This window comes from Rosa rugosa, chromosome 3 (genome assembly GCF_958449725.1).
Source record: "Rosa rugosa chromosome 3, drRosRugo1.1, whole genome shotgun sequence".
In the NCBI taxonomy this organism is placed as follows: domain Eukaryota; kingdom Viridiplantae; phylum Streptophyta; class Magnoliopsida; order Rosales; family Rosaceae; genus Rosa; species Rosa rugosa.
The window spans coordinates 15,187,235-15,241,546 of record NC_084822.1 but is presented as its reverse complement, the minus strand read 5'-3'; the positions used below and the strand labels follow the sequence as shown (position 1 = coordinate 15,241,546).

Below are 54,312 nucleotides of genomic sequence, written 5' to 3'. Positions count from 1 at the left end.
TAAAGATGTGGGTTTTTCCTAGCTAACTCAGGAAGTGTTTAGCTTTATTAATCCCTAATTCTAGCGACGAAATTATTGTGTTTGGTTTGACTCAGAGGATACTAGCTTGACCTCTGTGTGACTTAATTGATTGCTAGGTTTTGAATGATTGTTTGTGATAAATCATTTTGAAAGATGTGTGCAGCAGAGTCTCGATGGTTTTGAAAAGAGTATTAAGTGACCAAGGTTCGATCCTTGGTGTTGTTGTGGTTAAACAAAAAAGAAAAAGAAAACATGCACACAATCTTATTGATTTTATATTACAAAAAGGGAAACGAGGACTATGCTATACTAAGCCTAGTCAGCAGCTCCGGATGGGTTGAGGCTGAGCTCAAGAGAAACGTTTGAGCCACTGTGGTAACCGCCTGAGCCACCAGAATAGTAACCAAAAGCGCTACCTTCCTCGGAAGTAGCCTTCAGGTTACCAAAGACGTCCTCGCCGTGCACGGGGAACAGAGGAAGAGTTTGAACCTCCTGGTGATCTCCTCCTCGTTGTTGCAGGGATGTTTGTCCTCCTGTTGTGCCAAAAGAGTTGTACTAGTATTAGTGTTGAAGTGTGAGGAAGAATATGAAACAGAATTTAAATCAAGAAATCCTTCATTACCAGTAGAATAGGTGGAACCAAAGTTGAGATCAATGGATCTACCATCATCAGTAGAACTAGTGGACCCAAAATTGATGTCAATGGATCCACCAGCTGGCCCAAAATTGATGTCGATGGATCCACCAGCACCAGTAGAACCAGTGGACCCAAAATTGAGATCAATGGATCTACCAGTACCAAGAGAACTAGTTCTCATGGGCACTGGAGCAGCCTGATTACACCTATTCATCTGCTTCTCTCGAGCCCTGACGTTCTGGAACCAAAAGTAAATGTTCTTACCCTCAACATACCCATACTGGTTCAGCTGGAGACAGATCTCGTGAATCTGCTCTGTAGTTGGGCACTTAAATCCCTTGACGTAGTAAAGATCCTTGAGGATTCTTATTTGTTCTGGAGTAGAAATCCACCTGGTACGGCTTCGCCAGAAATCCATGTTGGCACTACTTCCAGCTGCTTGGGTGTTTCCTCCCTCCTCTGTTGGTTGCTGTTGTTGTGGTTCCATTTGTTGCGGGGTTTGGAGCTCCATTAGTTGCAGAGTTCGTGGCTCTTGGGTCATGGGGTGAGAGGATGTGGAAATCGAGGAATACATGGTTTAGTGTTTGAGGGAGATTTTGTTAGAAGGATTGGAGTTGTTGAACTGGTGATTGGAGATCTGAGATTCTCAGAGGAAAAATGAGATCGAATCTTCAAATGGAAGAAAAGATCTGAGAAAGAAGGATTGAAGATTTGGAGGAAAAGATTGAAGATCTGAAAGTTCAGAGGAAAGATGGGATTGAATCAACTAGATGGGAGAGAAGATCAGAAGAGAAGGATTGAAATTGATGAAGAAAGGATTTGAGAAGAGAAAGGCTGAAGAGTTGAGAGAGAAAGGCTTGAGCTCGGAAGAAAATTTCTTTTCTTTTGGAGTGAACAGTTTTTCCCCAGAATGCACCTATTTATAGAACAAGGTGAGCAGATCTCCACCGTTGGATGAACGATCTCAGAATTTGAATCCACGCGTTGGATTAAAGTCATCCGAAAACCCGGAAAAGTTGTTGGCGCGTGGAGAGCGTGTAAGGGGACAGGCCGAACCTCGAGATGCTGTGGCAGACAGCTTTAGCCGAAAGCAGATTTGACTGCCGTAAATCACGGAAGGGATAAGCCGTGACACAAGTGGGCCGTACTTGGGCCTGTCTCGGATCAAGGCATCACTGTAGCTGTGGGTGGAGGCCTGATGGGCCGAGTTTCTGAAACAGTTTTGGATACGTTGGGCTGGGTTTCTGCAACAGTCTTGGATGTTTTGGGCCGAATTGTTGAAACAGTTGAAACAGTTGGTTTAAATAAAAGGATTGGTATGGATAATAACGTGAGCAGCCGTGCTCGAGTGGTTGAGTGTACAGTTCGTGTACAAGAGGTCTGAGGTTCGAACCTCGCCTCTCGTTTATTTTTATTATGTTCGTTTATGACATAATAAGTATAAAATTTGTACACATTATATTAAGCACAGCTTGTGCTCCAGTGGTTGGGGGACAAAGGTTTCGTGCGGCAGGTTGAGGTTTCGAACCTTGCCTTCCCCGTTATTTCATTTATGTCACTTATGACATAATAAATATAACACGTGAGCATATATTAATGAAGACAGCTCTTGCTTCAGTGGTTGGGAGCAAAACCTTCGTGTTTGAGGTCGGGAGTTCGAACCCTACCTCTTACAAATATTTTTGGGTCTCGTATATGCTTGATATACGGACGTATATACGGTATGTACGGTATACATACGTATATACGGTCTGTACAGTATGCATACGTATATACAGTTGTACGGTATACATACGTATACACGATCTGTACGGTATGTATACGTATATACGGTATGTACAATTTCATACCGTAGCCGAGCTGGAAGTTGGTGGGCCGATTGGTAGGCCCAAATAGTAAGCCCAAATAGTAAGCCCAAATAGTAAGCCCGAATAGTAGGCCCAAATGTTAAACCCAAAGTGGTTTGGGCCGGTTCGAAATGTGGATGGTCCGATTTCTTCAGGCCCAATTGGCCAGCCCTAGTGCTTAACCCAAGGATTGAGCAAGCCCAAGTCATCATCATTGGATGACATAATTTATTGGCGTGCTTTTGGGGATGATTTGTTTTGAGTGATGCATCTTAAGTTTTACTATGGAGATTTACCGTGATGCTAATTGAGTAGCGAAACACTTTGTGAGAGTGTTTACTGTGCTTGTATGCCAGTACAGAGTGATGATCTATGTGAAGATCTATGTGATGATCTATGTGAAGATCTATGTGAGGATCTATGAGATGATCCATGTGATGATTTTGTGTAATTGATGTGGATTGATGTTGAACAGTTGTGTTGTGCGTTTACGTTTGTGATGAAAGGATTTAGTGGCCATAAGAATGTATTTTTATACAAAGGGTTGAGGCTCTGTAGATTACTACAGATTTGGAAAAGATGGAGATTCTATGGTTAGGTCAACCTTAATCGAGAGGAATTGACTTACGCTCAAATTTCGGGACGAAATTTCTTTAAGGAGGGTAGACTGTAATACCCCGGAAAATCCAAATTAAATTCCGTGGATTTTTAGAAATGATTTCACGATAGTAGGAGCGAGTACGAAGCTTGGAGAAGTTGTGGAATTAGTTCGAACGATTTTATTTTCGAAAACGAACGTTTTTAGGGGGTCAACAAAGTTGACTTTTTATACGTTCAAAATTTGGGAAAACTTCCTTTATGAAAGTTGTAGAGCTCGTCGATACGAGTTCGTGGACATGTGGAACGCATTATTCGGAGTTCGTATAAATAAGTTATGAATATTTGAAAATTGGGAATTTTCTATAAATATCAAAAAAAATGTTGATTTTTCATTAAGGACGAAAACATGTTGAAATTGCGGAACAGTCCCCGCGTTTTCTCTGTTTTCCCCTCAGACCCGGCGGGTCGAGCTCGACCCGACCCGGCTTTTTCACCCCCCTCCAGCCTCCTCCGTCCCCGGACCCGGGCCTCCCTGGGATCGCCGGCCCACGACGAGCCTCCCTCCGGTGTCGCCTCGCCCCGTCGCTGCTCCCAGACCCGGATCGAAGAAGCCAGCCAAGAGGAATCCGACCCGACCGGAATTCCATTTTTCCGGCGTTGCATGGGCCGATCGTTCCCATTTTCGTGATCTCCTCCTCCCCCTGATCATCCCCATATAGGCCTTGCTTGACGATTTGGAGTGTGGAGTGAAAGATCACGAGTTGAAGATTTCGACGTCCCTGATTCAATCTGGAATCTGATCAGACGCACGAGATTAATCCAACTTCAACGCTTGATCTAGGACGATCTAGGCCGAACCAGGCTTAGCTCCAGGTATGAAAGTCGACCACCCTTTCATTTTGAACCAGTTTGTAGTTGGTCACTTTGCCATCTGAGGTGGTTGACCGGCGTTGACCGCCCACTGACCACCGCTTGTGGCGGCGCATCAGACCATATTTCGAGTTTTCATTATCTAGGCGATGATCTATGCATCCATACGAGCGTTTTGATATATAACATGGTCATGTTAGAAAAAGTTGATAAATAGTGGATTTTCGTTTTGACGTTACTATTTAACGTTTTTACGTTTATCTTCGGTTTACGATCTGTGAAGATCTGACCATCGGTTTTGCTTCAATTTTGGATATGTTGATCGTATGACTGTCCCGGTGACTTTGTGAGGTCACGGGCGAAGATCCGACCGTTGGATCTTCGTATAATTGAGAAATAGTGATTCGGAAGGCGATTCGTGAGAATCTGACCGTCGGATTTTCATATAATTTTATGGAGATGTTTGTTAGAGTGATTCAAGAAGATCTGAGTCTTCGTGATAATTTTGGAGGATGATCCTAAAGGCGATCCGTGAGGATCCGACCGTTGGATCATCATTAAATTCAGATCCGACCGTTGGATCATCGTATAAATTCGATCTGACCGTTGGATCATCATTAAATTAGAATCCGACCGTTGGATTTCCGTATATGTGTGGGTTATGAATGATTGCTAAGTTAAGATCGTATCTGACTAGGTGATTGACGGTTTGAGTTGGTGGACGATTGTGGATCGTATTTTGAGCTGAATTTAAGACGCAGCGGGATTATCGAGGTGAGTAAACCTCACGTGGTTCATATTACGAACCCAATACAATTAATTGCTTTATTTTGTTGCAATCATATGAACTATTGTTGGTGTTACTAGACATTCCTGTGTGAATGTCTGTATATATATTATTACGTGAAATAATATGTATTGTTGGAGTTGTGTTGAGTTATTGTTGAGAAACAATATATTGTGAGAGATATTGAGTTTATTGTTGAGAAACAATATATTGTGAGAGGTGTTGAGTTTTATTGTTGAGGAACAATAAATTGTTGTGATCTGTGGAAATCACTAGGTCACGAGGTGACCATGGCATCTATTAGTGAATCACGCTCTCGTACCGGGCTGGTGGTTATTAATAGTATTAAATCGTAATCACGTCTGTGGCCGGACGAGTGGTTACGTTCAGTTAGAGCTCTAGTCTGTCTGCCAAATGTGGAGTGACCTTATGAGTGAAATTGAGAGTAACTCATAAGTGTCAATATATATATGGTAACCTTATGAGGGAAATTGAGAGTAACTCATAAGGGTCTATATATATATATGAGTCTGTCTACCAAATGTTGGGAAATCTTATGAGCGAATTTGAGAGTAACTCATAAGTGTCTATATATATATATGAGAGTGAGGGATCTTATGAGCTAAATTGAGAGTAACTCATAAGTGTCTATATATATATATATGAGTGAGTGATCTTATGAGCTAAATTGAGAGTAACTCATAAGTGTCTATATATATATATGAGAGTGAGAAAGTAACGTGGGTTTGTGGTGGTCTTGTAATTTAATAAATCAACAGTTCTTTCTTGTTTACTCATACTAGCTGTCAAAAGCTTACCGGGTTTTGTGTTGTTGCAACTCCCGGTACACTATTCAAATTGTGTAGCGGGTAATCCTACAGGACGGGAGAACCAGGACGGTGATCGTGCGGTTAGAGCAATTGTTAGAGTTTTACAGCAATTGTAAGTTGTGAGGTGTGTTATGCTCATTTAGAGCTTTACAATATTGCTTGTGAGAGTGAATTGTAATAATGAACTCGAGGTTTCGAGATTTGGAGTTTGTGTACCTTGTGGTGAGATTATATTGAGAAAAAAATTCAGAACGTTTATTTAATTAAGTGGTTTAATTCATGTTTCGGATTTGAATTTATTATTCAAAATTCGGGGCGTGACATATAGTCCTGGCACCAACCCATGCAGAAAAGGGAATTAAACATGACAAAGGTAAAGGAATCCCAAATCACACTAACTCAAACCTAGTTCTTGCAGGAAATGTCCTGCTAACATAGGAGCACTCCTACTAAGAAATGGAAGAGCAAACTAGGTCAAAGGGCTATTACAAAATAAGTTATGGACTCATATATGACCTTCTAATCCATACAAAGATAAGGCGAAATATTAGGTGGAGGAGAAGCATGTCATACTAAGAAATAAGCGAGTAAACCGTGTTTGTCATTCTATCAGCCACCTTATCTTCGTTCCGAAAAATATGGGAGCAATACTGAAAGATCATTGCTCAAATACGTGCTAAGCAAGTGAGCCATGTGGTTTGAAGCGGCCAAGGTGGAACAAATGATGAAGAGTTAATGCATGCAATTACGTACACTAGTAAAATCACTTTCAAGCCAAAGGCATTGCCAACCATATTGGAAAGCATATTTAATCATGATGATCACACCCATAAGCTTCGAGTAAAAGATAGATTTGTGTCCTAAACTTTGTTTGACATTAATAACAACCAATATAGCAACCATAGGTGTCTCGAAAAACACCATCACAAGTTGCAGGTCCTGGATTACCCTTCGCAAGACCATTAGTATTTAAATTAATCCAATGAAAAATTGGAGGGTGCTAGAAAACTAACTGAGGCGTTACTTGAGTTTTAAGAATAGGTTGCCTAACCAACAACTGAGAGTCTACCAAACCATTTGAATTTTCCGACATGTAAGGAGCAGCAAAGTAAGCCAAGCCTTGGAAGAGCAAAATATTTGCATGAGCGAAGGGCACTTGTCCTCAAATAGAAGCTTATTGCATGCTTTCCATATAGACATAAGAGCATACTGACTACTAGCAAGCCATGTACTTTTTACTTGGGGAGAGGAACACTTGTTAATGATGGAGGTAAATAACTCACTAATAGTGTCACTTGTCGGTAAGATAGTCCCACAAGGCCACAACAACTTGCCAACCATTGTCAAACATGTTGTGCAAACAAGCAAGTGACGAATAACTGAGTAGAATCCTCAATATAGCTAGAAGTACAAAGTTGGCAAACAGTAGATATTCTTGAGATACCCCATCTTTGAAGCTGTATATCAGTAGGTAATTATTTATCATTAAAAAGACGCCACACAAGTATAGATAATCGTGGTGGATGATTGTTGATTAATCTGATAATATTACAAATTTTCTATGTCTTGATAAGCAATTCTCTCCTTTAACTTTCATGTCTTAAAGGGCAATGAGTCCATAAAACCCACATAAGCCAATTAGCCAATGTTAAGGAAGCACTATTAATAAAGTTGCTCCATGAATCAATCCCAATATGTTTCCTTATTGATAAGCTTTTGTGTATTGTCTACAAGTTCCATGGATATTGAGGTCCAAATGCCATAGATTAAGTATTTTCCATAATCTCCTTAATTAGCCTCGTTTATTGAGGTTCATGATGTGCTCATATTATCCTATATTTTTATGCCTCTTAATCTTGATATTTTTGTTTAGTTCTCTATATTTATGATTCATTTACATCTTTTAGTGTTTTTGTAGGTTTGTTCCATAGAAAGAAGAAAAGAAGCTAAAATGAGCTAACTAGGATTGAAAGACGCCCATGTCCCAGAATCTGTCTGTGCAGAACACCCAACTTCACCGAATTACTGGGAAATTCTCAGATTGAATCAGACAATGAGCCTTATATTCATGGAAAGCTACGTATGTCTACTTTCTGTAGAATTTTACGGATCTCGATTTCGATTCTTTTGGATAAAGTTATGATTATTTGAGTGAAGATAGGTTGGACAGGAAACCTGCTCGGGAATTTACAAATATTCGTGGAGAACTCAAGTTCCGTGGCACAAGATCGTCAATCCTAATGTTTCAAGGAAGTTAATTCAGATGAAGATTCAATGATGAACTTATTCCTACTTCTACAAGAGATATTTCAAGGTTTTCCCATTCCAAATGAAGAAATGAATCTAAACCCAAGTTTTACAAGGAAACATGAAGCCAAAGATGAGCAGAAATCTTCCCTATATAAGGGAGCACGAATTTCACATGAGAGGGAGTCTCGGGAGCACAATGTAGATGCCTAAGGAGCGGAGACGAGTCAGGGCTGCACACGGATTGGGTTGGATCAGTTTTGACTCTAAACCGTTTCTATACTAAAGTGAGCGGTTTAAGCATTTTGGACAACTAGTCATTAAAAAAAAAAAACTTAACCCGATCTAATCCAATCCAGTTAAAGATGGTCTGGTTTGGTCGGTTAGGCGGTTTTAACCTATATTATATTAACATACTATTTATGAAAAAATATTCTAGTAAAATTCAATCTAAATAATAAAAATTATATTAAATAAGCGTAATCTAAATTTAAAATACAATAATCAAATCCAAAACCAATATTCAAAAACCAAAATCTAGAATAGATTCATAAGTCACTTTTTGATGGCTGAGCTATAAATACTAGCTTAATAAGTTAATATGGTAGTATTAAAGGTTGGAGAATGAGAGATTGAGATATGTGATATGAGAGGATCAAATTAATCGTAGCGATTATATATGAGACTTCTAGGCCTTTGGGCATTGGATTCGATATGGTAGTATATCATTTGAGAATAAAGTTATAATTGAATATTTAGAACTTACTGAGAATAACTGGACAAATGAATATATATATATATATATATATATATATATATTTTTTTTAAAACTTTTTCTTATTACATTTCAAACATACTGGTCGGTTCGGGTTCCACGGTTTAAGCAAAAGAGAAACCAAACCAACCCAATTCATAAATGGTTTGGTTCGGTATTGAACCGACTAAGTTAAAAAACCTAAACCCTAAACCATATTTACCGGTCGGTTTTGATCGGTTTGGCCGGTTTGTTCCGTGTTTTGCACACCCCTAGAGACGACCCATCCATCTTCCCTTTCTTTTCCTTTCCATTCTTTTCCTTTCCATTCTTTTTATGTTTTTCCTATGTTTTATTTAGATATATTTTGCTAAACCTTTTTCTAGGGTTAGGATGATGCCTTAGCATGATTGTTTATGTACTTTGATGTTTTATTGATGGATTTATAGTTTCTTTATGATGAATGCTTAATCACTATTTGAATTGATGTTTTAAGTTTAAGTTCTTTGATTGATCAGCTTAGGGTTTTGCATATAGTAATTGGAAGACAAATTTGAAGCAAAGATGCAATGTAATTTGATTAGCTTCTTGTGATTAAGTGTGGTAAATTACATTATTACTTGAGAAAGACTAATGGTTTGCTTGATTCCCTTGTTTTCTAAAGCGTAATGAGTCTTGCATGTTAAATTTATACCTGAGAAGGATAAACTGCATAGTTAGGATATAAGATCTTTACCCGAGAGGGAGAGCATCATACACTTAAGGAAAACTATGGTCTAGAGTACCTGAGAAGGACTTAGATACTAGAATTATCATCTAGAGAAACAAAAGAATCTGTTAATTGCATTGAAACATAAATAAGATTGTTAGTGGGATGGTTGATTCTGAAACCCTAGATTTTATCATTATTTGTTTCTTTCTTTAATTCTCAAATTATTTGTTTATTGGAAAACCCAAAAATCAATATCTTCTTTTGCTTGATTGTTTATGTGATTTTGTGTTTGGATTGATTGAGTTAGGATTTAAATTGATTATCAATCCTCAGTTGGAACGACCTCGTACTTGCACACTATACTAACGACGATTCGTGCGCTTGCGAGTTTTAATTAAAATTTCACAACAGTTCACGGAAGGGAAATCAATTCCCTTGTCTTTCCCGTGGGGAAGGGAAACTAAAGTTCATGTCAGGTTTCATTTCCTGTGTTTGGTAAAGCAGGGAAATTATCCAGGAAAGACCATTTGATTTCCCTTCCGATGTTTGGTTGGTGCAGGAAAGGAAAGTAAAAATATATCATTGTTTCAATAATACTCTTCTATATTAAAATAAAAACAACAACCTGGAATGAATTTTCAACACTTCCAAGGGTACTCAAGCAATCAAACCCCGAAGAAACAGTACTGAGTACTTGATAGTCAAGTTTCTGGAGCAGTTTACTAGTCACAGTCTTGTTTACATTATCATGTATGTTACACGTTCATATTTGTATATTTGATTTGATTTGTTTAAGGAAAAAAAAAAAACAGCATAATCTGGATATTGTCTGTCAAATTTATAACATGAAAAAGAAGCAAACAAATAAAATGACTTTGTTTGGTTGCCAGAAAAAGAGTTAAAGAAAAAGTATAACCAATACCAATGTTGAAGAGTCTAAAATGCATAATGCCCCATAGTTGACATGCTAACTACTTCCCTGATATTTTTGATGCACTGATCTTTTAAATGGATGAGAAATGGAGTATAGATTTTTTTTTTTGCAAATACAACAGGTTGTGGACTAAAAGTTACCCTTATGCTTTTTGATAAGTACTAAAACTAAACTATAAGAAGTGTGAGCCAAATAGGCAGGAAGTGTTCATTTGCAGAAGAAGAAGCTTTTGCTGTAGAAGAAATTATTGTAGTGGAATAACCTTTTGCAGCCTTAAGGGCATTGGCTATTCAAATGCACCACGAAAAGTAAAGATAAACAACTAACGCATACAACAACAAAGCTAACATAAATATCAGATCACTCTTATGTTTTGCATTAGAGCATAGAATTCTAGGCTTCTAACACCCATTGCCAATTGACTTGGTTTGTGGTTATATGATGCAACTTCAACTAAAGACGCAATGACAAGGTTAAAGGTATATTAAAACAGTCTTTGTCATGCCTACAAGTACCATTATTTTAATCCTCTTAATTTAGAAATAGGTAACTGAAACATAGCCTACCCACCCCAGCAAATCATCGACCAACAAAACCAGCACAAAAGTAGCAACTTCATGCATAATCGTGAATAACTTACAATCATGAGAAGACCCAATAAAGGCTTAGTAGACACGTTGCAGGAACAAGACCCCTAAAGTTGTATTATGTTTGTTCCCCATTTTTGTATGAGCAAGACCAAAATGAAGTAACAACAAAATTATGGATCAATTAAGAAAAGAATTCTAAAGATGCCAATGTCATAAGATAATGACTTCCATACAACGCTCTGAGAACATACCAGAAATGGCTTTAAGCTCAAAGCAATATTTCCGCGAAGAACAAACAGAACAAATCAATAGCATATAATTATTGGATCAAAACCTAACATGAGCAGTATAGCACAAGAACAACCTTTGAATACCCTAGAGGATCAAAATTGTAAGGGCTCGCAATCCAGCAGAACAGTTGAAATAACCCAAAATTCATAATTCCAACTTATAGCATCCATCATACATAACCAAAATCAAGCACAAACAAAACAAACCCACAATCAAACAGAGAAAAAAATCTATTCTATTCTATTTCCATCAATTGGGTATTCCAGAAAACCAATCCTCTGGCTTGGGTCCACTTTACCTTCTCCATTACTTAACAAACCCCACCACAACACACAAACAATAGAATCAAAAATACCCTTTTCTAATCCTCATCAACCAAACAATTATCAGTTCATATACAAATAGAAACACGCCAAAGTAAGCTAAGAGAACCCAATCGTATTATGAACAAGATTAGAGAATTGGGGCCTGACCCTTGATTACTTAGGAGAGAGAAAGTTGATTGCAGAGGAAGAGTGAGCCGAATGAAAGCTGAAGAAGACGAAGAAACAAATCATATACCCAATCACAAAAAAACATAGGTAATGGATTTATATATCATACATACCTGAATGAAAGTTGTTGTGCGAGACTGATGAGAACAAATGACTTCTTTGTGAGTGAAGATAATTCAGTTTGTCTCCTCTAATAAAGAACTTTTGGAATGCGTGAGTGTGTAAGTGATTAAAGAGGCGCGAAATAGAGGGCGCGAATGCGTGAGCGTGAAAGAGGCTCAGAATTCGAAGACATTCCAATGAGTAAATTTGGCAATAGCGTATTTGGGCAGGGGTATTGTTGTCAAAAAATTTTGTAATTAATGCTGGGAAATGGGATGGGAAAATCAATCCCATGGAGTTTGAGTGGAATGAGTTTACCCCCAACTTTTCCCTATGTCAGGAAAGCATTTCCGGACTTTGTGGTTACCAAACAAAGGAAAGGAATAACTTTCCTTTCCCAAGGCCTTAAATCACGAAACAAACGAGGTCTAAAAGTAAAAAGAGAATGCAAAGAAAAATATACGAATTTTCTATTCATTTTAATGAACTCGATCATTTGAAGTACTCTAGTTCAAACCCAAACACAAAATACTAAGATGTAGTACTTACCTAAACATTCTTCGTGCATATATAGCAGTAACAGAACTTGAAAGCAGGCAGCACATAAAGACATGATTGAATAGAGTAGATTACGGAGGACTGAGAATTTTCAAATCTCATCATTGATATCCTTGCAGACAAGGGCAGAGCCACGTAGGGGCACGGTGGGTCTCGTGCCCCCACTGTGATTTTTATGTATTTTTTTAAATTTCAGTACTTAAAAAACAATATAAATTTGAAAGAGTTTCTTAATAGTAGTAGTAGCCAATTTGGTGCAGTGGTCAGGCGTAACACTTTTATATAGCTGGTCCTATGTTCGAACCCTGTTGCCAACATTGATTGATTTGAGTTTTTTTTTTTTTTGGTCTGAAACATTTGTGTTTAGAAAAACTGATACTTTTTATTTGTTTTTAACACTATTTTTTTAAAACTAAATTTCATTAAATCAATCAATGAGTACACTTGTTTATAGTGACATCCCTTATAAATTAGGGAGCAGTACCAAACCATGTTTAGCTAACACTACTGCATGCTTTGCTTGCTAACTTATGAGCCACTACATTGGCCTCACACGGAGAAAAAGTTACTTTGAACTCCGCATGAGCACGCAATCTTTCTTTCACATTATCAAGAAAAAACTACACATAGAAAGATCTCCTTCTTGGTACATTGCAGCTGCCAACACAGAGCAATCAGTTTCAAAGAAAACCTTGTTATAGTTCATACCTTCAGCTATCTGAATTGCCTCAAACAAAGCTTGTAATTCTGCATGGAAAAGTGTGGTAATAGACTGCAAAGGCCGAACAACTGCTGCCCAGATTTGGCCTCGAGCATTCAGAAACACAACACCAGCTCCACTTTGCCCAGTTTGTGCTACAAACACACCATCAATATTGCACTTTAGCCAGTGCTTCGTTGGCTTCGCCCAACCTTGATTCCTTGCTCTTTGTTGAGTTTGCTGTGAGGCATTGGCTTTAACAAAATCTTCTAACCATCTGAAAGTCATCAATACTACATCACGGGGATGTTGTTTGCTGCCCTTCCATACTTAGGAATTTCGGTTCCACCATATACCCCATATGAGCATAATCACTTTGGAAAATTCCTCTTTACTAAGGATAGTCACCAGCTGGAGTAGCCATTCCTTCATATCAGCATGCCCACCTTGAGGTTGAGGTATGGCAACTGTTGCCCACACTTCTTGTGCATATATGCATCTAGTAAACAAATGCACGTTGTCTTCTACCCCATTTGTACAAATGGGACATGCCAAATCACCCATAAAACCTTTCATGCTCAAACAAGTACGATTAGGTAAGATATTTACACATATCTGTAATGCTACTTTGTTCGACACTTTGGCATTCCAGATGGCAGACCAAAATTTATCATATGGATCCGGCGCTCGTGGAAGAGCAAGAACCAACCCCAATGTCATATCTCGTGCAACATAATAGACACTTTTGATTGTGAATAAACTCTTATTGTTAAAGTGCCACACTAATCTATCTCTTGGAGCTCTTCTACTAATTGGAATACGTAAAATCAACTCCCTATCCACCGGTGAGAACCATTGCTCGAGTTTACCAATATCCCAACTTCTAGTGGCCGGATTGATCAGTTCACAGACTCATGTCAGGGCTTCTCGAGGCTGTGGTGACCTAGTACCTTGGGGGTAACAATCTGGTAGCCAACAACCCCGCCATATGTCAATGTGCTCTCCATTACCAACTTGCCACCATAACCCTTGTGCAAGCAGTGCTCGACCTTCACATATACTCCGCCAAGGAAAAGAAGGTTGTTCACCTAATTTTGCATGTAGGAAATCACTACTAGGGAAATAGATAGCCTTGTAAAGCCTTGCAATCAAAGAATTAGGGTTTCTGACTAATCTCCAGCCTTGCTTTGCTAGCATACCCATGTTGAACCAATATAAATTTTTAGTCCATACCACCTTCTTTCTTTGGAACACACAGTGTGATGCCCCAGAAATTCTTATTTATTTTTCGAGGATTTTCCAGAATTTAATTTTTGTGGTTATTAGACGGTTTCGTGGCTCGTGGATGGAGCGGAAGTGTTTCGGGCGAATAATTACTTGAAGAATATGGTTTTAGGGGGGGTTGCAAAGATTGACTTTTTATACGTTGAGATTCTTCGAAAACTTCCTTCACAAAAGTTGTAGAGCGCGTCGATACGAGTTCGTGGATATGTGGAACGCGGAAATCGGAGTTCGTATGAGAAAGTTATGAGCGTTTGAAAATTTGGAAAGTTATTATAAGTAGGAGTTTTCATTTTCGGAAACTTACTATTGCCATTTTTTCCATTTTCCTTTTCCGGAAACCAGAAACGCTCCGTTCTCTCTCCTCACCCGCGTCTGACCCGACCCGAACTCGGAGATCCGACCCGACTTTTCCGGCGATGTCCGGCGGCGAAACTTTCCAGATCAGATCGCCTCCTTGCTCTGGTCGTCCCTCTAGCATCCTCTAGCGGCTATTCTCGGTGGTGGCGGCGCTAGAAGGAGGCGAAGTTTGGTGTTTTCGGACCCGGTCGGAAAACGTAGCTCCGGCGACGGCACGGCTTCAAGTTTCCTTCTTTGGCTTCGTGGGAGCCTTCTGGATCGATCTATAGTGTTTGTTTGGATCGATTTATGTGGAAATCGGTTCAACTCGGATTGAGCAAAAATTCAAAGCTTGTGAGGTAGTTTTCGACCCTTTATGCTTGTTTTCTGACTTTGAGCTAGTTATGAAAATTCACAAGCATGCTTAGATGAACGTCTTTGATGTTGGAAGTTTTGTGAAATATTGAGTTTTGGCCAGCGGCGGTGCGCCACCGCCTGTGACGGCGTTCTGGTGGCGTACCGGCCATGTAGGGAACTGTTTTTGGTATTATATATGTTCTACTCGTTGATACGAGCGTTTCGATATATAATATGCAAATTTTGGAGTTCGTATGGATTTGTTATGATTTTTACCGTTTCATACCGGTGGATTTATTCAATCCGTGAGGATTCGAGCTTCCGATCGACTTGTGGTTTGGACATATCGATCGTGGAAGTATTCCAGAGACTTTGGGAGGTCTCGAATGTGGTTTCGCCTCGATTGGCGCCACTTTGGGGATTTTAGTTCAAAACAAGGGTTTCGGACTCAGATCGTTTGTGAATTGTTACTAAGTTGGAACTGTATGTGATTAGGTACTTGACGAAGTATTTTTGGACGGTTCTTTTGTGGATTGGCTGCTTTGTTCTATATTGAAGACGCAGCGGGAGTTTCGAGGTGAGTAATCTCACAAGGTTCATTAATGAACGGAATACCCTTATCGTTTTGAGAGTTATTTAGTAACTGCAAACTATAGTTGGTATTAGTAGGCATTTCTGAGCGGATGACTACGTATATATATATTTACGTGATATATATGTGTTTTGGTGGATTTGTGGATTTATGGAAACAATATGCATGAATGATGCGCTTTATTGTTTTGGGTTGTGGCTTTTCGGAAAACAAATGGTGGGAAATGGTATTTCTATTGTTTTGAAAAGTGTTTGTGGATTTGAGAGTCACAGGTTGTGATTTCTCCTTTTGGTTTGATTTAACGTTTTGATTTGACGACCGGTGGTCTGAGGATGTGAGAGTCACAGGTTGTGATTTCTCCTTTGGATTTGATTTAATTTGGGGTCCAGTGCGACTCGTTTAATGTTTTGATCTGAGGGTCAGGTTGGCCTAAGGATCCGGGGTTGCAGGTTGCATCCTCATGGCAATGTTATATCGTAAGGTTGAACCTTGGCCGGGTGACAGGTTACGATTCAGTTAGAGCTCTAGTCTGTCTGCCATGGTACTTCATGGATCTAAGTATGTTACTTATGACTCCTGGGTACGTATTTTGTCCAGGTTAGACTAAGAATCATATTATATTTGTTAGGTTAACGATAGATATGGTTGATATGTGTTTTGTCCAGGTTGGACCGATTTGATGTGTTTTGTCCAGGTTGGACTAAGAATCATATTCTATTTGTTAGGTTAACGATAGATATGGTTGATATGTGTTTTGTCCAGGTTGGACCGATTTGATGTGTTTTGTCCAGGTTTGACCGATTTGATGTATTTTGTCCAGGTTGGATCGATTTATCATATTTGAATTGTTAGGTTAACGATTTATATGATTTTGTCACGGTGTGACTTTCGTTGTTTTCTTTTGGGAAAAGAGATGTTTTGGGAAGTATGGTATGATTTCCTGATTCTCGAGTTGAAAGGTTTTCCTCGTTTTGGTGTGAGTAAAGTGTGGTATTTGTTTTGAGTTACTCATACGGGCTTGCAAAGGCTTACCGGGTTTGTTGTGTGGCAACCCGGTGCACTATTCAAACGGTGTAGGGGTTAATCCTGCAGGTCAGGGTAATCGTGGCTGAAGCTGAGGTAGCTCGTTGGCAGCAGAACAGGTAGGAAGCAAATTTGGTTGGCTTTGCCATTTTTATGACTTCCGCTATGTAGTAAACTCTGATGAGCATTTACGTTTTATTTTGTTGTTGATAATTTAATTCGTAAGCTTATGTAATATATGACTCTGTGGGCTGGTCAATATTGACATAGTGGGTTCAAGGCATCAATATGTATGTATTTAAAGGGAAAAAAGTTTCCAGGTGCTTGGTATTGATGGTTGAACGATCACGCATATGTAATTATGGGATTATATATTGATTTTTATTGTGTTAAAAATCAGGGGCGTGACACACAGTCTATCCCAAGACCTCCAGTGTATCCTTTGTTTCTCCTCTGAGTCCCCCCACCAGAAACATGCACACAATTGTTGTAAGTCCTCTCACAAACCAATAGGCAGTTTGTAACAATTCGTCACCTTATTTGGTACTGTTTGGGCCACTGCTTTGATCAGAATCTCTTTTCGGCTCCACTCAACAGTTTGGCTCACCAACTTACCTTGTGTTACGTCCTGTATCTCAATTTATCAGTTTACTAGTCATTTAGACGGTAGATGACAATTACTTTCAAGTTACCTGTATTCTGTGAGTGGATTAATTTTGATTTTTAGTGATGCATGCGATTATTTTCCGGAATTAATGATTTATTTTAATTATCATTTTATTATGACTTGAGCATATGATTCGAGTTTGGAACTTGTTTTTGGTTTATCTCGTGAATTTGCTTTCAATGATGATTTTCAGAGATTGATTATGATTGATCTCGGTTATGATTTCGGAAACGAATTTGTCTTACTATTTTTATTTGATATTGAGTTTCCAATGACTTATCTCCCATAAATGATTGTCATTTTGATTTATGATTTGTTATTGGATTGAGAATACCTTGGCTTGTGGGACACGTCGATGAGTTATTTATTTTATCTTGAGAATTACAGAGTACGGTTGGGGATCGTACTCATGATTTTGATAAGAGCATAAAATGGGACAAATATAATGTGCAAACATTTACACTTTTCTTAGTTATTTCCTTTAAAAAGTCAGTTTTAACTTTGTTTTCTTTTTAGGTAGTTCGTGAAGTGATTCAAGAGAAATAGGAGCTGAAAAAGAGCAATGGAGCCATGGATCATGAAGTACTGATGCAAAGGACTAAGTTTGATCAACCTTTTGGCCGGAAATTACAAGGGAAGTCCATGGAAATCGTTGTGCAAAACAGTTGCTGCAAAGCAGAAAACTGCAGTTTCAGAATCAGCTTTCTGGGAACGATTTTGAGGAGCAATTCTTGCATTCTTACAGCTTCAACTTTGCCAAAAGGGCCAGCGATCCTTGAAGACATGATGTTATAATTTAACAAGAGCCAAAGAACTGGTCAGAAGCGTCAACGAGGCAGTAGGAAACCAAGCTCAAAGTAGGCTTCCCGATAAGACAGAAACTGTCAGCTTTTCACTAAGCTTTTTAGGAGATCTTTTCCGGCGACTTACTTGCAGTTTTTGCAGAAGGTTATTGATTATTCTAGAATATGTGATGTCATAGAACACATAGGAGTCGAGAACCATCAAGAATTGTGTCAAGAGGAAGTCGTTCCTTGTCCAAGAAGTAAGCTTCATAGACAGAAATTGAATCCCAGTCAAAACAGGACAGTTTGGTAGAAATCTTCTATGGACGGATTTTGGGTGGATTTTTGGAAGGTTATTGATGCTGCAAATATTAAGGAGAGTCCCACAATAATTCCTCAAGATTTTGGGAAGATTACCAAGGCTTGAAAATCATTTAATTGTGCACCAATTAGAAGAAATCCTCAAGCAACTAGGGGAGGCTTTCAAAGCAGAGTTGGAGAAGGAAACTTGGGTTGTGCTCCTCATATATATAGAGAATCTGAACACGTTGAAAACAAACCATCTACTCCGCCATCTTCTGCCCTAAAATCCCTAGTTCACAAAGTCCTAAATTCCTCAACTTCAAGAAGCAAAAGCCGTGCACACCATCATCCACCTTCACCAAGCTTCGCCGTGTTCTTCATCTTGAAGGAGTTCTTGCATCCAAGGCTGCCTAAAAGTGAATTCGAGGCTCTCATCTTCTTCCCTTTACGGTTTTTACTTTCTTGTAAATCAAACTCATATGTTTTTAGTTGTGAATTTTAAGACGATGTGTGGCTAATATACTTTTGTTAGGGGCGAGGTTTGAAGCCCCTAAGACATGTTTTTGACAATATTTTGATTCCTAGTTTCGTGATTGCTTTGTTGTGAAATTGTTTATTTGGTTTTGGTTTACAGATAACTCTTGCATGTTTATGTTTTATGAATGCGCACATAAAATATTATGATCATGTGAGTGAGGCTAGAAATAGGTATTTTAATCTCCTAAACGGTTAATAATGCTTGTTTCAATGGTAGTAAAACCTATAGGACAATAGGTGAAACCAAATAAAAAGGATTGCATGCTAGGTAGGCGTTCCACACTAGTATTGGATTCTTGTTTTGATCAAACTTCTACATATGATCAATGCTTAGGATAAATTGTTGATAGGATAGCGTTCTCTACCTTGATTGTTTATTCTAAAGGCTTAGTAATGGTGTGTTCATCTTGCTCAAGTATTCTAGGGAAGTAATAAGAACTTATGCATGCGTTCATGGTTTGTTCTTGATTGAAACCTTTTTCACGACTTAGTAATTGAAACTAGGATGATAATTTCGTTTCAAGCATGTTTTGGTGGTGGATTTCCGAGTTCCTAACATCTTCATCATTATCTTTCAAAACCCTAAATTCAATATCGTTTTCTTTTCTTTGTTTCTGTTTATTTTTGTTAAAAAAAACCAAAAACCCCAGTTCAGTTCGTTTCAGAATTGCAACGCCCTTTTCATTCCTCCTCTCTATCCCTCCATCTTTCTTTCTCTTTTCTTTTTGTTGTGTGACGTTTTCTTTTGTGTGATTAATATAGTTACCCTCAATCTCTGGCATCGAACGATCCTTGCTTATCCTTTACTACTGACGACTACATCATTGCATGCAGGGTTAAATTGAGCGTCTATTTTGGGCGTATCAATTTTTGGCGCCGCGTCGCCGGGGATTGAAAAATACTTATTTTTCACCATTTTAATTTTTAGTTTGTCAAATTTGTTTTCTTTTAGTCTTTAAAAATTTCGTACTCTATATATATTTCATTGTATTTCGTTTTTCTTCTTTGATTATTAACGTTGCTTTTGTTTTCTCCTTAGGTACTTCAATTCGTGTATGCATACAAGGAGAAATCCAAAAGGAGAGCTTGTTCCTTTTGACCTTGAGTTACAAAAAACAATTTTAATCAACAAGAAGTTTAAGGAAGCAAGCTCGTCTTCACCAAAAGAAGAAGAAGTGTACGACATCTCATCACTCTTCCAAGAGCAACCTTCAACGCCACCACAACCAATGGCTCTCACCATTAGGAAACTTTCGTCCTCTACTGTTCCAGGTGGCATCCCCACTTGCATCACCTACCCTGATCCAGCTGAAGGACTAATAGCTGATTTTGAATTGAAGTCTGGATTGCTCCATCGTCTTCCTACTTTCCATGGACTCTCTATGGAAGATCCCAACCAACATCTAATGGAGTTTCAGTTCATTTGCTCAAGCATGAAGCCACATTTAGCAGATACGTACATTTTGAAGCTGAAGGCATTCCCTTTCTCATTGACTGACAAGGAAAAGCAATGGCTTTATGAGTTGCCAAGTGGACACATTACGTCTTGGGATGACATGATGAAAGCATTTTTGGATAAGTACTTCCCCACATCTCGCATCATCATGCTTAGGAAGAAGATTAGTGGAATTCAACAAGGAGTTGATGAGTCATATGCGGATTATCATGAGAGGTTTAAGTCTTTTCTTGCTCAATGTTCTCAACATGGAATGAAGGATGAGACTTTGCTTACTTGTTTTTATGAGGGACTCACCAATTTGGAGAGAGATATGCTTGATGCTGCTTCTGGAGGTTCCTTCATGGACAAACAACCAGCTGCTGGGATGGCTCTAATTCAAAGTAGAGCTTCAAACCATCAACAATATGGAGGAACAAGATCCACCACATGTGAAAGACATGGAGTTAATGAGGTAAGTACTATTGCTCATTTGGAAGATAAAATTAATAAGCTTACTTCCCTTGTGTCTCAGGTTGTTACAACTAAAGGACAAGCTATGGAGTGTGGAGTGTGCTCAATGCAAGGGCATGTAGCTGATCAATGCCCTTAAGTACTCATGAACAATGAAGGAGTTAAAGCCATAGGCTTCCAACAAGGGCAGAATCGTCCTCGAAATGATCCTTTCTCGAACACATATAATGAAGGATGGAGGAATCACCTAAATTTCCGTTGGAGAGACAATGACAAAGTCCAAGGAGTTGCCCCAAACGCCAATTACAATCGTGCTCCACCTGGCTTCTACCTAAAACCTCAGGCTCCTCTAAACTCTACTCCTTTAAATTCTTCATCTTCATCTTCTTCTAATAACTATGATGAGATTATCAAAACTTTAACTGCTTCTACTCAGACTTTGTTGCAGAACCAGAATCAAATGCAACATCAAACTAACAATTTGATGCAAGGTCAGAATCTCATGCAAAAGAGGATGGAAGCAATGGAGAAACAGCTTGGCCAAGTGGTTGATTTCATGACAAAAGGCCCTGAAGGAGGAAAGCTTCCAAGTAATACTATTCCAAATCCAAAGGGAAGCTTTGAATCTGCCAATGCCATCACCACCAGAAGTGGAAAGGTCATTAATGAGGTCCCCAAGCCACAAAAGAACACCACTGTGCACATTGATGAAGAAGAGGAAACACCAACTTCAAAAAGGAAGGAAAAAAGTAACCCAGCGACGTCCAGGATTGAAACTGACCTAGCAATCCCAGACCCTGCTACGTCTAGGATTGAAAGTTCACTGCAATCCCTGACGAACCCATAAACAAAAGGTAAAACGTCTAACTCTTCCATTCCGGTTATTACTAATACTTTTCCTTCTTCTATGCCCTTTCCAAGCAGATTTGAAAAATCCAAGAAAGATGAAAGTGAGAAAGCTATATTGGAAGTCTTTAAGAAAGTGCAAGTAAACATCCCTTTCCTTGATGCATTGAAGCAAGTACCAAAATATGCCAAATTTTTGAAGGAGCTTTGCACTACAAGGAGACACATTTGTGAGAAGGAAGTAGTGAAAGTTGGCGCCAATGTTTCTACCATGATTGATCGGAAACTTCCTCCTAAATGCAAGGATCCTGGAAGCTTCACCGTTCCATGTGTGATTGGTAACATTAAATTTGAAAATGCTATGCTAGACTTAGGTGCATCCATAAATGTTATGCCATATTCTATTTATACATCTCTAGGTCTAGGTGAGCTTAAAAAGGATAATGTTATCATTCAATTAGCAAATAGATCTAATGCATATCCAAAAGGTCTTTTGGAAGATGTTCTTGTGCAAGTTGACAAGCGCGCTAATTTTTCCCGCGGATTTTTATGTTTTGGAGATAGAAGAGTCCTCTTTGACTCCAACACTACTTTTGTTGGGACGTCCTTTTATGAAGACCGCGCGCAAGGACTAAGATTGATGTCTACGCAGGCTCATTGACCATGGAATTTTATAGGCTCTTCAATATTTTTGAAGCCATGGGGTATCCTTTACATGAAATTAATTCTTGCTTTTCTATTGATGTTGTTGATACACTTGCGCAGGAATTCTTAAAAGCAATGAATGAGGACATGTTGGAAACCACCATTGAGCAAGGGATCAGATTCACAAGCAATGGCGCCCCAATTTCTACAAAGAGAGTCAAGCAAACGTTAGATGATGACATGATCAAACCGTAGCTTCCCTTGAGACACTACCACGTCATGAAAGGTATACTCCTCCTATGTCAATTCAGTTATCTACTAATAAACTTCTTCCTTCTGTGGTTCAGGCCTCATCACCTGAACTTAAACCTTTACCGGATCACTTGAAGTATGTTTATTTGGGAGATAATGAAACTTTGCCTGTGATCATCTCTTCCAAACTCACAGCTACACAAGAGGAACAAATCGTGGAAGTTCTCAAGGCACACAAGACTGTAATTGGATGGACTTTGGCTGATATCAAAGGAATAAGCCCTACTACTTGTGTGCATCGAATCCTTCTTGAGGAGGGGTCAAAACCATCAAGAGAAGCTCAAAGACATCTCAACCCTCCTATGATGGAAGTTGTGAAGAAGGAGGTTATCAAACTCCTTGATTGTGGCGTCATCTACCTTATTTCGGACTCCAAATGGGTTTCACCGGTTCAAGTAGTTCCTAAGAAGCCCGGAATAACGGTTGTGAAGAATGAAGAGAATGAGCTTGTGCCCCAAAGAAACGTCACTGGCCATAGAGTCTACATCGATTATAGGAAGCTTAATGCCACAACAAGAAAAGATCAATTTCCTTTGCCCTTCATTGATCAAATGCTTGAAAGGTTAGCTGGTCATTCTTTTTATTGTTTTCTTGATGGTTATTTTGGTTATAATCAAATATGCATAGCTCAAGAGGATCAAGAGAAAATTACTTTCACTTGTCCTTTTGGCACCATTTGCTTATCGTCGAATGCCATTCAGACTCTGCAATGCCCCAGGTACATTTCAAAGATGCATGCTTTGTATTTTTTCAGATTATATTGAGAAAATAATTAAAGTTTTCATGGATGATTTTAGTATTTTTGGAGATAGTTCCGAAAATTGCTTAGGGAACGTAGAATTAATCTTGAAGCGTTGCATTGAAACAAACCTTGTTCTAAATTGGGAAAAATGACACTTCATGGTTACTCAAGGCATTGTTTTAAGGCATATAGTTTCTTCTAGGGGAATAGAAGTAGATAAAGCTAAAGTTGATCTTGTTCGCTACTTACCCTCTCCCACTTCAGTGGGAGATGTTCGTTCTTTTCTTGGACATGCAGGATTTCACAGACGCTTTATCAAGGATTTCTCTCAAATTCCAAGGCCCCTATGTAAACTATTGTAGAAACATGTGACGTTTGAATGGTCTAGAGAATGTCAGGTGGCGTTTGACAAATTGAAGGAGCTTCTGACATCTGCTCCTATCATGCTTCCTCCGGATTGGTCCTTGCCCTTTGAGCTCATGTGTGATGCTTCAGATTATGCAGTAGGCGCGGTTCTTGGTCAAAGAAAAGACAAAAAGCCATATGCCATCTACTACGCCTCTCGAACTTTGAATGATGCTCAATTGAATTATTCAACTACGGAAAAAGAATTATTAGCCGTTGTTTTTGCTCTTGAAAAATTTAGATCTTATTTACTTCAAACTAAGGTTTTTATTTACACTGATCATGCAGCTTTGAAGTACTTATTCTCAAAGAAGGAGGCAAAACCAAGCACTACGCCAATAATACAATCAGACGACAGTTTTTCGCTGTCGTCTGATGACCCTCTTTGCTGTTGACTGAGTGGGTGTCGTCTGATGAAGGTATCAGACAACAGCAAGATTATGTTGTCCGAAGAAAATTTAGACAAGAGCAAGAGCTAATAAACCTGTTGTCTAAACACCAGAAAAGACAATAGACAACTTAAAAATAGTTGTTGTCCAAAGTGAATTAAGTCAGCAGAACCTAAATAAAAGGAACTTCTGAAGTCATTGAGACAACATAATTTATAGTGTAGCATTGTCTGTTAACGTTTCACACTCTATTTTTCTCATAGTAAACTCTTGTGTGTTGTTTAATCAAACAACAGCTTTCTAAGTTTTGCAATTATTGAAGTTTATTTCCAACCATGGTTTTCCTAGTATGATGTACTGGTTAATGAAGTGAGACAATAGTTTTTTTGTACTCTTTGTTGTTTTTCTTTTTTCATACAACAGAATATGTAGGTTTGTCATTGTGTTTTACAATGTTGGGCAATGGAACCAGTTTAAAAGATATTGTTGTTATGTTGTACAGACAACAGTTTTTTCATTTGATTTTTTTGTGCTCAATTGTTAGACAATGGTTTTCTAGTCAAATTGCATTGTCTGAGATTGGACAATAAGACATACATTCTGGATATTGCATCTAACAAAAACCTACCAATCAATGCATCCACAAACACATCCAATATTGATACCAAAAGGTTTTCATTGATTCCAACAAGATCTACAATATTCCACAAGCAATAGGTTCATCCCAATATTAACACATACTAACCCGGCCTGCCTATTTACTTAAAAGCTAAAAAGTAAACTTGCCGATAAATGTGTCCAATGCACATTAACCATGCCTATATATATACCTAAAGGCCACAAGCATACAAAATACCAAAACAGATAAAGGTAAGAAGATCTCCACAACTCTTCGGTTTCTACTTGCAGCTGCAACATCTATTGGCTTCAAACCCTCCTGCGATGCAAATAACAAATCTATCAATTAGTAAAATAATAGAAACCATGACTGCTGCATTATAAGGTTTCACTTATAATAATCTATTGATCAAACATAAACAAATATCTAACTAGAAAGGAAACTGGTTATATGTTTAAGGTTTGTGAAGCATTTACCCAACAAATATCTAACCAAAGCAGTCCATAATAATATGTGGATATGTTCAATAATATATGTGTTTATGTGTAACTAAAAAAATATCCAAGCTATAGCTTCAGAAGCTATTGAATACAAGATTAGTAACTACACTAATTATAATAAACACTTTGGTAGGACTTCATACCAGTGCCTCCGTGACCTTGCAAAATGTTATAAAATCTTGTCCACCTCTCAGTACAAACCTTCAAGGCCCACTCATGATTTGATTACCATATCTGCCAAATACAACATAAAATGATAATATTTAAGAAGTTGAAACGTGATCGTAAAAGATACATTAATTAGAAGAGGAAAGTTTGTTTATCGCCGCCCCTACTAACTACCAGTGCACTATTTCTTGGATGTAACTAGTTTGCAATAAGAACCAGAAGCTAAATACAATGTCATTGGTGCATACAGAAATACATAATATAGATCCACAAGCAAGAATAAATTCCACAAGCAAGAATAAATTGATTTGTTAATAGGAGGAAAGCAAACTATATTGGAAATGTCATAATTAATAATACCATTCAGTTATCTATCTTTGCAAAACATCCCTTAATTCTTGTCCTAGTTTATGCTCGTGCTTGTTTTTTTTTTTTTTCTTTCAAGGAATACATGTCCATAAACAAGCTCTAAAGATATTGAAAAGATGATATACGTGGCATCTAAGCAGAGATAGAGGTGCATAAATAAGTTGATTAGTACCACCGCCACTTGATGTGAATATTATCATTCACAATTCATAATGATGTATCACACAGTCCACATAATCATATCATGATCCGAGCACATGCATAAAAGTTAAAAAAAAATTATGAAAAGGTGCATATAAACGAAAATAGATTCTGAATGGATAGTGTACATACCTCCAACAATATGGAGTGTTTGCTATCTCACCAAGCATAAGTAACACCCTCTTTGGGACACCCACAAGCCATGGTGAGGCCCAACCGCTACTTGCATCTTGTAGCCCTATGTTCAAGCTACGCTACGGTATCCGGAAGTCGCAAATCCGTCGCCTGGAAGCCACCTTTCCGGCCTTGCCAAGTTGCCTCCACAATATGGCATTTCTATACTAGAATAGGTATTTGCTTGTCCCACATCGAAAACCATGTAAAGGAGATGGCTTCCTTCACCTATAAAAGGAATGCCTCCTCCCACTTAAACACGATCCCATTACATCTTTTGTAATCCCTTTGGGCCGCAAGGCCCTAACACACTAATTAAACATTCAAGTGGACGTAGTTTCCCGCTAAGGCGGGAAATGAACCACTATACTTCTTGTGTCGTTCTCTCTCTCTCTCTCTCTAAAGCTAACTAGAGACCCCCTCGGTCACTAACGTTAACATTGGCACAGTCTGTGGGAAGCCAACACAAAGGCTTCGTCACCTACCACGAACTTTGACCCGAAAGTGTCGAGTCAACGCTCGTTCAACATCAAATTAGGGTCGGTCAATGTCCGGCGGGGTCGGTCAACGCTCGGCGGAGTCGGTCAACACCCGGCGGGGTCGGTCAACGCCCGTCAACATTTGGTCAACGCCGAACAAGGCTTGGTCAACGCTGGTCAAAGAAGGGTCAATGTTGGACCTACACAAAAAAAAAAAAAAAAAAAAATTTGGCGCTAACTACTCTGGACACCCAGAAAACTTCTCTGGGCATCCAAGCACCAAACTGCAATCATCATCAGCGGCTCCGCTCCGCCAGCCCAGCCTAGCGCAGGCATGCCAGCGCCCATTGCCAGCACGCCAGCGGCAGGTGCCCTCATCAGCGCCACCACAGCACAAGCTCCGCATCGCCAGCAACCTCTACAGCTAGTGTTCAAATTGCAGGGTCTGACTCCAAACATTGGCGTTAATATAGCAAGCAGGCCTAGCAGTTCGCTCGTCACCCAGCACCTGTCGCTCATCACCCAGCGATTCTTGACTCTCGCCTGTCGCCGACAAACTTCAAGCATCAGTTACAGCACCGACAGCCCAGCCCTAGCGGCTAATGATCCGCCACGCGTATCCAGCGGCTAACGCTCCGCCAAGCTTGTCCAGAGGTCCAAGTCTGGCCAAGACTCCACCGGCCAAGTGCTCCGCCGAGCACCACGCTCCGCTCCTCTGGATTGTTCACCGCTGGCATCTTCACCGGTAAAAGCCGGCATCTTCCGCCAAGCTCTGCCAGGTTGCAAGACCACTAGCAAAAATCCGCTCCGCCAACCAGCTGCCACCTCCTCTGGACATCCTCCGCCGGACAACCTCCGCTGGACGTCCACTGCTGGACATCCTCCGCTAGCTATCCACTTCCAGTGGACAACCTCAGCTAGCCATCCACCTCCGCTGGACATCCTCCGCCGGACAACCTCCGCTGGACGTCCACTGCTGGACATCCTCCGCTAGCTATCCACTTCCAGTGGACAACCTCAGCTAGCCATCCACCTCTGCTGGACATCCGCCGCTAGCTATCCACCTCCGCTGGACATCCTCCGTCGGACAACCTCCGCTGGACATCCACCGCCGGACAACCTCCGCTGGACATCCTCCGCCGGACAACCTCTGCTCGCCAACCTCCGCTGGACAACCTCCGCCGGACAACCTCCGCTGGCCATCCATCACTGGCCACCCTCCGCTGGACAGCCTCCGCTAGCCAACCAGAGCGATGAAGCGTCATGCTTGGAACAACTCCAACATGATTCGGGTACTTACATCAATTTCAACTCCAACTCGCTCCAAATCGGCATAAGATAAGTAACTATGTCTTATCTCTTACGCTCTTGCAATTAGAGCATTTGCCATGACTATACATGTCTCCATGACCCTTAAGTATATCTACAAAAATGCAAAAATGATATTAGCATCCGCATTACAAGTACATGCTATACACATATGCCATGCTTCTATTTTAATTGCAACTCAATTAAATAAACATGGGACACTCGAACAAAATATTATTACTTGCTCTATGTGTTTATCATTTTTCATTCAGACCAACCGCCAAGCGGTAAGGCAACGCCTCATAATGACAGCAAAGGGACTAGTTAACACAGCCCACGGCAGCCATTGATCCGGCAGTTAACCCCGACGCTTGGGTACCAAAGATTGGGCTCGCTACCCAACACCCTCTGCTCCATGCAGCTCCCCTCATCAAACAATTTTCCGACCATCCGGAGGTCTATATCCAGGAGTGGGGGACTCCTCGCAGGGCCTAGTAGGGGCCCACCCGAAAGGGCAAAAGCGTTCGCTCCGACCAATTCTAGATGGACGACGCACTCGCACTAATTATGCTTGATATACGGCACAAAGCTACGCTTTGGTATCAACCCGCAAGAACACCCTCCTTGACTGGGGACTTCGGGGACTTGTACATACAACCCAACATAATTAGCAACGGTCACGCTCATGTCTCAGGGCATCACCTCGAGCTACCCGTTAATGCCTCAGCGGCACCGCCGAGCTTTCCGTGCTCGTGCCTCAGCGGCACCGCCGAACTTTCGCGCTCGTGCCTCAGCGGCACCGCCGAGCTTTTCACGCTCGTGCCTCAGCGGCACCGCCGAACTTTCACGTTCGTGCCTCAGCGGCACCGCCGAGCTTTCACTCACTCCTTCGCGGCGCCAACAAGCTTCCGCTCATGCCTTCCCGGCAACCCCTAGCTTCCGCTCACGAGCATACCGCTCATGCCTTTGCGGCACCCTTGAGCTTCCGCTCACGAGCTTACCGCTCATGCCTTCACGACACCCCCGAGCTTCCGCTCATGCCTTCGCGGCACCCCCGAGCTTCCTCTCACGAGCTTTCCGCTCATGCCTTTGCGGCACCCTTGAGCTTCCACTCACGAGCTTACCGCTCATGCCTTCGCGGCACCCCCGAGCTTCCGCTCACGAGCTTTTTCTCATGCTTCCCCGGCAACCCTTGAGCTTCCGCTCATGCCTCCCCGGCAACCCACGAGCTTCCGCTCATGCCTCCCCGGTAACCCTTGAGCTTCCACTCATGCCTCCCGGGCAACCCACGAGCTTCCCGCTCATGCCTTCTCGGCACCCCGAGCTTTCGCTCATGCCTTCCCGGCAACCCCGAGCTTCCCGCTCATGCCTTCCCGGCAACCCCGAGTTTCCCGCTCACGAGCTTTCCGCTCATGCCTTCCTGGCAATCCTCGAGCTTTACGCTCATGTCTACTCGACACACCACACGTTAATGGAACATTGAATTTTTCTACCATTTGTCGCTTACCGACCGCGACAAATCAAATTCTTTTCGCGTTCCATTAATACTAGTGAAAACCAAACAGACACAACCGTACGCGCGGCCATCGTTCATGAGTTACAAATGCATACCTTCGCAGCACTCATACAACTTACATCTCACGAGCGTAACCCCGTCAAACTCGACCTCGCTCGTCTCCTTGCGCGCGTCACACATTTATCATATGCAATCCATATGCTCACACGACCATGTATCACGCACCTCATACATTCGTATATGCCAATGCATATCAATGCAACTCACATTTGTTGCCCAATGCAACGAGCATTCTACGTATGCCTGTTTTTTGTCTTTGTTGTGCAGGTTAACGAGTCTCTTCTTGCTTACGGAGTTCGGGGACTTGTAGGGGCTCCGTACCGCCCGGTTACTTATGCTTGGTGACATCATGTGTATAACTCCCCAACCAAGAAGCTCCTCTTACTTGGGGACTTCGGGGACTTGTACATACCTCCAACAATATGGAGTGTTTGCTATCTCACCAAGCATAAGTAACACCCTCTTTGGGACACCCACAAGCCATGGTGAGGCCCAACCGCTACTTGCATCTTGTAGCCCTATGTTCAAGCTACGCTACGGTATCCGGAAGTCGCAAATCCGTCGCCGGGAAGCCACCTTTCCGGCCTTGCCAAGTTGCCTCCACAATATGGCATTTCTATACTAGAATAGGTGTTTGCTTGTCCCACATCGAAAACCATGTAAAGGAGATGGCTTCCTTCACCTATAAAAGGAATGCCTCCTCCCACTTAAACACGATCCCATTACATCTTTTGTAATCCCTTTGGGCCGCAAGGCCCTAACACACTAGTTAAACATTCAAGTGGACGTAGTTTCCCGCTAAGGCTGGAAATGAATCACTATACTTCTTGTGTCGTTCTCTCTTTCTCTCTCTCTAAAGCTAACTAGAGACCCCCTCGGTCACTAACGTTAACAGATAGACATATAAAAATTGCAGATTTTCATGGTGGTGTTATACCTCCTTGTTTTCTTCTTCTCCTTGCACCTTGAAAGAGCAGACTTTGTTTAGAGTACACTCATGTGAAGGAACTTTTGAGAAATCAGAAAAGGCTCCAGAATTCATTTGCCTTCCAAAACCATCACTAGCATGACTTGCAGTGCCATCATTATTCGGATTTGAATCAGGAACACATAGAACAGTCCTAAGGTAGCTCCTCAATGATGTTTTTGGGAAGAAATCTTGATTTGCAGACTTGAGACAATCATTAGCCTCAAACTCTCATTATTTGGGATGTCATGGCTCTGTTACACTTTTAGCACTCTGGAAAAAAAAGAAAAAAAAAGTAAGAACCATACAAACATAGATTTATAGCAACCATTTTCTGTATTAGGTACATTCACATTCAAATTAGCAGAAAGAGAAGCACTGAAGCAGAAACACTAACAAAAAAATGGTAGGGACTAAGTACCAGAAAGGTCCTACTGACCCTTCAACAAAACACCCAATGTAATTAGCAAAGAGACAAGCTTTACCTTGTCCCCCTAGTCCAATTAAACGTAACGAACACCCAAAGAACAACCCCCAAAAAAGTTACAAGGTTCTGCATCCAGGTAGTTTGGACTTTACTACTACCTGAAGCTGACTCAGTAACTCTTCCTCGTGTCTCCCATACTTAGCATTCCTGTTCTGATTCAAACAACATCCCAAAACCAAGTCAAAGATCACAAAACCAATCCAAGAATCCTCGCTAACCAAACAATCTCACTGGAATCAAAATCTGATTTCCAAGCAGGGTTTAAATTTCATACCTGAGGCAGATGAGGAACCCCATAGCCTGAAACTTATGCTGATTCGAAACAATCAAATCATCAAGACTAACAACATAGGGAGTTTCCCAAACCAGAAAATCCGAAAACCATCAGACAAACCCAATGATGGTTACCTGACGGTTTTCTAAACTTTTTGCAAGTCTATTATCCGACAACGACGACATTCAGGTTTCCTCCGGCGAAGACACAACCAGGCGCTGCACTGAGGAACTTAAGCCGGCCAACTCCTTAATTGAACCCAAACCCGAATCAAATCTGTATATCGCAATTTGAGAAGACAAAGGTAGCTTTCGGTTTATTTTTTTTATTTTTTATTTTTATTATTTTTTTAGGAGGATAAAGTAAGGTAGCTTTGTAGAAAACGGGGGAAGTTTAAGTTTTGGTGGATGGAGGGAGTCGAAAAATTGACATTTAGTCAAATGTGGGGAGGCAACTAGGGCATCAGAAGTCACAATACTGAGACAATATAAATTAAAGAATCATTGTATGTAACAATGTCACACAACAGACAAGACAAGAAAAGATGTTGTATGAATAGAAAATATCAGACAACATCACAACATAGTTATTGTCTGATAATAAATTGCACAATAGCAATGTAAAAAGAGTTGTCTGAATAGATTTATTCAGACGACATCAAATTTCGACCATTGTTTGAATAACAATGGAACAACATCAACAATTATTATGTTGTCTGATACTAGCTATTTGGACAACAGCAATCTGAAAATTTGTTGTCCATGCAGACAACATCACACTTATTTTACAAAAACTATTGTATGATTGAATCATACACAATAGAATAATTTTTGCTGTCGTCTGAATTTTTAGACGACAGATAAAATGTGCGCAGTTATCTGATGCATGTTGTCTGATTCAAATATTGGCGTAGTGAAGGCTAATTCGATGGATTCTCCTTCTCCAAGAATTTGATGTAGAAATAAACACTACGCCAATAATGGCATCAGACGACAGTTTGGGACTGTCGTCTGATGAGATTCGCTGCTGTTGTTAAAGTTTGTGCTGTCTGATCGAATTATCAGACAACAGCAGGAAACTGTCGTCTGAGTAAATTTGACACAAGAGCAGCTGCTTACGTAACTGTTGTTTGAATACCAGAAAGAACAACATCCACATATATGCTTACTGTTGTCTCTATGAAGCTTCGACATCAAAGGACTAGTTTTTTCTGTTGACTGGATTCAAACTACACAACAGGCTGCTTAAAATGACGTTGGTTGTCCACTTTCGGTACTATAGGTTTATCTAAATAATTGTTGTTTGAGTTTTTATTGGACAATGGTACTATAGGTTTCTCTAAATAACTGTTGTTTGAGTTTTTATTGGACAATGGTTTTTGATGTAGTCTTGTTGTGCTAAGATGGCTCCAACAACAGTTTTTGCTATCATTTTAGTTGTGGTTAACTCTCTTGGACAATTATTTTTATTTAGTTGAGTGGTCTGAAAGTGACTCTTATGATTTAAATGAAATAACAACAATCTTTATTAAATAAAACTAAAGAGCACATGGGGCGATGCAATAGCACCGAAGAAAACAATAAGACATAACAAAATGCTGGAAGTTGAGTAGCTGATCAACTCAAAGTGCTTCTTGATTAAATCCTTGAGCCTGCGCTCTTGAAGGTACTTGAGCTAGTCTCCTTGAGGTCAGGTGAAGACAGTTTTTTGTACCCCTGCCAAGAGGCTCACTGGAGTCCCTGGTCACTGTGAATGATCCTCCAACTTGAGACTCCCATATCTTTGTACCCTTGCCAAGAGGCTTACTAGATTACCTGCAACACAAAATGAACATTCAATATGGTATTCACATGAAAATGAAAGTCTTCATGACACAGCAAAAACATTCTAACAAGAGAACTTAACAAAATTCATATGAATAAAAATGAAATGGTTGAACCAACTTATGAGATTTAGACTCATTTGATAAGCATATAGCCGAATTACTGATGTAGGGCAGATCCATCATGCAATCCAAGTTTCAGAGCACTCCTAATTAGATCATCTTATATTAAATGTGCAGATGTACAAAACAAGACTCCAACAAGAATAACCATACAAAAGATCATGACTAATGTTTTTATGTGAGACTAAATGTTATAATTTCATTGGTAAATTCAGAAAAATAGTACATTTAGGGACATGCACCAGTACTATTCTTCATTCTATTCTCAGAGTTGTAACTACTGACATGTTGCAGGAAGTTCAATGGAAAAGAGGACTCAGAAGAGCATAGGCGGATTCGACCTACTGTGATATTGTATGGCAAATTCGCATCATGAGGATCCAATGATGCCATTGATGGGGAAAGTACAGGGGTGTTTGTACTACATGTGTTGCTTGCACCAGGGTGTCTTGCTCGCACCAAATGTTGCATTGTGCTGTGATGAAATCAATGACATGCTGGTCCTCGGAGACCTGGAAAGAAAATAGTTACATAAATACATACAAGGTGTGAATTTGATAATTAGTACATATAATTTTATCACATTTTGTCTCATATCATTCTGACACATAAGAAACTAGGGAAGGCTTATAAGTGAAGAAGAATAATATTATACATCTTTGGAGACAAACAGCTCAATCATAAACCCTCCTGCAGTTGGAACCAAAACTCGGGTCCCATCTCTTTCTTGCATTGTATAAGTAGGAAACTTAATGATATTAAACACTACTATAGCTATATTAATGAACCTAAAATAGATTTGAGGTTAATGAGAAAATGATATACTCACTAGCATAGCACTTGAATCTCTGTTACTAGAGGAACAGTTCAACCAACAGGACTGGTTTGACATTAATGTTTTTGCATAAATCCTGTTTTTGTAATCACGAGCAATCTTGGTTAATGAGATTAAACCACTACTTAATTCTGTTAATTCTTAATGCATGTATGCCAATCATAAAATGATGGAATGAGGAAAAACAAAAGTGAATGGATATAATGCTGCATTAAATATGTACCCAGAGTCTAAGGGCATTGAGGAAGGAAGATGACCAAGGATATCAAAAGAATTAGTTCTTGAGAGCTGCATTGCATCCCTGCACTGAAAGACTTGATAAACTGGAAACAGAAGTTCTTGTCCACCATTATGGGTGTCCTCACCAATCCCATAACAACAGCAACCAATCCACTCAATGAATCTAAAACCAACCATCTAAAATTTCACAGAAAGAGAAGATGGAGAGATTAATAATTGTAGTAAAAGTTAATTATACAGTTCCCACTAATCTTTGGTCTTCACTCAACTTCCAGAGAACACAAAAATCCCAGCCTTTCAAACCCACAAGGGGTCTAAGCCTCTCAATTATCAGACTATACATAGTCATGTTCATTACACCTGCAATGAGCATAATCAACTGTAAAATGCCATGTTGTTAAAACAAATCGGAAGTGTAGAATTCTTGGTTCATCATAAACTGAATAGGCCATTTTTAATTTGGAGTGTAGAATTCTTGGTTCTCAATTCTTTGCCAATCCCTTTCCAACTTCAATATGATAATCCCTCTACGACACACAAAAGTCCCAATTTCAACATACATTAATCACATGGACTCAAAATGAATCCCTTTCCAACTTCAATATGATAATCCCTCTACGACACACAAAAGTCCCAATTTCAACATACATTATTCACATGGACTCAAAATTCAATACAAAAGTTTACACATGCAACTGAAATCAAAGTAAATGGAAGCAAATTTAAACCCAAACAAAGGAAACCCTAAAAATTTGAGCTTAGAGAAAGAGAGAGAGGGGATACCTCTGTTCGGAGGCGTCAGAGAAATTGACAGGACGACGGTGTGGTTGGAGCTGAGGAGTTCCTTGCTGGTGACATCTAGGGTTTGGTCGGAGTGGCAGCGAGCGCGGAGGTGAAACTCGACGGAGTAGTACTCGCACTGGCCGTCACAGTCGCAGGCGTCGCAGTCACGTGAGAAGCGCATGCTCATGGCGCGATCGCTGGTCAAGGGGATGAGGCCGAGGCGGTGGGCGACGAGCTCGTCTTTGAGGACGGAGGAGTTGATTTCAATCACGCGCCGGAGCCCGTTGGCCACGCTCCCGTCGGTGTCGCAAAGCTTGAACTTGAGGTAATCGTGCCTGATTTCACGGATTTTCACCCAAGGGAACCTCTGGTACGATTTCCCCTCCATCTTCTCTCTCTCACTCTGAGACTCTCTGACTGTGAGAGAGGGCTTTTGGTGAAAAGGTTGAAATAAAGAAAGAGGGTTTTGGCGTTTGGGTATCTTGCATAATACGCCAAGTGTTAAAACGACGCCGTGCAATTCATCGAAATAGAGGGAGTCGAAAATTGAATTTTGGCAAGTGTGGGAATTCAATTAGGGCAGCAACATTTAAAAAGGGGGGTGAAATTTGCACACCCCTTTTTACATTCTACACACACCCTTCACCTTTTTTTAATATTTCTTATCAATCACTATATTTCTCTTCCAAAACTACCCTTCTCTCTCTCTCTCTCCCCCTTCGATCCGAGTCTCAAACTCTCTCTCTCCAATTTGGGGCTTGAGAAACGGGAGAGATGCCTCACCACCCAAACTACCCTCTGATCCAAACTACCCTTTTCTCTCTCTCCGCCCGGCGCCAAGCCTCTAATCGACGACTTCTCCCTCACCCTCAACGTCGGCGACCGATGCCTCCTCGTTGGATCCAACGGTGTCGGCAAAACCATGATCCTCAGGATTCTCGGAGGCAAGCACATGGTCGACCCCAGCATGGTCCGGGTTCTAGGTTGCTCGGCTTTCCACGACACCGCTCTCACCGACTTCGGCGACCTGTCGTACCTAGGCGGAGAGTGGCGGTGTGACGTGGCGTTTGCTGGTTTCGACGTTCCGATACAGATGGATGTTTCGGCTGATAAATTGATCAACGGGGTAGCTGGGATTAACCCACAAAGGAGAGCTGAGCTGATCAAGGTGTTGGATATTGATCTTTCATGGAGGTTGCATAAGGTCTCAGATGGTCAGAGAAGAAGGGTCCAGATCTGTATGGATCTGCTCAGACCATATAAGGTAATTTATTCACTCACATATTCATCTCGGTTATGTAATTTTCGTTTTTGGACATTGATGAAATGTGTGTGAATGAATTTAGGTGCTTCTGCTTGATGAGATCACGGTGGACCTTATGTGCTAGCGAGGGCGGACCTGCTCCAGTTCTTGAGGAAGGAATGTGAGGAGCGAGGTGCTATGATCATTTACGCGACGCTATTTTCCAACATTGCCAAAGCACCCAAATCGTCTTTCCCACCCGACAACACCAAGTGGTGGTGCTGCTGACTCAACCCGACCGAGTTCGGGTTCGGGTTCGGACCCTGCAAGTAACCAAGTAACCGAGCTTTCCGCCGCAAAAGCCAGGAGACGACTCGATCATAGCCAAAGAATGTACTTGAATCGAAGTAGAGGTGGGAGTAGCTTGAGAAACGGGAGAGAGAAGAGTACCCATTTGGGAGCTTCGTTTTCTGTGATTGTGGGAATTGAAGGTGACGACAGAGACGATATGGGCTGTGGCGACAGCGACACGTGTCGCGCTTGAGGTGCTCGGCGTCGTAGGGAAGACACTTGAGCTTCACAGCTTTGGGGACGTTGGTGTTGGGGTTGCGAACCATGACGGGCTCCAAGTGAGCCGGTACCAAGCTTCCGTTTCTCAAGCCCCAAATTGGAGAGAGAGAGTCTGAGACTCGGATCGAGGGAGGGAGAGAGAGAGAGAGAGAGAGAGAGAGAGAGAGAGAGAGAGAGAGAGAGAGAGAGAGAGAGAGAGAGAGAGAGAGAGAGAGAGAAGGGTAGTTTTGGAAGAGAAATATAGTGAATGATAAGAAATATTAAAAAAAGGTGAAGGGTGTGTAGAATGTAAAACGGGGTGTGCAAATTTCACCCCCTTTAAAAACCTAGACAACAAAAACACTCAAAGTCATGGTCTGAAGGGGAGTTGCACAACAGACAGAAAAACTACAGTCTGAATATATAGTCAAACAACATCAAATGCTAACATTATAAGAATAATAATCGCACAACAGACACAAAAAAACTATTGTCTGAAGATACAGTCAAACAACATCAAATACTAACATTAACTGAATAATAATCACACAACAGACATAGAAAAACTATTGTCTGAATTAAATTACTCAGACAACATCAAAATGCCACCATTGTCTGAATAATAGTTGCACAATAGAGAAGTAATAACTATTGTGTGATTAAAAACAATCAGACAACATATTTTCTCAACTATTGTGTTAATCAACCTTGAACAACATAAATAATAAAACAATTATTGTCTGATTTATAATTGTACAACAGCAATGTAACAACTGTTGTCTGATTCGAAAATTCAGACGACATAATAATTTTTGCTGTTGTCCCAAAGTATCAGACGACAGTTAAAAATTATGCAGTTGTCTGAAGTGTGTTGTCTAATTCGGTTTTTGTTGTAGTGAAAGGACAAGAAGGGAAGTGATCGAGAACATAGTTGCAGATCATTTGTGCCGCATAGTACATGATGAGGACGCCGTTCCTATGGTTGAGACATTCCCAGACGAGCAACTCTTTGGACTAGAGGTAAGTGTTCCTTGGTATGCATATATTGTGAATTATTTAGTTACCAAGCACTTTATCGCATGCTAGCTAGGAAAGATAAACTTAAAAGAGATACAAATCGTTTTGTTTGGGATGATCCTTACTTATGAAAATTTTGTGGTGATGGTTTGATAAGACGTTGTGTGCCTCAATCTGAATTTAATCATATTTTATTGTTTTGTCATACTAAAAATTGTGGTGGTCACTTTGGTTCTAAGAAAACTGCTCTTAAGGTGTTGGAATCTGGTTTTTATTGGCCTAGTTTGTTTAAAGATGCATATGCTTTTTGTTTGACTTGTGATAGATGCCAAAGAACCGGAAATTTAGGACCTAAAAATCAAATGCCTTTAACTCCTATTCTTGTTGTTGAAATTTTTGATGTGTGGGGTATAGATTTTATGGGGCCTTTTCCTTGATCTCATGGTTTTCTTTATATATTACTTGCTGTGGATTATGTTTCGAAATGGGTGGAAGCAAAAGCCACCCCTACTAATGATTCTCGAGTTGGTGCAGATTTTATTCGATCTAACATATTTTCTAGGTTTGGAATGCCAAGAGCACTCATAAGTGATGGAGGATCCCACTTCTGCAATAGGACCATTGAAGCTTTGCTCAAGAAGTACAATATCACTCATAAGGTCTCTACGCCTTATCATCCGCAAACAAGTGGGCAAGCTGAGGTTTCCAATCGAGAAATCAAGAAAATATTGGAGAAGACTGTGAATCCCAACCGTAAGGATTGGAGCCAAAGATTGGAGGACGCACTTTGGGCATATAGAACAGCATATAAAACGCCAATAGGAATGAGTCCCTTTGGGTTGGTGTATGGAAAAGCCTGCCATTTACCTGTGGAACTTGAGCAGGTAAATGGCAAGCTTTACCATACCTCGATTTTGTTTTGTGGTTAATATTGTTAAGTGTTTGGATGAAATTAAGAACTCACTTAAATTTGATCTGAATCTTTTTTTTTCTGAATCTTTTTTTATTTGGATCAAATTTTTAGGGAAAAAAAAAAGATTCAGATCAAATTTAAGTGAATTCTTAATTTGATCCAACAAATTATCATGAGGATCAAAATTGGAGAAAAGAAATTTTTATCTGAATCTTGAGGATATGATCTTCAGTGTGTATCAGGATCATGAGATCAAATCACTTGAGCTTGGTGGCCATCAGACCCTCCATGCTACAGAAGACTAACCATAAGCAACTTCTCAAAACAATAAACAACAATATATAGGAACACGATGCCATTTACCAAATAGATCGAATTCCTCAACTCAGACAATTTGACAGAATCTGACATAGTTCATATTCTTATATCTCGATCAGGCTATAAATTCCTATAATCCTTGCACATACTTTCAGAATGAGGAGAAAACTTTGTATGATAATTAAGTAACATATATGCATCTAACTGAGGATTGGTGTCTATTAGTAAGCAAGGTATGTGACTTTGAATTGAATCCCAAACATGGCTTCAGCATCAGGAATCAGGACCAGTACACAATAATATTTTTCTCAGTTGTGCCTAAACAAAAAGGTAAGTCTGAAGCAATCAGCCCAAAAAGGGCAATTCTGAAGCAAAAAAAGAAAAAGAGTGACTATGCAACTTAAAAATAGTTTATCATGCAAACTAAAATTTATAACAGATGGACAATAACATCTCTATGCCAACATCTACTCATTAATTGTTCTCAAAGTATCCCCACCTATATTTATTTACTCACAATCCATCTTTTTTCTACTCATCTAGGTTTAAAGAATTGATCAACAATGGTTTGGATTTCTTTTTAGTTATAGGGGACTATCAGCATGCCAAGAGAAGTAGACATGTTGAATACCTCCATTTAATCCATAATAAGGTTCTGGTATTACTCAGTTTACATCAAAAATGTTGTCAGAAACTACCTCCAAAATGCGCAAGGATTATTTGAAAAGTCTTCACATTTCACACCACAACCTTAAATCCAAAAGAACTGAACATATATATATTTCAATACTTAATTAGCATATAGTTCCAATTTCCCTTAAAAGATAACAACAACCTTGAAAGAACAAAAACATGGACAAAATATGAAAATCTCGTTTACTAACACACACCTCCCACTAACTGAACCTTAAAACTCAGTAGCTCCTTATCTTACCTTGGAGCTCAGTTTCAAACATCAAAAGGCCCAGTGGGATCAAGCTGTTTGCACAAACACAGATAAGTTAGATAAAGAACCCGGTCCTTGGCTCCAGTTCGATGATTCTTTGTGTGCTTACAGAAATATTTCAACTGTTCGAGTGTGCAACACCCAAGCATCTGTCCCAAAAACAGAAACAACCAATTGATCGCCCTCTTTTTGTCAGCCAAGACCGGCCTCGCACTGTTCTCTTGCTCGCAGTACTTGCAAGCCGGAAGTACTGGGTCCCTCCACATATCCGGTGCTCGGTCATGCATCCTCATCCTGTTCTCAACAATGTAAGTCCCCACCTCCATAAATTTCTGCTCCAGATTGTACTCAATCTCGTACTGCTTCTCGCATCGCTTGCACTGTACGTCACCGGTGATGGTCACTATATTATGTGTCCTTAAGTATATCAGGTTGTGGACCGTGGCTCGCTTTGTGGTGGCCCAAGGAAACGGAGCCGGCACCGTCTCGCTCTTTCCTTGGCCTGGAGCCTGAGTCGAGTTCCGGCGCGCGCGGACTGGCCGAATCCCTAGTGGTCTTGGCCCCACAGGTGGTGGCCGTAGAGGTGGCATCTGAATGGCTCTTGGCCTCACATCTTGATGAAAAACCACCTGTGGTTGTGGCATCTGCACGGCTCTTGGCCTCACATCTTGATGAAGAACCACCGGTGGTTGTGACCGTGGAGGTGGAGGTGGAGGTGGCGGTGGAGGTGCGGCCGCCTGGACTGGTGTAATCGAGGACTGACCGCCATTAGGGCGATAAAAGCCATTGAGGGGATAAAGGAGAGGCTCTGGCGCAAGCAGCAAGGGTTCACCTCTGTAAAGAGGATGTGTGTTTGAGAGTTGAAGATGATTTGATGGAGCGCTTTGAGCCTCTGGTTGTGGTGTTGGCAGTAGAGTTGGGCGAGAGTGTGTGTTGGAGAGTTGATGAAGCTCTGGCAGTACAGGGATTTGGGTCTGTGGTTGCGGCACACTTGGGCGAGGCCTAGAGGGGCGGTGAGAATTGAGGCGGAGTTCCAGCATGTCCTCCTCCTCCTCCTCCTCCTCACCGGAGAAACTAGTTGATGATGTGACACCGGCGAAACTAGTAGATGATGTGACTTGGTGATTGAGATCTTGTTCTTGACTGTTCTTTCGTTTATGGTTGATCATCTCTTGCAGATTCTTGCTGATCTGCCTTTCTTCTTCCTCGTTGTCCATGGGAGAAAAGTGAAGGGGAAAGAGAGCGAGTTAAAATTGAAATTGTGAAAGTGGGTTCGATTCAATGTAGACAGGAGATAAAGATAGATACCCTATTAAATAGGGGGAGGAATTGGGATAGGGTTAGAAATCTTTTTAAAATTTAAAACCTATTCAAATTCGTACTTGATCTTCCCTTTTGTTTCTGTTGCTGCTCAATTCGTTTCTTTTCTTCTTTTTCCCGCGTGGCTGAGAATTTGATGCCTAGTGGTACTCTTCTAAACACCCTTTCACTCACATGCATGCAACCTATCCACTTAACTTGTGTGTCAAAATTTAACCATGTTTGTTTTAGCCTTTTAGGGATGTGTCCTTTTGCTTATCCATCAATTTAGAATTTGTTTTAGCGGCTATATCCAAGTTTTTTCTTTATTAATTAACTACCTTATAACGTAAAAATTATTAAAGTCTCTCCTCCTTATTTTTTTTCTCTCTCACCGGTGGAGTCCCAATGTAAGTCTAAAATTAGGTAATGACATTTGAAATATTCGACAAATTTAGACCAAGGTTATCTGTAAGGACCCATAATTAATTTTCAAATACTACGCATTTCGTTAATACTTCTTGACAATTATGTGAACATGCATCTTTTTATAAGATCATGACCTGGTTCGGTCAAGAGGGTGGTTCTATTCAAACTTCCCAATTTGCTATTTGGACCTCAATTGATTTTTGTAAAAATTTAATTCCAATTTTACCCTCTTTGACAGATTAAAAAAAAAAATTTAATGAAGGGCATCTTTTCACAGAACTGCTAATTTAAAATTTTAGATCAGTAGTTAAGAACTCAAGTTGCGATAGTATGATATTTTCAATGTTATAGCGATTCGATGTCGTAATTGACAATAACTTGGCAGTGGAGGTGGATGGTAGTGGTCATCATTGGGAAATTTTACTAATTGGTTTGGCTTGCTGTTTCGATTATATTTCTTGCCTTACTTCCAGGTGAATGGGGGCAAGGCTTTCTACATTCTTTACATTTCTCTTGGCCTAATAGGCGGGGATTTGACTATCATGCAGCATAATTTAAGTTTGATAAGAATATGGTATATTGGAAGTGCATGCTCAGTTGTGTGCATATTGCTTTGTTCTTTCACTCGAGAAACAAGAGAGCTAGCTACTTGCTCTAGGGTCGAGTACATGATTGTTCAGATCGCACCATATCTGTGATGTCCATTGCAGAGTTGCAGGTGATTATGGTACGTGATAGATAGATAGAAAACGAGGTGAGCATAAACTAAAAAAAGGGCAAAATAGGAAGTTTGATAAAAATAAATAAAAAAGGAGGTTTAAATAGCAGATTGAGAGGTATGAATAGAACTACCCTGCTTCTAATGCTTGAAACATGTATGTAATTACCCTTAATAAAACGTGATTTGTTACCAAAAATAAAACTCGCACAATGTGTTTTCCATTATTAAGCCAAAATAAGGTTAATTTTTTTAATTTTTTTTTTTTTTAATTTTTTTTTTTTGAGAAAAAACTCGGACAATGTGATTTCCATTATTAAACAAAGATGAATTTGATTGAAGTTTTTTGAGAAAAAAAAACAACGTTGTTTTTCTTTAAAAAGAACGCGCACTGCACGCGCTCATACTTGGACCCCGATCCGGTGCGTATCCCCCTCGTCCGGCGGCGCCAGCATCGCTGGTGGTGGCCTTCATCATGCTGATGGTGTGCGGCTTTGCTGCCGGACAGGTGATTGGTGACTAATGCAAGTTTGAGTTCTCTGGGATCATCGGACTTGGAGGTTCTGGTGGGAGGCCGGCGTTGGGTTCTAGATCGCCGCTCTGCGGCTATGGAGATCGTGGGCACAGGTTTGGGGTTTGGGAGGGATTCAGTTCTCTGCCGGATTTCTTCTAAATTTCATGGCGGCGGCGTGGAGGTTGGGGCGACGGCTTGGGGTGCTGCAGATCTGCATCCGGTGGGATTTGGCCGGTTTCGTGTTTCGGTACGTCGGGTCTCGCTCGGACCTTTTGGATCGTCGTCAAGGTGGTGAAACGCTGGGGTGTGTTTGGATGGGTGGTGGCGGTCGTGGCAAGGGTGGAGGTCGCGTTTTGCAGTTGTGCACGGATCTGCCCTAGCAGAGGAGGTGGTGTCTTGGCCTGGCATGGGATTATCATGTTTGGACCTTGGGCTGGCTCTTTCTAGCTTTTTGGGCTCCAAGTTTTTTGCTTTTATGATTATGTTTTTTACTTTTCAAATAACTCCCTGTTTTTGGGGAAGATAGTGGGTTTCGGCCCAAGTTAGGCTGGCTAGTTTAGACAGCGTAAGTCTGCACTGCTATGGTTTCTTTTTACACCAAGTTAATGAATCTCTTGGAGTACCACAATTGAGTGCATTGACGAAGGGAGATTCAAGGTAGTTTTCTTAGTGTAAGCTGAGATTTATAGTTGTGTAGGCTCTTGAATGTTTGAGCGAGAATGTAATAGTGGATGGTACACTTTTTCCCTTACCTGCTTGACCACTGATGTAGGGTACAAGCATATGTGGATTATTTGTAAGTGCCGTTCTGGCTTTGGGATTGAATGGAATCTCTATAACTCTGTCAAAAAAAAAAAAAAATTTGAGAAAAAACTCGGACAATGTGATTTCCATTATTAAACAAAGATGAATTTGATTGAAGTAGTCAAACTTTGGGGTAAAACTCATAAATCCCAAACTCCTTAAAATCATACTAGACAAGCATGTCCCTAGTGAAATCTCAATTAAAAGTAGTTAGTCAATGAAAGAAGTATAAAACCAATGAATGAACTGATGGTGTTCGTTCTCCCTAAAAGGGCAACCACGTAAACGTGGTCGAGATTTAAGTACTCGTGTATAGAGAAAATGAAGAAGAAAAAAATTGTTCAACTTATTTTGTAGGGTAAACAATGAATTATGCATTTAAAACTTCTAGATCAAAGTCTCTAATTATCGAAATTCACATCACGAATGTCTTATGAATTCTCGATAGTTATACTCATTTATTTTTTCCCCTTTTCTGAATTTTAGCTTAATTGTGTAAGTTATGACAGTTTTCATAACTCTTATGTGTGAGTTCTTAGATCGTGATAAATGATTTTATTATTAATTTTTATTTTTTTATTTTTATTTTTTTAATCAAATCAACAATTGTAGTAGTCTTCCGTGCATGAGTTCCCTCCTACTTACGAAGAGAAGACTTATGTCGTTAAACTAAATAGTACTGGGCATGAGAAAGCCAAAAAGAGTTTTGGTCACACTCTATGCTGATTTTCGTGACCAAGAAAAAAAAAATCTATGTTGATTAATTTTTGTGGCACATCATCAAATCAAATTATATATAGACAAAAAAAATTATCCAGCACAAAACCATATAATATAGGAAACTTAGTCAGACAAACTCTGAATAGAGTTGTCATCGATCATTTGATCTAGTGCTATAAATATTCTCTTTATAAGTAAGAGTTTCTAAATTCAGCTATCTTTTTCATAAACCAATAATTATTTATATAAAAAATAAAAAATTTAGCCTCAACGAAATCTCCTCTTTTTTTTTTTTTTGAATAAAGGGCTGGTGCGGCTGCCCTCAAGCCTTGATTAATGAAACTGGCGAATATAAGGGGGGGCCATTGAGCCTAAACCCCTGATTACAATAAGCATCTAGAGTATTTTCTGAAATAATATCAGAAATCTCTACAGGAGACTTGTATTCTAACAAGCACCAACTAGCAAAGAGTGTCCAATTGGCTCCTCTATTTGCTTTAACATAGCAGTGACATAGCGGAAAGATAACTCAATATGTAACACGATTACAACATAGCATAATTACCAGCTTAAGTACAGCTTTCCTACTATGTTGCCGCCGAAAAAATCCGACGACACTTAGTCTCACCCTACCACTAGGCGGCAGCGCCCATTTAACGAAGCAAATAATTCGCCGCCGACCTAGAGCAGACAAGGCACACTGAACGTGCATGCTGGGTCCAAGCCCTCTTCGCCCTACCACTAAGTAATAGGGGATTATTGCTAGCATAAAGCTACAATTAAGTAAATATAAGTAACAATAAAACATAAAAGAAAATAAATCTAGAGCCTCAGGCCAAGCCCAGGGCCTATAACCATTAGGCCCAGCAAGAAACACACAGGATTCCAGCCCAAGCCGACAACCCAGCCCCACTAACGCCGCCGCCACCACAGCGCCACCATCGCCGCGCCTCTGCCTTGTCCCTACCTCCGCCCAGATCCCAGCCACCCTAATAGGCCAATCGCCACCCGATCTGAACCCAAGCAGCCAAGACACAGGCAAAGAAGATGAAAAACCAGCAACGCAGCTCGACGCCATAGCTGCAACAACGCTGAACCGCCATCTCCACCCGTTGACCGGCCTGTTCCCATCCCTTCCCTGCCAAGCACCGCTGCCTACCCGGCCATCCAACCCACTCAACCTGAGATCCGATCGGAACCGATCGGGATTGAGCGGTTCAATCTCAACGGCGGCCCGAACTCGGCCACCACCATCCTTGCCATCTGGAAGAAACATCACCACGAAGGCCAGAGCCCGTCCGGCTGCACGCGCCACGCGCCGACGAGGCCAGAGGCCCGCGCCGACGAGGGTGCGCCGCCGGACGAGGAAGAGTTTTTGACTGGGAACCCTAGTTTTAGAGAGAGAACGAGAGCTCTTGCAATCTCTCTTGAAATCTCCTCTTTATAAGTAAGAGATGTTCTATTTCAAAAAAAAAAAAAAAAAGTAAGAGATGTTTATGAATTCGGCTATCTTTTTCATACACCAATTGTTTGGCTCCAAAACCAGTTGGCTTGCAAACTGTCTCTTTTGAGCGAGTGATTGCGCAGGCGTGCCAGCACCGCGGGGTGCAGTCGTTGGGGTAGTCCCTTGACCTGACTTCTTCTTCAAGCGCTGTGGACGAGGAGAGCACCAACCTCGTCACAGGGTTCTTCTCTAGCCTTTCGGAAAAGGACTTTTGCCTTACGGATAAGGACTTTGGTTGTGGTCTCTTGCGTTCACCGAATCGATACTTAGTGTTGTAGACTAAGCAGAGCAATCACTGGGAAGTTGGGAGAAGCACGGGTTTTTGCTAAAGCGTGACTTTAGCTTCGCTGGGTTGCGAGGGCGTTACCCTTGCTTCGCTGGTAGTAACGGTGGCGGTTGCGCTCGCAGTCGGCTCGCTGGGAGACTGGGACTGGAAGTACGGTCGCCGGGTTGGTCTGGTGATGCTGACAGTCGGCTCTTGGAGAGACTAGGACTGGCGCACGGTCACCGGGTTTCAACAAGGTTGAAGGTTTGCTCCGGGGAGGCTTTGTAATCGCTAGGATTGATTGATATGAGAGAGGTCCTTAATTCTTCCTTGAAACCTGGTATATATACCTAGGTTTTGACTGCTCCTTGTTGTAGAAGGACTATTGATTGAAGTTTCCTAGTCAATCTCTGCTACTTGATTCCAATAAGGTTTCGTTTTCCTTATGGATTCCGGAATGGGCGAAGCTATAACCCAAACCCTAGTAGGCTTATTTTTGGGCCGCAGGTATCGGCCCGCTGTGCTAGATCCACTAAAGGATATTGCCAAAATTACTTTTGGGCTCAAACACCAATAATTATACACTAGCCAAGAGGCTAGTGTGGAGCACATGTCAATTTGCTTTCTTCTTAAAAAACAAAATTGTAAATCATGTGTACGAACATTAAATCCTATATGTGAGGAAATTTCTCATTTTTCTATTAAAGATGTTGTAATTTTTTATAATTTTTATCAATTAATTTCCTTTTCCATCCTGATTAATTTGCATGCATAAATTAATTTTGTAGTTTTTTTGTTAGTAAAATTTTGTATAATTTTTTTTTTCCCTTTTACTATTGCAGTTATAAACAGAAATAGAACGATTACTATGGAGATGGAAAAGAAAGAATTTTGTAGTGTGGAAATATGGAATACGTACGTACGATGGAGATGGAAAAGAAAGAAGAAAAAAGATCTGAGAATCTCCTTGGATAAACCGATGAAACGTACAATAGTAAGTATGATTTGAGATAAAACAAACCCTAAAACAATTACACTAGTTTATGCATCAAGGCCACTCGTAAAGGAATCCAAGCAGATTGGTTATCAAAAAAGGCTGGCATCATCATATTTAACTCTAGTTTTGGTTAAGATCGAGTTTAGGGCAAATGGTGGATAAGAAGCTTCAAAGTGTTGAGATCAATCTTTCTCGACCCACACTATAATTTCAACTCCATCCCTGAATTAGTAAATAAGAATGAAATAAAATAATAGGACTAATCTCAACACTGGTCAAGGCCCCTATGAAATATGAGGATTCCTTATAAGTAAACCAATAATTATTTCATAAACCAATAATTATGAAATATGAGGATTCCTTATAATTATTAATTGATTTCTCAATACGGGTCGTTGTCCTTCCGAGAGTCTCCGCTCCCATTCTGACCTTAACTCTTTTATTTTATTTATTTATTTACTTTATTTTTTTTTCAATGTTGATTGAGAAAGAACCACACAATTATTAACCGCAAACTTTTTCAATATTGCTATACCTTGATGGAGAAAGAACCACACAAGCAGTCAGAAATAGAACACACAAATGTAACGTGTGGTTCAGCAAATTGCCTGTTTGTTTGTAACACTGGACTTGATGATCAGCTAAAAATACGCTTTTCTGTCTTGCTACCCCCTCACTCTCATTGAAGTGATAACCAGCTGCGTGCCTGCAGCTTTCTTTTGGTCACTGATCGTATGAGCCTAACACCTCTATAATGAGGAATCTAACTAGATTTGTATTCCTCATATTGGACTCAAAGTATAACATTAACGAAGAAAACCTCTCATTGTAGCATCTCCTAGCTAGTTCTACGTAGGAGTAGAAAGCTAGCTAGCTTTCCAAGTCTGGAAAGAATTCTATAGGACTCTCTCTCTTTCAACTCCAAATGAAGTCGTGTGATGAATTGTTTCAAATCTGTAAACAATTTGTAAGTGTTCATTTTTTTTCCCAGGACACTAAGATGCAATTAACTTGAGCTGATAAGCTATAGTTTTCAGTGCGTTCTAGCTTATATCTCACTTGTGATTTAGTTTACTGTTATAAACAAGGAAAAACCAAATGGAACAATGACAACTTCTAATTCACGAACATGCTTGCGACTGATATTCTGTACCCTATCTGCAATTATCTAGGTTCATTGACTTCATTGGATTTAAAAGATGGCTGATGTTTGTTAAGATCGAGTTAGTGGTTTTCCTTGCTCTTTTTCTAAAGTTTAGGCTGTAGATGTTAGCTCCTTGCTTTGGCAATCAATTAATGGAAACTTTGCTCTCAGTTAGTCCCTTGACCAAATATATATTTAGCTATCTTCATGAAGTCTGTTATGTACAATTTGATCGATGTGCATCGATCTCTAATTCAATTACAATATTTATAAATCTGAATTGAAGATGTTGTGCTTATAAAACTGTTTTGTATCTGAGCCGATGATCTTTCATAATGCCCTTAAGCGCTCAAGGGTATATGCATAGGTCTAGATAGCATGTTCAACTAGCTAGTTTATCAGAAATTTTGGTGTTTTTTAATGGCAGCATATGATTCATAAACCCCAGTGTCTGCATCAATGTTAAGGAACAATACAGTGAGACCAACTGTATAGACACATGTTAGTTTTGTAATCTTATGTATCAATCCTTAATATTCGACGCAAATCTATGAGGAGAACAACAAAACGTAGGGCATAGATAACTTTTAGGAATTCCACACACGCAACCATAACAATTGTGGGTATGGAATAGATTGAGATCAATAAGATTTAAAGAGCTTAAAACCCTCTATATTCCAGCCTCACTAGTTCGCGTTTGTTAACATCATTCTCTTGATGTGAAGAGCAATTGACTGGTGGATATATAAGAGCCTTATTTAGACTCTTAATTGATTCACGTACTTTCAATCACTCTTCCACCAAAATTTTCATTTCATCTCCATGAATTGGCTCTTTAATGCGAAAGAGATTAGTTATGGACAATGTTTTGAGCTTGCAAAGAAGCATCAGAGTCAAACTTCATAGCTGAAAGAAGTAGACAGCAAGATGAACACAAATCCCACATGGGCAAATGTTAAAGAGGATGAAAGAATAAGCTGGCTGTTTGTCCCACATTGGAGACATGCAACACGTTCTCTTGTTTAAATAGTACAAACGAGGCTAGTGTATCGCCGAGCTTGGTCACGCTAGCTTATGACCCAAGTGGGGGCACGAGGGTGTTGGAACTTTGGGTCAGCATTAGCTGGTTGGGTTCGGAATATGGCTATGTTCTGACTTGCCCGTTCCAAGCAAGGAGTTGGTCTATGTGGCTTGAGCGAAGGCTCTGGGCTTCATGGTTCCTAGAGAGGAGGGCAATGCGTGAGGCTGGTTTCACAGAGCAACGATCGCCTCTCTCTCTTTGCTTTGGAAGGATAACGGGTCGGTGCCTTCCGGATCGAAGGCTCTGGGCTTCATGGTTCCTAGAGAGGAGGGCAATGCGTGAGGCTGGTTTCACAGAGCAACGATCGCCTCTCTCTCTTTGCTTTGGAAGGATAACGGGTCGGTGCCTTCCGGATCCACCATGGCCCGCTAGGCTGTTCCATTCGAACCAATACTTTTTTTTGTTTTTTTCTTTTCTTAGTCATACATCCCCCCGTTTGGTTCGCAGGAATGTCAAAATTGGAAAAGGATTTATTTTCCTTTCCAGATGGATATGGAATGGAATATGTTTTGGTATTTCCATGTGAGTGTTTGGAATATTACTAGAAATTAAATTTTGGAATTAATTTTTCATTTCTATTGTAGTGTTTGGTAAGTCATAAGAATGGAATATGAAATTATAATTTTCAATAACGCCATTTTACTAATTAAAGTACAGCAATTTATAAGGAATATTGGTGGGGAATATAAATTTTTAGAGGGATAATTAATGTAATTTTGCCTTTGACAGTGGGAAATGGAAATAGAATACCACCCCTGACTAGGTAATTCTATTCAGGCTTTATGAGGGAGTCAATTTCCAGTCAAATCTTATTTTTTATTTCCTTTCCAATCTTTAATTACAACCAAACGGAACATCTGAATGGAAAATGAAATTAATTCCCATTCCATACCATGATTTCCTGCCATCCAAACGGGGCCTTAGGGTTCTTCTGTTTCAGTCATGGAAATGGCTAGTTTGTAGTTTTTCAATACCGACCTCTCAATTTTTTTTGGTTGAAGCATATATATATGTTTAGTTTGTTTGTTGATTTTCAGTAGCTTAAGTTATTTTGAACGATGAAACAGCCTTCGCTGTTCTTGATTGCTCTAGAAGAATATCGTAATTTCAGAGAACACCAAGATACTAATGATGATCAAGATTAAGAAATAGAAAAATATGCAGAACGTTTGCTGATTCTTTACAAATTACCAGAAGATAAGGAAGGTGGATAATGATTCTATTTTCTGAAGTATTGTAATGTCTCAAGTATGAACCAACAGATAAGGAAGATGGAAATGGGGATAATCACTTCTAGATGGCCTTGTTTTCTTCCCCATTACTGTTTTGAATGATGTTGCACATGACAATCCAAACATATTTCACGTTCTCACTGGTAGGTACAATGTTGCACCAGATTCATATTTTACAGAAACTTATATTTCATTTCAGCCGATCAGAACTCTTCATGACACCAAAAGATGGGTGGCCTAAACGGCGATGCCACAACCACAACACCCTATAATCCACAACAGAATGGTGTTGCAGAGAGAAAGAATAGGACTCTTTTGAACATGGTTAGATGCATGATGTGTACAACTGGTTTGCCTAAATTTTTGTGGGGTGAGGCTTTAAAAACTGCAAATTATATTTGCAACTGTCCTTAGCAAAGCCATAGAAAATACTGCTTTTGAGCTTTGGTGTGGCAGGAAACCTAGTCTTCATCACTGCCATGTTTGGGGATGTCATGCAGAAGCTAGGATTTATAATCCAAGCTTGAATAAACTTGACCCCAAAACTGTTAGTTGCTATTTTATAGGTTATCCAGATAAATCTAAAGGCTATAAATTATATTCTGCTCATCATTCACCTAGAATTTTTGAAACACATCAAGTAAAGTTTCTAAGTGAAAAAGTTCACAATACAAACCTTGAGGATTTAACCTCAGATTTTGAGGAAATTGTGTCAGATGATAATATAAGTGTAGCATTGCCTTTAGAACAAGATGTCACTGATCAAGTCCCTGGTCGAGTAACTGATCAAGTAGCTGTATCTGGTCAAGTAACTGACCAAGTAACTGATCAAGTAGCTGTATCTGGTCAAGTAATTGATCAAGTAACTGGTCAAGTAACTGATCAAGTACCTGTAACTGGTCAAGTAACTGTAACTGACCAAATAACTGATCAAGTACCTGTAGCTCAACCTAATCCTGAACATCCTCAGCCTAGAAGATCACAGAGAGCAAGAAAACCAACTTTGGGGGGGGGGGGGGGGGGGAAGAGAGTGACTACATTGTTTATCTGCAAGAAGCAGAAATTGAAATGGACTGTGCAGAGGACAATGATCCAACTACATTTAATCAGGCCATTGAAAGTAATGAATCTCACCAATGGCAGCTGGCAATGGAAGCAGAAATTGATTCCATGAGCCAAAATGCAGTTTGGGAATTAGTTGAACCTGACCCTAATCAGAAACCTATAGGTTGTAAATGGGTTTTCAAAACCAAAAGAGATGCAAATGGCAATGTAGAGAGACATAAAGCAAGATTAGTTGCCAAGAGTTTCACACAGAAGGAGGGCATTGACTTTACTGAGACTTTTTCTCTAGTTTCTACAAAAGACTCGTTTAGGATAATCATGGCTTTAGTGGCTCATTTTGATATGGAGCTGCACCAGATGGATGTTAAAACAACTTTCTTGAATGGTGAACTAGATGAAGTGATTTATATATATGAGGCAGCCAGAAGGGTTTGTACAAGCTGGAAGTGAAAACTTAGTGTGTAAGTTAAGAAAATCAATGTATGGCCTTAAACAAGCTTCTAGACAGTGGTACAAGAAATTTGATTCTGTGATTTCTACTTTTGGATTTACAGAAAATCTTGTTGATGAGTGTGTTTATTTGAAGACAGTTGGGAACAATTTTATTTTCCTAGTTCTCTATGTGGATGATATACTTTTTGCTAGCAGTAACATTAAATTGCTTAAAGATACCAAGAGTTTTCTGTCAAGGAATTTTGACATGAAAGACTTAGGAGAAGCATCCTATGTACTAGGTATTGAAATTAAAAGAGATAGAGCACATAGACTACTTGGTTTGTCTCAACAGAATTATGTTACCAAAATTCTAAAGAGATTTGGTATGGAGAAGGGTGCAGCTGGAGAAGTCCCCATGTCCAAAGGAGATAAACTAACCAAGAAGCAAAGTTCCAAAAGTGATGTTGAGAAAGAAAATATGGAGTCAAAGCCTTATGCCAGACTTGTAGGAAGTCTCATGTATGCACAAGTCTGCACTAGGCCAGACTTGTCTTTTGCAGTAGGGATTTTGTCAAGATTCCAGTCTAATCCAGGCCATGAGCATTGGGTAGCTGGGAAGAAAGTGTTGAGATACCTGCAAAGAGCAAAAAGCCACATGCTAGTTTATAGGCGAGTGAAGGATCTGAAACTTGTTGGATTTTCAGACTCTGATTTTGCAGGGAATTATCCAGACTCCAAGAAGTCGACTTGTGATATGTGTTCATGCTTGCAGGAGGTGTTATTGCTTGGAAAACCATGAAGCAAACTCTTGTTTCAACTTCTACTATGCAAGCTGAATTTATTGCAGTATATGAGACTGTGTGTGAAGGACTTTGGATCAGAAATTTCTTGATGCAAACCAAAGTGTTAAGTCACATTGTGGCAGGCACACTTGTGATTTATTGTGATAATGAAGTAGCTGTTTTCTTTAGCAAGAACAGTAAAAGGTCAAATAATTCTAAACACATTGATTTAAAGTATTACAGTGTTAGAGAAAGGGTTAAGCATGGCGAGATAGCTGTTTTGAGTACTGACACAAATTCACAGCTAGCAGATCCTTTCACCAAGGCCTTGTCAGTAACAACATTCCAGAAGCATACAGCAAGCATTGGCTAATCTAGATGCTTAGGTTCTGTAGAGAGTTAGTCCAGTCGGAGCATTTAAAATTCTAAGGCTTTTTGAGTTCTTGTGTTTTTAGTTGTGATCTTTTAGTTTTGTTTATCACAACTTGTTTGTAATGACAGTTTTTTATTATCAATAAATTTTTGAGGTATTTCCAAATATGTTTTGCTGCAGCTTTATTGTTTTATTTTGGAAATTATCATCTTGTTTTGAATATTATACTTGCTATCAGATGGCTTAAATCATGTTTAGCATGATGTTAAGGTTCAAGCAATAATTTTAAGTCATCAGTGTTCAGTAAATTTGCTTGAGTTTCTGGTTTATGAAACATAAAGTAGGATGTGGTATATGCCTTCTTGTTGATACACATTAGCATATATCGTATCACTTCTTGTTTGACATATGTGGATTACAGGAGCTTATGTTTGTGGTTTTGAAACTCTGCATTTTTGTTAAAATGTATACTGTTTCTTGCTCTGCATAAGTAACTGTGATCTGACCATGTTGGAATGAATTTCTGGTTTGAATTGTTGTCTAGTGCGCACTTCAGTAAGTTAAATAGATTATGGCATTTTCTGGTGCAAGTTATCAAGGTTAATATGTGTCAGTCCAAGGGGGAGATTGTTAGAATCAAATATGGACTTGTCACACATTAACATTAAGTATATTGATAATTAGCTAAATGTCAAATCTAGTTTAACATGGACACAAACTCAAATCAATACTTGTAACTTAATGGAAGAGTGTATCTATTCATTAAGGTAAGTAATCCTATTCTTAGTCTGCAAGAAACACTACAATGAAGTGTTACATTAAGAATCTAACTGGGAAACCTAAACCGATATGGATAGCTTTAATGGGAAGCTTCTTGAGGTTTAAGTCACCTATATATACAGATGAATTGGTCCCTGTTGCCACCACGATTAT

At 40.0% G+C, this 54,312-nt stretch overlaps 2 protein-coding genes, 1 long non-coding RNA gene and 1 pseudogene across 4 annotated transcripts; 2 read left to right on the top strand and 2 right to left on the bottom strand.

Annotated features, from left to right (window-relative positions):
* The first annotated feature begins 3,447 nt into the window (after positions 1-3,447).
* On the top strand, positions 3,448-5,900 carry LOC133735534 (uncharacterized). Its single transcript, XR_009859088.1, has 3 exons — positions 3,448-3,978; positions 4,673-4,749; positions 5,629-5,900. It is a non-coding gene; the product is annotated as an uncharacterized LOC133735534 (long non-coding RNA).
* A 26,835-nt stretch (positions 5,901-32,735) lies between these two features.
* On the bottom strand, positions 32,736-35,297 carry LOC133740698 (transcription factor ABORTED MICROSPORES-like). Of its 2 annotated transcripts, XM_062168645.1 has the most exons (5): positions 35,032-35,297; positions 34,232-34,608; positions 34,003-34,084; positions 33,519-33,685; positions 32,736-33,042 (listed from the first exon to the last, which is right to left on the bottom strand). In XM_062168645.1, exons 2-5 carry the CDS (start codon positions 34,423-34,425, stop codon positions 33,039-33,041), a joined length of 447 nt encoding a protein of 148 aa, XP_062024629.1. In that variant the 5' UTR covers positions 34,426-34,608; positions 35,032-35,297; the 3' UTR covers positions 32,736-33,038. The 2 variants fall into 2 exon arrangements, 1 of the variants encoding a protein (XP_062024629.1); XR_009861377.1 differs by lacking the exon at positions 35,032-35,297 and having other exon boundaries at positions 33,515-33,685; positions 34,232-35,021.
* Positions 35,298-35,735: 438 nt separating this feature from the next.
* On the top strand, positions 35,736-36,588 carry LOC133738385 (ABC transporter I family member 20-like; annotated as a pseudogene).
* A 3,347-nt stretch (positions 36,589-39,935) lies between these two features.
* Positions 39,936-41,196, bottom strand: LOC133738384 (formin-like protein 18). The gene has a single exon (XM_062165915.1). The coding sequence runs from the start codon at positions 41,184-41,186 to the stop codon at positions 40,020-40,022; it is 1,167 nt and encodes a 388-aa protein (XP_062021899.1). The 5' UTR covers positions 41,187-41,196; the 3' UTR covers positions 39,936-40,019.
* Positions 41,197-54,312: the final 13,116 nt, after the last annotated feature.

Bases quoted from the DNA above. Each gene is read 5' to 3' on its own strand.
- LOC133738384 (XM_062165915.1), bottom strand. From the start codon at position 41,186: ATGATCAACCATAAACGAAAGAACAGTCAAGAACAAGATCTCAATCAC.
- LOC133740698 (XM_062168645.1), bottom strand. From the start codon at position 34,425: ATGGTTGGTTTTAGATTCATTGAGTGGATTGGTTGCTGTTGTTATGGG. The intron at 34,085-34,231 runs GTACATATTTAA...TTACAAAAACAG, and splicing joins TCAATGCCCTTAGACTCTGG to GATTTATGCAAAAACATTAA. The intron at 33,686-34,002 runs GTGAGTATATCA...TTTTCTTTCCAG, and splicing joins GAGATTCAAGTGCTATGCTA to GTCTCCGAGGACCAGCATGT.